General features: G+C 44.5%; 1 protein-coding gene across 1 annotated transcript; it reads left to right on the forward strand.

Annotated features, from left to right (window-relative positions):
• The first annotated feature begins 1856 nt into the window (after positions 1 to 1856).
• On the forward strand, positions 1857 to 49494 carry COL9A2 (collagen type IX alpha 2 chain). Its single transcript, XM_033157664.1, has 32 exons — positions 1857 to 2075; positions 5518 to 5592; positions 8161 to 8196; positions 8791 to 8853; positions 11993 to 12046; positions 12723 to 12758; positions 14488 to 14511; positions 16095 to 16148; positions 19004 to 19057; positions 19392 to 19439; positions 20607 to 20663; positions 22577 to 22630; positions 23651 to 23704; positions 25273 to 25326; positions 25479 to 25532; positions 27553 to 27606; positions 29507 to 29560; positions 29736 to 29789; positions 31806 to 31859; positions 32851 to 32895; positions 33112 to 33165; positions 34485 to 34538; positions 34981 to 35034; positions 36170 to 36241; positions 37335 to 37370; positions 38693 to 38737; positions 40707 to 40739; positions 41833 to 41979; positions 43640 to 43694; positions 45522 to 45710; positions 46479 to 46556; positions 47921 to 49494. The coding sequence occupies exons 1-32, from the start codon at positions 2004 to 2006 to the stop codon at positions 48124 to 48126; spliced, it is 2073 nt and encodes a 690-aa protein (XP_033013555.1). The 5' UTR covers positions 1857 to 2003; the 3' UTR covers positions 48127 to 49494.
• The last annotated feature ends 22595 nt before the right edge of the window (positions 49495 to 72089 follow it).

The raw sequence follows: 72089 nt of genomic DNA on the forward strand, positions 1-72089 counted from the left end.
GCGGATACAAATGATTTAAAGCAGTGTTTTTCAACCACTGTTCCGCGGCACACTAGTGTGCCGCGAGATGTCACCTGGTGTGCCGTGGGAAAAATTGTGTTTATTTGATTCCTATTCAAGAGAATTACTTTATATATAGTCAATATAGGCACAGAGTTAAATTTTTTAACATTTTCTAATGGTGGTGTGCCTCGTGATTTTTTTCATAAAACAAGTGTGCCCTTGCCCAAAAAAGGTTGAAAAACACTGATTTAAAGAATTTGATAAGTAACTTTATTTGATCCGGTAAAGGCTTTGGTGTACGGATGGATAAGTTGTGTATTTCTATATGGAACTTGTTAATTTACCCTTTTTAATTGTATTTGTTGCTATATTGTTGTTATATTGTGTCTCGGAATAACGAAATAAAAAAATCACATTTAAAAAAAGAAAGAAAGAAGCGGCTTAGTCATGCTGGCCACATGACCTGGAAGCTGTCTGTGGACAAACACCAGCTCCCTCGGCCTATAGAGCGAGATGAGCGCCGCAACCCCAGAGTCGTCCGCAACTGGACCTTACGGTCAGGGTTACTTTTACCTTTAAATTTAATCCTGGTCTCCCAGGTCATAGTCTAGTTCCTATAATATCCCCTTCACTAGGGAAAAAAAAAAGATATAGGAGTGAATAAGCTGGGGAAGGGGAGTTTTTTCCCCTAGGAGGCTCACCCACACTTCTGCTTGTTCCATGTTTTCTAGGCATGGATTAGAGAGCTTTCATTTGCCCTACCACTTTCCCCAGGAAAATCCTGTTGATTGCTGAATCAGAACAACCTTCAGTCTACAGAAAACCCAATGACATTTGTTAGGATTGAGCAGTAAACAGAGGGTTTTCCTGGGGAAAGCAGCAGGGCAAATGAAAAACCTCGAATGCATGGGACAAGCAGAAGTGGGGATGAGACCTAAGGAAGGAAGCACCTGAACAGTAGCAAATAATTTCTGCAATGTCTCACAAGGGAGTGATATAGGCTGTTCAATGTCTGCATGTCTTCGCCAGCAGCTGCCCACATCTTCTGGCATGGTGCAAAACCTTCTGGAAGCAATTGCAGCTCCCTCACCACGTTCAGTGCAAACGGAAAAAATTGTGTCCCTGCATAACCTTGTAGCAGGCAACCTGGGAAGAGGTAAGACAACACAAGCAGTTAATGAATAGCTAAACATAGCTCTGAATGGGATTGGAACAGTCTAGTCCACTGTACTTTACTTTCTTTCAACCAGAGGCGGGAGATGACGAAGGCCTGTCCCATAGGTTTATGTTCAGCGGGATTTTGTAATAAAATAAAATAAAATATTTTGGAGTTATGGAGTTTTAAATGCTCAGTTTATTTAAATCACAGTAATTTACAATTTAAATTTAATTAAAATGAATGCCTTGTGGTACTTGTTTATTTAAATAAAGATTTAAATAATCTTTAAAATAAAGATTAAAAATACCCCTTTGCATGGTTTTAAAGTGCCATTTTGAGTTCACCCCCCTCCGCACCAGTGAAAATTCATTTTTATAATAATAATTTTAATAATAATAATAATAATAATAATAATAATAATAATAAATTTCTACCCCACCCATCTGGCTGGGTTTCCCCAGCCACTCTTGGCGGCTTCCAACAAAAGATTAAAAATACATTAAAACACCAGTCATTAAAAACTCCCTAAACAGGGCAGAATAATGAATGTTTTATACTTTCCCACAGTCCAAGAGGAGACAAAAGGGCAGTAATTTCCCTTCACCTGGCCCATGAATTCCATCTTGGAGCCCAGCTTCTCTCGTCTCATATGTCAGTGGGCTGGAAGGGGAGTTCCCAGTCAGGTTACTTACTCCCCTTTCACCAAAATACTACATATTAATGACCCACCATCTCCTCCCCTCTGCCTTTCTCTCTGCTCCTGTTGGATCTAAAGATTTAGTCATTCAGGGGCTAGCGGGCCCCCACTTTTCATCCTCCTAGCTAGCCTGAAGACCTCGATATGGCTAGTTTTTGGGGTAGCCTCAAATTCTGCCTTCTCCTCCAAACCATCTCTTTCTCCGTGGCACAATTGGTAAGTTTCCTTTTTACCTATGATTCTACTGCAAAGATGTCTAGGTATGGAGGGTGATCCAGATGGGGTGGGGTGGGGGGCCTTGAAAACAACTTGTTCGCAGTTGGGGATCCAGTGCTGGAGGACAATGTCTGAATAATTAGTTTTAATACGCTATCTTTTCTTGCAAGCTTTAAATAACGAGGGGAACTGGCACAGCTTGATTGTTTGGGTTATAAACCATACTATTTTTTTCTTCTTCTTTGGCTGGGTCAGGGGAGGAGAGAAGAGCTTTGCTTTTATTCCTGGCGAAACTGTTTTTTGTTGTTTTCAGGGTCTCCCTGTGCTTCTGCACTGAGACTCCTGGGGAATTCTACTCCCTGGAAGTGAACGGGGAAGAGATTTGTGGAAGCAATGTTGTAAGAAGCAAAACAGAAGTGATTTCAGATGTCTAAAAGGGATCTCGCATTATACCAGTGATATTGAGTAGGGTGGTAGTAAATATTATGGCAGGAAATGTTGCCTTTTGTAGGGCCCTGGGCAGCTGCGGGAAAAACATCTTCCCTTTGGGAACCAGATTAAAAAAGTACTTCTGTGGATCTGTCTTTTGGGGCGAAAGATGTGTAGTTATTATCCTGATAGCGATGAACAGGGTATGTCCAGCGACTGGTACTCTCTGCAGACTGCAAACAAAAGGAGCTGAAGATATTTGGCTGGTCATCTGATGATGGCAATGGGATGTTTTAAAATAAAAATCCAAGACCCTGGTTAATTCTGAAAAGAAAGAAAAAAACAGTTTCTGAAGCTGTGAGCGACAGAAGACAATGCTTTGAGTCATTTGGTGGTGGTTGGAAAGCCGTTGATTTGCTGAATGTTGGGTGTCACTTTAGGGACAGTGACATGCAGTCGGAGATACATGCAGTCCTTTCTACAACTTCTTTTCGGTTTGGAAAAGAACGCAGGACCTTAACACAGAGAAACTTTTGCCACCTTTTTTGAGGGACAAAGGGGGCTATTCATTCAGCGAATGCCTTCAGGAAGCTTCCATCCCCGGTGACTGCAAAGCTGGTATTTTATAAGTTCAATGCCTTATTTATGAATATGTACTGTACATATATTATTTGCATCAGTCCAGACCCTAAAATGTCACATTTTAAAGTAAAGAGAAGTGGGGGAAATAAAGCCAGAGGCCTCAAGATTGCTTTAGGATGTAACTGGACTGCTTTGTTTTATGTAGTTCCAAGGTTCACAGGAGCCTGGACTCAATTTGCTGTATTCAGTGCTTTTTTCCTGGGGGGGACGCATACTCCTAAACATTTTGTGAAACTTTGTACTTTTTTTTCCATTTACTGTATTTATTTTTCACGACCTGAACTATAAAATGGTGATTTTCTCGAGTCAAAATGAGAGTACCCCCTAAACATTTTTAAAGAAAAAAAGCACTGGCTGTATTCATACATGGAGATGTTTAAGATGATCCTTACAAACCAAACCACATAGTAAAACTTTAGGCAGGGATTCTTTGTTTTATTTCAAACAATGTCAGTCTTATCATCTACCATCCCCAAACCCTTAAATAAGAATACTGGTTGATCTAGCAAAATGTAAGCACTTGGAAATCTCATTGATTTCAATGGAATGTATTTACTGTGCATACGCTTAACCCCACTGAAATCAATGGAACTGCAAAGTGCTTACATTTATCATTCCCTTAGCATTTATTGTTGAAAGCACTTCACATACTGAAACTCAATCAGCCTTACTTACTTACTTACTTATTATTACTTGCTATTATTTATAGCATGCCATCATTGGAGGAAAACACAGGCCAACCCCTGACAGCTATAAATATATACCAAAGGACCTGTGCTTTCATAGTAGCTCCTTGTTTTACACACAGTAGTAATCTCGGGCTGACTTATTACTGTCTGTATTCAGGTATGCAGCCATCTATTCAGAGAAATTATGTATTGAACACATTAGAATGTGGTTCATTCATATGCTGGCAAATTCAGGTTGTGCATTTAAAGGCGATTTGGTGCTCTTGTGCAACAAACCTGCTTCGCCCCAAAATTGGGTGTTTTCTGCGATAAAAGAACGTGATGGGGAAATGGACTAGAAAATGTGGGATAACACTTGGTGCAGTGTCATCCAACCTCCCCACGAACAGATCAGGATGAATGCTCTGGAAGCACCCTAAATGGTTTTTAGAATTTCAAAGGAATTTGAGGTACCGAATCCAACCAGAGTTCTGCGCAACTTCTGCATGTTTGTTCAAGCTAGGTTTAAAATCGCACAGAGCCTGTAATTTAAAGCACACCAAAGTTGCCTTTGGGTATGTGGAGAGCGGATAATGGAGAAAAACGAAAGCAGCAGAACACACCACGAAAGCAAAATTTTGCAATTTGGTGGTGGGGGAGAGGATTTGACACACAAGAAATGCAATGCCACCAATGTTCTGGGTCTTCCCTACCCTTAGAAACATGTGATTTGTGAGTTATTTTATCTGCAGTAACCAGGGTTCACGTATCCTTTTACCACAATGAGAGGCTTAAGTCCTGTAGTGTCTTCCGTTTTTGGGCCAAAGATGTTCTCGCTGCAGCTAGCATCCTCCTAAGAAGTTCCTTTGATTGGAGAGATGCTGTCTGATCTTCCCACAAATTCAAAAGGCCAAGTTGCAGAGAAACTCGAACGGAGCATTTAAAATTTGTTGATATTACTTTAAAAAATGTCAGTCCAAAATTTGAATGCCTATGAAGCTGTATGTGTTGGACAAGTAGGCAGCTCAGGCCAGTGATTCATATTGGGGCCAAATTCCATGCTGTCTTAAGATCCTGGGTCCAATTCTAGGACACCCTGAGATTTGAGAGGAAAAGGAGGAGGAAGCAAGATCTCTTTGCCTTTACCTGGTTGATCAAAGGGGCTTCAAAGCTGCAACCAAATCTTTTTCTTTTTCCAAACAAAATTCTGTCTGTCGTTGTCCTTTTGCATGGGCTAGTAGATTATCCCATTTTACCATTACAACAACCCTGCAAAGTAGTTCAGACCAATAGATGGTGCTTAGTCTAAGGTTGCTCAGTGATTTGCCTGCCTGCTTAAGGATTTTAACCTCAAATCTACTGGATCTATCATGATCTGTACCATATCCCTTGTTGTTACCCTGCTTCTCAATGGTTGGCTTCACTTATTTTCAAGTGAGGTCCCCCCCCCCCATATGATCAGGCCGGTGTGTGTGTGTGGAATCTGTCTGCTCTTCTCAAGGCTTCAGGCACACTCTTATCCACACCTCTGTTTTGCAACCCAGCTCTCCAGGGAAGAGGCTGAGGCTTTCAGTCTTTGGCTTCTCCGGGGTTGTGATGTGATTGTGAGACAAGCTCGTCCAGCTTAGTTGGTTCTTGCTTTTCGGTGACCTTTTTTTTCTCCACCAAACTAACTTTGCTTCTTGTTTGATTTCTCTCCTTAGCAAGGTCCTCCAGGAGAACCTGGGCCACGAGGGCCCCCGGGTCCGCCAGGAGTGCCAGGCGCTGACGGCATTGATGTAAGCACACCGCACAGGAACCTGAGCAGCAGAAGGGATGGTGTGTTGGGGGGAGAGAGATGGTTTGGGTACAAAAGAAGGCATTGTATACAGAATCCCAGGTGCAGTACCCATCCAAAAAGGCTAGAGGGAGCCAGTGGCCTTTGCTTTCTCAAATCTGATTTACTGCACAGTACAGACCAGAATCTGATTCATCTCCAAGTGGTATTCTCTTCCCCCATTACCATACGTGGACTTATCTTTAAAAAACATTCCCTGGAATGCTGGGGAGGGTTATGGCTAGAGTGGGGGTGTTCATTCATTGGTTTTATGTATCAGCATTGCCTTTTCCTAGGGAGGGGGGTGTTGGGCTCCTGTTATTGTTTAAAAGCTGCCTAAAGGAGTTGGCCGAGGGGAGATGAATGTGGTGGGATGGAAGGGATGGAAAAGTGTAAACTGGGGTAGATGATGATGTTCTATGACACCATGATCCTATGGGGTGGGGCCTAATCCAAGTCTCTTCCACCCCATTGCTTGTAACCCTTAGCACGCCTATGTGATTCTGGGATTGCAGTGCAAACTCAGAACAGGATATCTGAATTGCCTGTTGGTAATACAGGCACCTTTGATTTCCAAGTGCAAGTTTCTAGTCCATATGGCTGCAGGCAAAAAGCTTGGAGGGGGTGAAATTGCAGGTGCCAGGGGCTTGAGAGGGCTACCAGTACGCAGTTCTGGAGTCTTAGTGCCTTGGATGCAATTTCTGACCCCCTACCACGATGACTGTTTGTGGTGTTTCCCTTCCCATGGACCCATCTCTAATTTCCATCTCTTAATTTTAGAGTCTGTACAGGTGACCATAACTCAACCATTCTGACTTCTGAGATGCACCAGGCCCCGCAGCCCACAGCAAGCAGTGTGGCATGTTTTCCCTGCAATCATATGGACTAGACGCTTTATTTTAAAAGAAAACAAAACTTAGCACTTTTGCATTGGCCTCTACATACTCTCAGTTTGTGTGCCAATTTTTTTTCTAATAACGCAATACCCCACACCTTTGTATACCAATAGTCTATACAGTATCTACTTCCCTCCATGTCTCTCCAGTTTTGAGTTTATTTTCACTCGGTATGATTTTGTGCCTTGTTGTTAATATCCAGGAGCAGGGCTGGCCCCCACCAACAGCATTACAAATAATTGCTGTTTTTAAACTTTTCCTCCTGTTGATGTGTCTTCTTTATAATGGACCCCTGCCACTCTGTAATGGGTGAGACATATTATATTTTGTATTACTAAGAAAAAGAAAGAAAGAGAGAAAGTAAGAAGGAAAGAAAGAAAGAAAAGAAAACCTGAAAACTTTTGTTTTATTTATGAGATTTATCCCCCACTTCTCTTCAAAAGCAAATCTCAGATCAGTATATAAATATAATATAAAAGGCATTTTAAAAAAAGTTGTTTAAAATACAATTGTAGATTTAAAATGCAATTAAGGCATACCAGCACATCCATCTGCATTATACGACATGTTCAAAAGGCCTCTTCAGAGTAAGGTTGCCAGGTCAGGACTATCCCAGGCCCTGAGATTTCAGGCTCCAAACCTGAGACCTGGGGTCGTCCCCAGTGATGTCATGGGACGGTGATGCCACAGGGGGCAGGCTCCAGTGATGCCATTGAGCATGACATATTAAGCCATAACCACAGTCGCTGAGAGCATGCCATTAAATTAAAAACTCAAAAGTCTAACAAATGAGCAAATATGGATCTGGTGACTTCTGAGGATCTGGTGACTTCTGTTTCAGTGTATCTGAAGAAGTGTGCATGCACACGAAAGCTCATACCAGGAACAAACTCAGTTGGTCTCTAAGGTGCTACTAGAAAGAATTTTCGATTTTGTTTTGACTATGGCAGACCAACACGGCTACCCACCTGTAAATGAGCAAATATATCACTGCTTAGAAATTAAGATAGAAACCTCAGACACCCTCCCTCTGAGAGTCTATGTAGTAATTTGCAGCTGGCTCTTGCCGGGCTGACGCTTGCAAACTGCATGCACATTGTCTTCTTTATAAAAATGGTTCTTTAAAACTGCTCTCACCCACCTGGGGTGTCAAGCCTTCCACCTTCTACCTGGGTGTGCCAGTCAAAACAACCGTATTTCAAAGGCCTGCAGAAAGAGGACCGTCTTCGGCTGATGCCAGCCAAATTGATGGAAGGAGGATGTGCTTCAGCTGGGGGTGCCATTGTTGAGAAGGCTCCGTGGGGCCGTCACTGATCGGTTGATGTTGGCATTGCTGACTGAGAGTGCCATCCCTGCTGAATCTCAGCCCAGACAGGACAATATGAGGAGAGATGTTCTTTCAAGTAACCGGGTCCTAAGGCTGTCTTGGTCTTTACACATCAAAACTAACACCTTGAATTGGTTCCAAGGAGGCAGCCTGTGTGCATATCTTTCAGGACCAGGGGGCAGATATGCTCATTATATGCCCAGAACTGTGTATTGGTGACTTTGCATTTCCAGTTGCTTTGACAGCGATCATTTTGAGAAGTCAAGAGGAACATGCTATTAACCATTCCCCCCTTTTTTTCCTCTAGGGTGATAAAGGCCCACCAGGAGCAGCAGGGAGCCCTGTGAGTATCTAAGCAAGCGATGTCAGCAGGGGTTACTTGGGCCTATAATTTGTTTATAGTGTGAATATTAGTATTAATAAAAATCTGCAGTCACTTTCAGGTTACATACAGTACCTATCACCCAGCTTTGAGTTGTATTGAACTGTCAGAATTAGGTCTAGAATGCAGAGCCTAAAATACGATGCTTATGAGAAGCTGCTGTTGTGGAAGGCTTAAGACCTGTTTTGTAACTGTTGGAAAGCAAGGACGGCCTTCATTATAATATGCATTGTTTCTAAGTAGTATCAGACCTTATCACTGTAAAGCTGTGGTTGCGATTGTGTGGGAAATCAGGCAAATTACTTTGAACTAAAAAACAACAACCCACCAGTCTGCTCCAGGGGGTTGGGGGACCCTCCAGAGCACATCTGGGGGGCACGTGGAGAGGGAAGAGGAAGTTTCATTGCACAAGTGGAACTGAACTTGCAGTGTTGGACAGAGCCTTTGGGCTGGCCCTGTGAACATCCCCCAGAGTGGCAGTGTGCAACTGTGATGCTTTCACTTTATTTTCTTCCTAAGAACACTTTTAATTCCTCAAATGTTTCTGTGTAACAGGGGACCAAGGGAGAACCCGGCCTTCCTGGTCCAGATGGCCCTCCGGGGAAACCTGGGATTGATGTGAGTACAAATGGTTGTCCTCCTCTGCTCACTCCCAATCCGATGCAATTTGCATGCTTTGCTAGTGCAGTCAAACCTCGGTTGTCGAACGCAATCTGTTGGCTTCCGAAATGTTCCACAACCAAGATGTGGCTTCCTGCAACCAAGCGGAAGCCACGTTGGACATTCAGCTTCCGAAAAATGTTTAAAAAACGGAACATTTACTTCCAGGTTTTTGTCATTTGGGAGCCGAAATGTTCCAAAACGGAGGCGTTTGGGACCCGAGGTTTGACTATCCATTTTCAGCCTGCCCATGGTAGGGTTGCCATATTAAAAAATGTGAAAATCCAGACACAAACGTTGTTGAGCTTTTTTGGGGCAAAGTTGTTGAGCTGCAGAAACTGGTTGTTTTGCACCAGACTCAGGATACTTTAGCAGCTCATGCTTTATATTTGCTTATTTGTCACGCCTGCTTCCATTAGACATATTAAAACAGGGGAAATCTTCTGTATTTGTAAGACTCCTGGGCCCACTGCCTGAGCCCCCATCCTGCCTGCACGAGGCTGAGCATTGCTGATGCCTTTTCTTTGCCTGCTCTATTTGTTTACGTTGAAATTGCCTGCCCTGTGCTGATTTTAAAAGCAAAGAGGGCGTGTTGTTTTGGTTAAAGATATACTAGAACAGTGGTGGCGAACCTTTTAGAGACCGAGTGCCCAAACTGTAAATCAAAACCCACTTATTTATCACAAAGTGCCCAACTACTGACGCGCGCGGGGAGCAGCGTGGGGAGCAGGCGCCAGGCGCCCCAGGCCAGGACATAGGTGGGCGCGGTGCCCATCATCAGGGCGGCGGGCAGCACATAGCGCATGGAGTAGGTGTGCAGCACCAGCGACAGCAGCATCTCTCCGGCCAGAGTTGGGCTGACTTTAAAGGGCGGGGGGGGGGGAGAGAGAGAGAAAGAAATAAGAAGAAATGAAGATCCGGCTGCTGGGCTTTGCGACTCCGCTACCACATGAGGGAGGAGGAGGCGCCTCTTCTCACGCCTCGCAGCCTGCAGGCGCCGCCGCCGCCGAAGAGGAAGAGGAGGGCTCCGCAGCTCGGCCGCATGGCCCGCGGGTGGCCCTGGCAGGAAGCAGCGTGGAAGGGCGCCACGGAGAAGCAAGGAGCAGCCAGCAGCGGGAGCCGGCCACCGGTAGCTCCTCCTGCAGCTCGGGAAGCGCACGCGACGCCCTCACCTGCCGGTCACCCCCGCGCCTCTTGGGCGCTAACCGAGGAGGAGGAGAAGGGCGCCGGCGACGAGGCAGCTCTGCCTCCGCTTCGCCAGAGACTTCCGGGGGTTGGCCAAGGCTTGTTCCGCCCGCCTCTCCCCGCCTCGATTTGGTTCTTGCCTCTCGTGCCCGGGAGGGAAAAGGCGCGCGTAAAGGCGCCCTTAGGGCTTAGCTCAGATGGTGCGCGTGCCAGCAGTGAGGGCTCTGCGTGCCAGATCTGGCACGCGTGCCATAGGTTCGCCACCACTGTACTAGAAAAACACTGTTGTCCTCAGTTCCATCTTGAGCTGTTGATAACATGTCAGTGGCTGCAGCAGCAGGTGAAATAGCAAACTGTGTGCTCTGCTTGGTGCCGTCGTGTTCCTGCATGTGCTGTTGGAGGCAGATGCACTGTCAAGGAGATGCAACCACCTCCTGCTCAGAGATTGAACTGCTAGCTAGAGATGTGGGGGCTGAAGCCAGAAGAACTGAAACTTGTGCTATCTTTTTTTTTGTTTTGGTAAAAACAGCACCCCCACATCACATAATCATTCCTAAAGCTAAACCTTTTTATTAATTGACAGCATTTTTTTTTAAGAAATAAGCTTTATTTTCCAAAACTATAAACTATCAATACAGGTACAAAAGAAATAGATAGATAGATAGATAGATAGATAGATAGATAGATAGATGAAATAAAGGGGGAGAAAGTACAAGAAATGGAGAGATAACAAATATAAATAGAAGCAAAGGTACAGGTACCCCTGATCGTTAGGTCCAGTCGCGGACGACTCTGGGGTTGCGGCGCTCATCTCGCTCTATAGGCTGAGGGAGCCGGCGTTTGTCCGCACACAGCTTCCGGGTCATGTGGCCAGCATGACTAAGCCGCTTCTGGCGAACCAGAGCAGCACATAGAAACGTCGTTTACCTTCCCGCCGGAGCGGTACCTATATATCTACTTGCACTTGATGTGCTTTCAAACTGCTAGGTGGGCAGGAGCTGGGTGGGCAGGAGCTCACCCCGTTGCGAGGATTTGAATAAATAAATAAATAAATAAATAAATAAATAAATAACTAGAAGTACATAACATTCTTACAGTATTCCCAGAATCTGAATCTGTGGTTTAGCATTTTCCTGTATTTTGTAACACCAATACATAATAGAGGGATTTCATATTCTACTACTCTGGAGTAGGAAGTGCTGGGTAGGGGGAATGGGTGCTTATGTGTAGCCCTCCTTTTAAAAGTTCAAAACTAGTGTGTTGGCTTCTCAGGCTAGGAACTCAAGAGACCAGGGTTCAAATTCCTACTGGGCCGTGAAGCTAACTGGGTGGTTTTGGGCCAGTAACCAACTTTTAGCTAAACCTACCTCACAGGGATGTTGTGAGGACAATATAGAGAAGGGGGAAACCACGTACAGCACCTGGAAATTTGTGGAAGGAAGCTTACATAAGAAATGTAATAATAAAAGGAAACGCATAAATAAATTAACCCTTGGTCACCTCATATATTTAAGTTAAGACTGGAAAGGACAGAGTGGATGGGGGAGGCATCTAGTTCCCCCCCCCCAAAAAAAACCTGGCTGTGCCTGTGATCACTGGGATTAGTACCAGAAAGTAGGTAATTTAGGAATCTTGGTAAGGGAATGCACATTTGAGGTCTTTTTGTGATTACTAGCTTATTCCTTGATTTAGCAGTGAAAGTTATACGCACATGCCGGCATTTCCACAAAAACTTTATTTTACACCTGCAGTTTCTATTTCTGGATGCTCTGCAGCTGTGGCAAAGATTTTTGGTTTGAATTTGCCGCTTCACCCATTTCTTTTCCAGCCCTTGTGTTTTTACCTATTTTATTGCAGATGTCAGTTGATGTCCCGCAAGTTGATCCTCTAATTCCCTTTCCATTTTTTACAGGGCCTAACGGGAGCAAAAGGGGAACCAGGACCTTTTGGGCGACCCGGCCCCAAAGTGAGTGACTGTTTTCTGTGTGACTCGAGGAGATGGAGTGGTTCTTCTAAGACTGGCTTAGAGAGAGCCAGCTTGGTGTAGTGGTTAAGAGCGGTGGACTCATAATCTGGTGAACCGGGTTCGCTTCCCCGCTCCTCCACATGCAGCTGCTGGGTGACCTTGGGCTTCTTTGAAGTCTCTCAGCCTCACACACCTCACAGAGTGTTTGTTGTGGGGGAGGAAGGGAAAGGAGATTGTTAGCCGCTTTGAGACTCCTTCGGGTAGTGATAAAGCAGGATATCAAGTCCAAACTGGCTTGTGATTGTGACAGCTGGGCATTGCAGATGCTGTAGTGGGGGGCTGAGGTCCTCCAAATGAGGACCAATTGGGGGACAAAATGATTCAAAGTGGCTTTGGATGCATGCATGCACTGTATACATCCCCCAGCAACTACAGCACTGGGAAACGGGGGATGTAATTGGCCTGTGCAAGGTAACAGAGGCCTAAGGTGAATTCAGACAACAATATTGTCCAGACTGCACCTGCATACACAAGAGGTTCAATCTTATTTGGTAGGGCTGGGTCCTTGGAGCTCATATCTGGATCTGCCCCATGAAGTAGATCTGCAGCTTAAGGCATATCCCACTTGTGTGGATCCTACTACACCGAGTATCTCTTCCTTCTTGCATTCACTCAGGGCCAGACTGGACTTCCAGGACCTCCAGGGCTTCCGGTAAGTGTTTATTCTTTATTGGATGTATTTGTCAAGAAAGTATACCGCTATATGAACGCATCCAGTGCACACAATCACGGCAACGTGTTGGATTATAGTTGAGTGTGATGAGAGTGGGCTAGCACACACTCCCCTCTTCTCCTCTAAAGCAGCAGTAAGGAGGAGTTATACAGCGTTCTCTTTTAAACTAACCACAGTTGCTTGTTTTTTTTTTGGACTTGGGGAAACTGTGGTTTGTTCAAACAAGCCAAAATCAAGCTGTCCTTTATGGTGCAGGCTTGTTAACAATCCGTTGTTTAAACTAGCCAGAGACCCCCAGGTTCAGACACAGAGGGGAGCTCTCATTAGTTTAAAAGTGGAGACTTCCGGTTTTGCCGCTGACCGGGAAGGAGCGCAGGATCGTTCTCTCTGAGGAGATTCTGAGCTCTGAGAGGCAAAAATAGAGGTTGGTGAAGGCGCCGCGAACCTCAAACCCAGGGAGGAGAATCTCTGGGACTAGAAATTCCCGTTGGCGTTCAAAGCGACTCTCCTAGCGAAACACCGGACCGTTTTCTTTCGAGGGTCCGGGAGGCGCAGGATAGAGACGCGAACGCGGGGAGCATTCTTGCCTTCAGAGTGAAGCCTCGAGCTCCTCAGGATAAGCGGCTCCTCAGGATAAGCGGAATATTTAAGAAATAAGGAAAGACATTAAAGATGAATACGAGAATGTGAGAATAAAAAGAAATCCGACAAGGGAAAACTTTATCAGAGGTAAAAGGAATTGATGTGCAAAACATAGAAATATGATTTAGAGAAGACATAAGAAGGAAGAAGGGAAGGGATGAAAATTGTAAGTGTAAAAGATAAGAGCGATATATATTCTTTGCAATATAAGCTTTTTATATTATTTGTATTTACAAGTTCTATGTTGTATTTTCTTCTTCTTTTTCTGTTAAAATTAAAGGAAAAATCAATAAAAATTATTTACAAAAAAATAAAAATAAAAAATAAAAGTGGAAGCAAGTGCTTCTGATCTCTTCTTTGCAGCCATGCCAGAGGGTAGGAGGGGGCATATCAGCCTGGGGCTCATCAAGGCTCGTTCCTATAGCTCTGAGTTTAGGGCAGGTGCAGCCAACATGGGCTACTTTGGGCCAATTACCATCTCTTAGCTTAACCTAACTTGCAGGGTTGTCATGAGGATAAAATGGGGAGTGGGGGGAGCTATGTATGAAACCTTAAGCCCTGTAGAGTAGAGACGGAAGGCAAACATACTAATAACTAAGTCATTTATTTATTAATGTCCCATTGATTTAAGTAGAGCTACTCTAAGCATGGATAACAGTTCAATCCTAATCACCCATCTCTACTCATAAGTTGAGTGGACAGAAGGTGGTGGACTCTCTTTCACTGGATGTTGTGTTTTGCCCTGTAAGTTGTTTTAAGCCTATGCATTGTGGTTTTGATGGGTCTGAGTGTTGCACACTCAGTTGCCATATTAGATCTGTTTGTTTGTTTTTGTTTATGTTTATAACTGTTTTTATTTGCCTAAACTGCCTGTCACCCAAAGAAAACCCTGGTGATGGGGCAGGTGACTCAGAAATGCAACAGTTAATTAATATGACGCAACCAGACTGGGAAAACGAGACAGCTGCTCTGCCTCTGGGAGATGCCTCAGCTGCAGCCTTCACGTTTTTCAGCTGGTTTCTTCAACGCAGCATGATGGTTTACTGTGGCTGTCTTCTCATTTCAGGGGCCTGGGCTGAAAGGATCTCCTGTAAGTGTTGTTCATGTGAGCTTGGGTTTGGCTGAAGGGAGGCAGTGTGCTGGATTTGTGAGGGTTGCTTACATGAGTGTGTGCTCATAGCTTGGCTTGGAGGAAGGGGCAGTGACCCAACACAAAGGGTCTTGCACTGTCACAGTGTTGTGAGCAGTGATGTGCCACTGGTCTGGCAATTTTTTATTTTTTTTAAAAAAAAATCACTTTATTCAGTCATTTGCAAGAGGGATCTTGCGCCAAGATGTACTGCCGGGGGAGGGGGGAGTTTTTCCAGCCAGTGGGCCAAATCCTGGGTTCCCTCGCTCCTGTGAGCTATTTTGGTGGGTAGGTAGGGATGCCCACATGCCAACCACTTGGTGCCATCATGGCATCATGAAACAAAGATCCCTGCTGATCTGAGAAGGGCTTGAATTCAGCACCTCACCAGGGTACAACTCCACTTGGGAGCACCAATTGTCAAGGAGCAACCAGGAGCACATTTCAAGGCTCCCAGTTGTTCCTTTGCAGCCACATCCTTTAAAAAACAACAAAAAACTATTTATTGGGCCATATAAACAAAGATAGGAATAACAAACGAAACAAATAGACCAAGTCTTCTAACGTCATTTGTATATCACAAAAATAGAATAATAAATTTGCAGGAATATCTGTGGTTCATTATTTGTGGTCAATGCCACATCTGCACCTGCCCCATTACTGACATATATGATGACAGATGTGGAACAAGGGGCTGTGGCTTGAGGGAAATAGCCCCATGAGACCCCTGCAGGCCTAATTTGGACCATGAGGCAGAGGTTGCCCACTGCTTCTCTGCATGCACCAGACGCTGACTGACAGCAAGGGGCGGGTGAGTGGGAATTTTGCTTAGTGGTAGAGCACCTGCTTTGTATGCAGAATGTCTGAAGTTCAGTTTCCGGCATTTTCAGTTACAAGAATCCTCTAGCACAGCCTTTCTCAACCTTGGATCCCCAGATGTTTTTGGCCTACAACTCCCATCACCCCTGACCACTGGTCCTGCTACCAAGGGATCATGGGAGTTGTAGGCCAAAAACACCTGTGGACCCAAGGTTGAGAAAGGCTGCCCTGGCAGGTGATGGGGAAATGACCCCTTCCTACCTGACCTGCTGCCAGAGTATTGGGCTAGAATCTAGATCGATCTGACTCATCGTCAAGTAAACCAGCCGTATCTGTTGATAACTATCCAGACTTTTGCTGGATTAAACAGATTTTTTTCCTTGCTTGGTCAGTGGCCAGAATTAGAAAATGCAAACCCAGAACCGCCTCCAGATGAGCTCTCTCTCCTGTTAAATGTGCACAAACTTGTGCTGCCATACGGCACGTATGTTCACTAACGTGTAACTTAAGCGGGAGACTGAGGCGCTGCGTTTTTAGCAGACATAGATGGAATTGTTTGCTGTTAGCCGGAGAGTGCCTGCTCATCTCTCCTTCTTGCTTGTTAGCCTAGCAAACCCTTTGCCACCGCAGACGTCCGACAGAGCCTGAACAGATGAACAAAGGGTTGTTCCCATCATATGATTAAAAGAGAGCATTTTCTCCCCTCTCTGTTTCTTTTTCTTAAGGGCTCTCCAGGCCAGGTTGGACTCCCTGGAGAAATTGGAGCTCTGGGACCCAAGGTAAGGGATCCGGCTGAGATGGGTGAATACTACTTGGGGTTTGTTGGCTTTCCTAGGCCTGCTCTGCAATAAGAGCCTGGCTATATGCTGCTACAGTTGTCAGAAGTAGATAGGCTTTACCTGTTGAAAACTAAGATGTGCAGAGAAAACTGAAGGGGATTACAGGCAAGCACAGGGAAAGCTAAAGGCGGAGGGCCATATCTTAATGGTACAGCATATTATTATTATTATTATTATTATTATTATTATTACTACTACTACTACTACTACAACCATTACTACTACTAATTAAGTTAAACAGTCATTTTCAAAACAAAAGTAACTCAAAGGGACTTACAACAATAAACAAACTCACACTAGCATAAAATAAAACAATGACAAATCTAAAAGAGAGTCCTCTTTTTTTTAAAAAAGGCAGGATTAAAACATCCCATCCAGCCATGGAGGTTACAGTTAATTAAGAGCCAAAGGCTTGGAGAAAAATGAATGTTTTTGCCTGTCGCCCTAAGATATGTAAGGATGGCATCAGGGGAGGTTCCCTAGGGAGAGCATTTCACAAGTGGGGAGACACTGCTGAAAAGGCCTGTTCTCGTGTTGCCTCCCTCCATATACCTGTTATTTACCTCAGCTGCCTCACTTGTCCTCATCGCTCTCTCTCCTCCCCCCCCCCCCCCGCGGGGGGCGGGGAGAAGGTGACCCAGAGATAATGGCTGGAGAAAGGCATCTAGGGGCACTGTGATCATCTCCAGCTTTCTCTGCTTTTCTCCCAAGGAATTTTTAGAATTCTGAATAGTCAGAGCTTAGAAATTTTTCATGTATTGACTGTAGCACTTAGCCAGGCCTTAGATCAGGCTTCCTCAAACTCGACCCTCCAGGTGTTTTGAGACTACAATTCCCATCATCCCTGACCACTGGTCCTGCTAGCTAGGGATCATGGGAGTTGTAAGCCAAAAACATCTGAAGGGCCGAGTTTGAGGAAGCCCGCCTTAGACCCAATGTTCACTGGCATCCAGAGCTTCTGTGATTTATACTTGCATATTCAAATTGATAGACTGTGCTGCACAAACAACTCAGGTGGGGGTGGGAAACCACAAGGCTGCGACAATATGCAAATCTAAACATAAACAGATGGGTGGGTCCCCCTGTAGGTGGGTGGGTCCCCCTGTTTGGGGAAGTTTTTAATATTTAATTCTGTATTGTTTTTAACACTCAATTGGAAGCCGCCCAGAGTAGCTGGGGAAACTCAACCAGATGGGCGGGGTATAAATAATAAATTATTATTATTATTATTTATGTAGCCGAAGGGCTCATGTGCTAAGACAAGGAGAGGGGAGAGGACAAAAGATCCAGAAATAGAAAGAAATATGTCGGCATAAAATGAAAACAGCTACATCTCTTCCCAATTTCTTCCATTCTCTCACCCTCTTCCCTGTCACTAGGACTGTGTATGCTAAAATAATTGAACTTCTCTACCAAATTCTGTATCAATATGCGCTGTAAGCCACAACTTGCATAAATTATGCAAAATTATATTTGCATAAACTATGTGGCACATTCATTCTGCATGTTGTTTTGTGGTATTCTGCAAAATGTATGTGCTTTTTATGTTGGACATGAAGGCAGTAAGGGTGAGAAAAATGTGCCCTTCCACCTAATTCAGAAAACCCTTTTTTCCAGACACACTCTAAATGGGTTTGCCATGCATGCTTTCCAATATGCCTTTGTAAACATAAGAAACATACACACCCCAATATATAAGATGCCCCCTCTTTTTGGGGACTCCAAATTGGGAAAATGGGGGGTGATTGCCCAGAGTTGTTGAGCTTTTTTGAGGGGGGGGGTTGCCAAAAAAATGCTCAACCGCAGGACTGCCACAGCCAATCGCACACACATCCATGAACCCACCCATTATCTGCATGGTCGCTGAAAGCAAGTGCCAATCACCCGCCCAATTGCCACAGCAGCCAATAGCCAGTGGACCTGGCCACACCCACCAATCACCCGCAAAAATGCAGCTGACAATCTCCTGCTCATGGCAGCCAACAATCGCCTGTCCCACCTCTCCACTATCTGTGTATAAGATGACCCCAAATTTTAAGCAAAATTTTTAAATAAAATAACCTTGTCTTATACACAGAAAAATATGGTACTTTTTAGAATGAAACTTGAATACATGATGTTTTGCTCTTCCTCTGTGCCACTCTGCAGAACTGCGGCGTAAACACAACCCAGCCTAAGGCCTTTCCTCCCTGTCCTTATCACTGTATGTGCATTCTCAATTTCCCCCTTTTTTCTAAGTGGCCAAGCAGTCTTTCCAAGGGCTGCAGATCAGTGGGAGAGCAACTGCTTGGCACTTATGAGGTCCCTGATTCAATCTCTAGTGGCATCTCCAACTAGAGATGGGAAAGGGCTGAGACTGTGGAGTGCTGCTTACTAGTCACCGTTGACAATAGTAAGCTAGATGGACCAATGTCTGGCTTACTATGAATGAGGCAGCTTCCTGTGTTCAAGCCAGTCGTGTGTTCCCATCATCTGCTAAGCCATTATTCACCAAAGACAGCCTCTATTCTTTTCCTTCCTCAGTTTACTCATCCTCTCAGCAACTCCTGCCACAGTCATTATCAATGCCACCTTACAGGCAGTCGTTGTACTCTTGCCTGCTCATCAACACCTTTGGGTATTTTGACCTTCATGTCTTCTACTGGTGGCTGTCAGTGACTCATGTTAAAAAAAACAACATTTAGTAACTTCCCTACGTAGGGACTGTGACAGTATTAATGGGAAACCAATGCATTCTGGATTGTTTTTTCACATGTTAGGCTGCTAGCCTCCTGACTTTCATGTCTCTTTTTCAGGGGGTACGTGGACCAGAAGGGCCACAAGGGCCTCCAGGGCCTCCTGGGAAACCTGTAAGTTTTATTCCTACTACTTGGTGTAATTTACATAGAATTGGAGGGGGAAACACTCCAATTGGAAGCAGCCCTGGCTGACAGCTAGAGAATACAATGCCCATGGTGCCATGCAAGTGTGATCCTTTATTTTAAAAAATGAGTAACTACTGTGGGAAGCACCTTTCCCTGTGCAAGCTGACCATGCACATTTATTTTCTGATCTGTTCCAGGCTGTGACCTCTATTGGTTGAATCTTTAAATCTTTTCTTCCTGTTAAAAATGAGAGGGGACAGTCCTCCTCTCGCTTTCTCGGCCTTTTTGGATACTTGATTGTTTTTATTTTCTTCTGCAGGGCCCTGTTGGGCGCATCCAAGGAGTTGAAGGCAGTGCAGATTTCTTGGTAAGGAGGGTTGCATTTGCATGCCGTGTTCCATTAAAAAAAAAGGAAAGCCACCCATCTTGTACACGGTGCTTGAAAACTAGAAGGCAAAAGATAGGAAGTGCATTTGGGATTTTGGCTTGGGTTCTTTTGTTGGCACAGATTCATTGGATGTTTGCAGAGCTTGCAGGTTCCTGTTTTGCCATTCCTTTAAGGGTGGCAGTGTGCGCAGCCATAACTAGTCCCAATCCATGATGTTCGGTATGCATGGTACATGGCACACTGAATGCAGATGCATGTTAAAGACATGAGGGCCCTGCTGAATCGCTCTAAAGGATCTAGCGCCTGCACCTTGTTTCCAGCAGTGGCTGCCAGACACATGCTTCAGGAAAGCTTATAAGCAGGGTATGGTACTCATAGCATACAGAAACTTCATGTAGCTGTCATGTCTGCTGATAGGCCTATCCACCATGAATTCGTGCTTTCTGCTTCTTCAGCCCAGTGGCCATCACCATAAAGCAAGCGTGGCTAACCTGTGGCTCTCCAGCTGTTCTTGTTGGACTCCAGTTTCTGTCCTCTCCAGCCAGTATGGCCAGTGGGCACAGATGCCGGGAGTTATAGTCCATCAACATCTGGAGAACCACAGCTTCTCCATCCTTGCTATGGGAACTTCTTTCTCACCCTCATTGCCTCTCTGCGAAAGTAAATATTCACACAGTGCATAGTTAAACCAAGAGGGTTGCCTCCACAAGTTGTATATTGATGGCCACCAACTTTAGAAGAAGACTAGACAAATGCAGGAGGATAGTGTACTAACTATGATGGCTATGTTTTATGTCACCGTCGGAGGCAGTAATACCTCTGAATACCAGTTACTGGGAATTGCAAGTGGGCAGAGTGATGCTGTGCTCAGATCCTGCATCTGGTTCATCACTGTGAAAACAGGAGACCCTCTTGGTTTGTCCTGATGTTCTCCTCTTTGCCCCTCACAAAAAACAAGGCCATGTATAAACCTATTAGTTTATCACTGTAAGGTTCCTGGAGGAGGATACTACCTGAAGATCTTGTGAAAGACCAGGTAATTTGGGCTTTAGGAGGACTAGCTTGTGTTTATCCCTAGCTGCCGAATTCCTTCTCAGTTGAGACAGACCTCTAATCTCCTCGTCCTTCCCTTTTCTCCCCACACAGTGTCCAACCAACTGCCCAGCTGGACCCAAAGGCCCTCAGGGATTACAGGGCTTGAAGGTAAAGCATTGCATGTTGTTTTGGGGTTGATAGTGGTTATGGTAACCTCAAGGAGCTGGGGAAACTTGGACAGGTGCTCTTAGATAGCTAATCAATCCACATACCCTTGAATGCTGAGGTGAATGAACCTGAATTAGCTATCAGCTTCTACTCTCACTGTCACTAACAGAAATACCAATATCCTGGCAATATGTTTGGCAGCAGGAGTTGCCAGAAGGAGGCATACAAGATGCCATCCAGATATCTTAGGGACTCCACTCTGGATTTGTGTAGGAGGTTTGGGACCAGAGTTTTCCTTTCCAGGTAGACAAGCCCCATCTGCCCCTCACTTCCCTCTACAGCATGTGCAGAAACTGCCTTGTTGACCGTTGAACCCACTATTGGTCTCGAAGCCATTTCCCAGGGTATGGCCACTGTCACATGCTAATAGCTTCTATGAGCCACAAATGAGAGCTGAGTGCAGAGTGGAGACCAAAAGGGGACAAGCTACCCCAGAAGGAGCACAAGATGTCCCCCCAAGGTACTACCCCTCCCTTAACACTTCACACACCCCAAGGCCTGAAGTAAGGAAGAGAAAACCTCTCTGTTTCTTCTCAAATTATACTGTTCTTGTTCCATTTCCTCTGTAAAGTGTTAGTGGGATTTCCCCCCCCCTCTTTGGACTCCATCTGTGTTATTTAAGTTACTTTGCTTTGCAGAGGGTTGGGTTGGGATGTGGGATACACCAGTTCAAATCCCTGCTAGAGCAGATTTATGGTGGCATAAGCTTTTGTGGAACTAGAGTATGATCATCAAATGTTTCTGTTGGAGTAGTTTCTGGGCCATGAAAGCATTTTGCCATAACAAATTTGTCAGATTTTAAGGTACTAGAAAACAGTTGCTTTTGCTTCAAGAGACTAATATACAGTAGCTACCTCCCTGCTCAAACCTTATTAAATAATACAGCCTTCACCAAACTGTCGCCCTTCAGATGTTGTTGGACTACAACTCCCATCAGTCTCAGCCAGCATGCCCAGTCATCAGACTGGATGGCACCAGGTTGGCAAAGGCTGAAATAATAGGCAAATGAGCACTGTTTGCCCATTCTGTCTCTCAAATGGTGAGCTAGGCCCACACAGAAATGGCAGTACTCCATCCTTTTTCTGTGGTGGTTACTAGGCCACAAAAGCATGGTGGCTCTCTCTGTCTCTCTCTGCTTATAATGATGGTTGCTAAGGGAACACAGTCTATGGAACACCTGTCCATTGTGGTTGCTAAGCAACATGATGGATATGGTCCTCTAGAGGCAGCTGCTAGGCACTGCTGTAGCTGTGATGCTGTGTTTTTTCTTCTCATGCAAGGATAGGGAACCTGTTGCCCTCCAGATGCTGTTGGGCTACAATTCCCCTCGGCCCAAGCCAGCATGGCTAGTGGTAAAGGATGATGGGAACTGTAGTCCAACACTAAATAGAGTGCCAAGATTCCCCTATAGTGGCATCTGATAATACCTTTTCCTGCTCTGTGAGCCTGTTGCTTCTTTAAATAAAACAATCCTGGAATGTCATTGTCTTTATTTGAGACCCATTTTTTTGAAATTTCAAAACAATTTTTCTAGCCCTTGTGTGTGGTCTTTCTTTCTTTCTTTCTTTCTTTCTTTCTTTCTTTCTTTCTTATGTCCCAAGAAACCTTGTGTTTGGAGTTGTGAAGATGTGTTTGGGATATGCTTGGACTTCTTTTTGGTATGCCTGAGAACTCTCTCTCTCTCTCTGCGCGCGCGCGTGCATTTGTGTCGTCAAATCCCATGCAACAACCACTAGCAAATCGCATCGTAATTGGTTGGAGAGGTGGCATGCTGTTTGATTACAGAGTAGGAAACTATTCATTCTATGTGAGACTCAGGCAGCCTTTAAAATGTTGGCTCTCTTTCTCTATAGGGACACAAAGGCCGTCCTGGAGCTCTGGGAGAGCCTGGCAGACAGGGCAGGCCAGTGAGTACACACTTGGTCTATCTCTTCAAAGTACCTGTATTTGATTTTAAGGAGAAGGGTGCAGCCTGTGCTTTTCACACATTAAACAACAGCAAACCCAGCCTGGCAACTAGAATTACATTCAGCTGGAACCTCTATCTAATCTGGCCCCCCCCCGTGAGGTTTATGTGTTTGTTACACACATTTGCAAAATTAAGGCTGTTCCCATCTACTCCATTTTTTTTCATGTGTAGATCCTTTAAATAAAAAACACCACATCATGTGTGAAGCAGCCCCGGGTTCTGAGATCTTCATATCTTTGTTGGCATGGTCTTGGGGATCTTCCAGGCGACCTTTTTATTGATCATTCACCCTGATTTGTTTTCACAAAGTTTGTGTAGAAATTATACTACATTGTGTCAAGTGATGGAAGCACATGAACACCAAATCTGCTTTCTTTATGATTTTAAAATTTTATAAGATTGAATCCCACCTGCAAAATAGCAACAGGGTTGCCATATTTTGAACAGCAAAAAAGAAGACACATTTGCCGACTTCTACTTTTACCTTTGAATCGCTATGACGACTCTACCCGTGAAAAAGAGGATGTGTCCTGGAAAAAGAGGACATATGGCAACCCAATGGAAACAGTTTCAGTGTTGGAAAAGAGAGAAGCAGATGAAAAGAAGATGCGGGATGAAGATTTTTTTTTTTTTAAGGCAGAAAGAAGCAAGAGAAGACATGAAAATAGCATGGCAATACCAAGGGCAAGGAGAAAGACAGACTTGTGTAGGATGATGAGGGAAGACCTAATACACCTTCTAAGCATAGAATTGAATGTAGATTTCCTAAATTCCTTTCCATTCTATCACAGAATCAAACTTACAGCTTAAAGTCCGCATTTCAAAGCTGTTTTTTTTTTGCATTTTTGTTTCACTTCTAGCTCTGACATCTTCCTGTTGTTGTTGCTATTATTATTATTATTATTATTATTATTATTATTATTATTTTATTTCATTTCATTTCATTTCATTTCTTCAGGGTCCGAAGGGTGATGTGGGCTTCTCTGGAGAACAAGGCATTCCTGGCCCTCCCGTAACGTATTTATTTATTTCTGTTTCTTAATGTTCTTGTTTTCATCTTAGATCTGTAGGGACATAACTTAAATGTTGTATTTTGTCTTTCCACAAGGTCAGTGTAATTATATTAACTATATTAATATGGACACTTTTTTTCTAGAAACAGGGATTTCTTCTTTCCCCACTGCATGTTCAGTTGTGCAAATAAGTCCATGAAAGGGTTTACTAGTGTTCACATACAACCTCACCTGGTCACCTAGAGATGTTCGTTCCTTACCACAGGAGACCAGATATGCTATTTTTTACACCGCTGTATCAGATAATATTGAGGCTTCCATACAGTTTATGAGGTTAATTAATATAACCTTCACTTTTGCTTGGTATTAGGTTAATGGTTTCTATTTTTAGTTCCTCTAATTGCTAATTGTCAAAGGGGAAAAAACGGCTGGAGAAAAATATGCTTATGATGTAGCCGTTTCAGGCTAGGCATATTGGGGGGCCGGTGAGGTGAGTGAGTGAGGAACTAAATAAGGCTTTCTTTGTTTGTTTTTAAACTTCATATTATACACATAGCACTGCTTTATTTGTTACTCACCTGTGGTGCAAGTCCATTGGACTCAATAAAATGTACTTCTGAGTAGATATGTACAGGATTGAACTGTAAATTGTATATAATGCTTTTCATGTTTGGAATGCAGTCTGCCATCCCTTGCTGCTTTCATTGCTTGCTTCTGGAAGAGCCTTTGCAGGGCACTTACAGATGAACTGTTTATTGAGCATTCATCCTGATTTGTTTGTAGCGAGGTTAGAGTACCTGCATCAACGCAGGTGCTTTCTCACATCCCTATCACTTTTCTAATCTCAGAAAGTCCGATATTTTGGGGAAACGCCTTTGTTGCGCAAGGTCTCTCGAAATCACCTACAAATGACAACCTGTAACAGATTTAATTCCACCTCAAAATAGTGACAGTTTGGGAAGGACCATAATTCTTAACAGTCAGAGCCTGATTACTCACCAGTGACCACTTTTTGACATGTGGGGTATATCATATAGGCAGACTCTAGAGTTCAAAGGCAAAGTTGGAGGTGGGTCAATTTGGGACTGTATTCTTGGCCAATCCATCTTAGTTTATCACATTACCATTGAAGCATTCTGCTCTCAGGGTCTACAAAGAGCGCACTTTTCCACCGAACTCATTAGTTGAAAGCTCTTCTGCTTTGATGATAAGAAGGAATTAACAGGACGAAATTCTTTGTTGAAGTCGGGTGGAAACTTTGTCTTTGCTTGAGTAAATGTTATGGCCCTTTCACTTAATATAATCATTAAACTAATGTCTTGACTCCTGTATGGGGTTGTGGGCAGGAAATATCAGCATTAGGTGATAATCAGTGAATCAGACAGAAAAGGTGGCGAGGAAACTGGTGATTAATCTTTACGGATAATGACTTCCCACGCTTCATCCATGGATGGATATTTTTCAAGATGACAGATGGGGTGGGGGGTTGGAACAGCTTTAGCTGTGAGATGTGACCTCACCCAGAAGTAAGGTAATTAATCCAGGCTTGGTTTCCTTTTCTTTCCAGGGTCCTCAAGGTATCAGAGGATATCCTGGAATGGCAGGCCCCAAAGGAGAGATTGTAGGTACACTAGGCAGAAGGGAAATGGTGAATGCGCTGATGACGTCACAACTCAGCCGGACACCATTTGGGGGGTTTGCTTTTGTCATTGGAGCACAAAGAGTTTGCTATGACTCTTAATGTCTGCTTTTTTCCACTCTGTGTTTGCGTAGGGCCCTCAAGGGTATAAAGGCATGATTGGAACCATTGGAGCTGCAGGGCCACCGGTAACTCATTTATTCTTCGTTTTTTTGTTTGTTTTTCTGGTTAACCCTACAGATTCACTATGGTCCCATGTTTGAGCCCTTTGACCAGTGGCGTGCAGTGAAATTTTTCGTAGGGGAACAGTTAGAGCCAGAGGCGCCAGCTTGCAAAGGATGTCCTGACGTCGCACGTGTTAGCATTGTGCCTCCCTCTTCAAGCCGGACAGAAGCATCCCAGGCTTTGGGAAGGAAGCAGCAGGCCTCTGACAGGATGTTGGAGCCTTGCTGCCTTCTTCCCAAAGCCAGATGGGCTTTGGGAAGGTGGAGGAAGGGCTCTTGGATCCTGTCGGAGCATCAAGCCTCCCTCCTTAAGCTGGGCCCAAGCTTCCCAGACTTTGGGAAGGAGGTGCCAAGCTTTGATACTTCAATACTCTAATTTAGGGGACTAGCCTAGTTCTCCATGTCCACTGACTGCACGCTGTACTGCCTTTGACAGCATGGATGGAAACTGGATTGTGGGTGGGGAAGTCTCTTCCTTGGTTTTTGCTAGAGGGGTTTTCTTAGAGTATAATCTGAGTAGATGTCCTAGGAGCTGGACATCAAAGGATATCAGTTCCCTGACACCACACAGCTTCTCCTGGGCCACAGGGCTTGGCTGTTTACCCATGTTCCACTGTGCGCCACATGCTAAAAGGAACTCGTAGGAGTTACCGGCCCTGAAAGAAGCATTCATAAAAGATGCTAAAAACAACATTTTGCCCTGCTCTCTTTTGAACTAGCGAACATGGTTAATACAGCATGTAATGCAGCCGTTTCTTAAACTGAAATAGCGGCTCCCTCAAGGGTTTCAATAAATCATTGCATTTATGGTGTACATTTCAAATTTTCAAAGTGTGTGCTGTACATGAGTTCAGCTAACCTTCTGCTTCACATTCAGAGGCGGAGCTAGCTGCTCTGGCACCTGGAGCAGTGCGCATGCTGTGCACCTGGAGGCAGAGCTAGTGCCCCAGGGGGCGCCACCCCTGGCAAGCATCACGGCAAAGTCACCCCTCCTCGGGGATGACACCCGGGACGGGCTGCACCCACCACACCCCCTTCCTGCACCAGTGTTCACATTTTGTGTTTGGTCTATTGTTAACAAATTAATTTCTTTTCTAGGGGGGTATCCATGTTAAGTCTTTTTCAGAATCTTGTAACATCACAAAGATGGTCAAATGGGGCTAATTGCAGCATTTCCTGTTGCTGTCTTTTGGGTGCTTTAACAGTTGCTGGGAGTTCTTTTTGTGTGTGTTCTTTTATTGGATATATATTTAATTGCTTTGTGTTACACACACATAGATATATGCCTCTTGGATTGCTTTGACAGAAAAATGAGGAAGAAATAATGAACTGTACGGCCTGATGCTGGTTATTTTGTATTATTTGTATTTGCATATCTTAGATGTTGGGAAAGAAGTATTGGGCCTTAAAATAACAGTGGCGTGCCTAAGAAGGTTTGTGATTGAGGGTTTTTTGTTTATTTCTTTTAAACCAGGAACTCCTTGGTTTGGAGCTGTCACACTTACTGCTCAATCAGACTCATTACCAGTGGGGCTTACTCTCAATTTAGCTAGCAAAGGGATTACAGGATTAGCCACTCCTCCCCCACTCTCAAAAGATGCAAGTTGTCTATCAATCAGAAGCTCTTCCCAGCTATCTGGCTCTCCATAAACAATTTGAATCAGGCTTCAGGGACTTTAGAAGGATCCATGTTGGTGTCCATGTTCTCTGAAAAGGATTATTAGAGTGCTTCCAGGTAGTTGGGCATGTTGTGGGATCAGTGCAGTGTCACCCAAGTTCATTGGCATTAAAAAGGCCAGCCCATATCCCTGCTCCTCTTTAATTTGGTTTTTTTTAAAAAATAAAAAACAACAACCTCTGTTGCCTCTGACCTGTTTGTGATATCTCAGTAAACTGCCAGCAATATTAATGTCGTGTTAATTTTAAGAAGGCTTGAAAATGTTCATTTTCATTTTCTATTTTAACCATAAAATATTTCTTGTAGGGTGAAGAAGGACCCAGGGGGCCACCAGGACAGGCTGGCGAGAAGGGAGACCTTGTGAGTAAAACATTTCACTGCAGCATTAAGCTGAATCACCAGGAGATAAGCAGTTTCATGATAAGGGTGTTCCTTTGACCTTTTTTTTGATTTCTTGATAAATCCACCCCACCCCACCCTATCCCAGGGGCTCAAGGGCATGTGACAACTTCCACCTCAATTTCATTAATTTATTTCATTGATTTTAGATAGTTCAATTATATATCTCATCCTTCTTTTAAGGCACTCAGGGCAGCAGAGCATATATTTTCCCCCCTACCCCCTTTATCCTCTCAAGAACCCTGCGAGGTAGGCTAGGCTGGTGGATCCATGCCAGTTTTATGGCTGAAAGGGAATTTGAATTTGGCTCTTCTAGATGTGAAAACCAGGGCAAGGGCTGTCACTCAGTGGCAGAACATCTCTTTGCATACAGAAGGTCCCAGGCTCTATGCCCAATGGCATCTCTAGGTAGGACTGCTGCCAGTCATGGGAGACAGTGCTGAGCTGGATGGACCAAGGGTCTGACTTCCCATGTTCCCAATAGCACTGGAAATTCACTCGGAACTGGGCCTCTTAGAGACGGCAGGGCATGTCCAATTAGAATTAGTTCTGTAATCTGCTCCCCATCTACATCTGAAATTGCTTTTTGAAACTCTCCCAAGAACCTGAAGGGAAGAGCTTTCTGACCTATGCTTCCCTCCCCCCAACTGCGTTGTTTGAACAATACCGCTCCTTCCCTCTTTATTTCACCGGGCCAGCAAAAACCTCAGCTCCCTCCAGGTTCCACTGGCTCATTAACCCAGCCATCATCAAGACGAAGATGCATGTCGACTTGCCTTCAGTACAAACGGGATTAGTGGGATTCCAGCCTCCCTGCTGTAGCTGAAGAGGGGGAAGTTGGAGTCGAAACGTGTATCATGAACCTTGCTTTTGAAATTTATCCAACTACTCTCCTCCTCTCTCTCTCTCTCTCTCACGCACACACACACACTCCCTGGGGCCAGGCTAAGACATTTTGCTGCCTGAGGTGAAAAACAAAATGGCACCCTCCTCCCGGTCCAGATTCTAAAGCTGATGGGACTGTCAGTTTGGGGCTGGCCCATCCATGAGGCAAGGTGAAGCAACTGCCTCAGACAGCAGGAGCAGCAGATCTGGCCTCCCAGGAATGCACTGTCCGCTGCCGCTGCCATGGTGGTGATGAAAGCTGCGGCACGCTCTTTGAAGGCTGGATTTGCCTTCTCCACAGCAGTCCCCCCGCCACCTCTGCAACAGCTCCTCGGTGAATAAGAGGCACTGCTGGTCTCTTTCCACCCCTAGTGTAATGGCGGGAGCAGCCCTCCGCAGACACATGGGCTCTGCACCCACCCAGTGGAATTCAGATTTGTGTGCCCCCCCCATGGCCTTTGATTCCCATTTCAATCGTTGGGTAAGGGTGATTTGATTCCTCCCGTTCTTCCTTCTTCCCAGGTAGTGGGAGGGGCACCATTTTGTGGTTTGCTTCAGGTGCCAAAACATCATGGGCTGGCTATGGCCAGTTGAACCTTAGGCCACACCAGCACCATGCATTTAAGGCACTATTACGATAGGTTCTTTAAAAAAAAATAATTGGTTGGCTTTTAGTTCCACTTAGCTAATTGGTAGCATCGGTTCACAGCTATGCTTTCGATTTCCGGTACAATGTGCAGTTACTTGACAATCGAAACCCCAGCGGAATTTAATGCCACAGGAACTCCCTTCTTGCAGTCAAAAGCCATCTATTGATTTTCTACACATTAAATGTCTTGTTAAAGTTTGGCGGGTCAGTTGGTGGAATCTATAAGCAGTGCAGAAACCACAGCCCAGAAGCTCATTCAGATTTTTGTGGTTGTCATTTCCTTGGTATATTAACAATGGGTCTTTCTGGGGGGGTTTACTTTTTTAGGGTGCTCGTGGTTTCAGGGGCCCTCAAGGAGGAATGGGGCCGAAAGGGGGACAGGTAAGCATCTCCTTTTTTCTGACCTCCATCTTGGAGTCCAATGGTATTTGGGAGAGAAAGATGAAAGTAAGATTCCTTGATTTCCTGCTTGGGGTAAATCAGCTTCCAAACTGACTGAAAACATGTAAACATCCAGAAACACTATTACATTTTTCTTCTTTCCCCTTTGCTGTAGGGTCTTCCTGGGATCGATGGCAAAGATGGCACTCCAGGTATTCCTGGGGTGAAGGTAAGAAGATGCCCTCAAATGATGTAATTGACTCTTCGTTCTGTATGCATTTTCTTTCGTTTCTTTTTATTGTTCTGTCACAATTGTAACTTGTTTGTCTTGATGAGCTGTACACAATCTTTAATAATAAAAAATATTATTAAAAAGAAAAGTGTAAAGCAGACTCAGTTGAGCATGGAGCACTTGCTCCTCTGTTCTCTAGAGCATGGGGCCAACTCCAAACCCACATTTTGAAAAACTCAGCTATCTACCCTCCATCCGTAGCCTCCCCTGTAGTGAAAAAGTAATGATTAATTAAAGGAACAGATACATTTTACCGCCTTTTAATGGCACCTGGGGCCATAGATAGCACCAAAGAATGGGTGAGGGCAGTGCCAGATTTACGTATAAGCTAAACAAGCTATAGCTCAGGGCCCCACTCTCTTACCCCGCCAAAAAAAATTTAAAGGAATAAAACCCTGGATGTACATTTCTAAAATATAGGATAAAAAACAAATAAAATAAAACATACATACATACAGCAACAGTGTTTTGTTTTGTTTTGTTTTGTTTTGGCTCTTATGATGTAAGTAATGGGCCCTGCCTGCTAGCCTGCTCCCTAAAATATCACATATTTTGTTATGTGCAAATGGTTTTAGATACCTATTAGGTCCATAAACAGCTATATCTATCAAGTCTGTCTGTCTGTCTGTCTCTGTCTCTGTCTGTCTGTCTGTCTGTCTCTCTCTCTCTCTCTCTCCTTTCAGAAAGCTAATGTATGGACCAAAGTCCTCCCTTCGCAAACAACCAAGCACATGTGAAACCTCCCCTGCATATTTTTTCAGGTGCCACCACTACACAAGGCCTGCTCCCAGTCTCACTCCTGTTTGGCGACCATGTCATGTCTGAAAGGGCCTGTGCTACTTCTTCCCTTTCCCATTTGTAGCAGTTGCTAAGCAATATAGAGCCCATGTTGTCCTTTTAGTTGTTAGGCCTCACAGGTGCCCAGACATCACTTGTGTTTGCTCAGCAATTCCCAAAATTACAACCCCTGCAGGTATTTTTTGTATACTAGGCCACAGAGGGGCTGGGGATGCTGTAACAGTATTACTATATTATCCCCCCCTCCCGTAATTGTGCCCTAAGTGGTTCATACACCAGAACAACAACAACAACAACAACAACAACAACAACAACAACACATATTAGTACAACCAAGAGTCTAATACCAATTTGGTTCATATGTCATGGGTTGTATCCAAATAAGTTCTACTCAAGAGTAGGCCCATTGAACTTAATGGGCCTAAGTTACTTGCATCCATTAATTTCAATAGGTCGTTTCTGGGTAGGACTAACATTGGAAGCACCCTGCTTAATAATCTAAATGAACTGTTCATTTTGCTAACACTAACCTTATAACATTTTAAAATATCATAAATTATTGGCATTACCCATAATTAAAACACAATATTATGTATGAATTATATAATGATAAATGATAAACATTTGTGTAGTGCTTTCAAATGTTCAAAGTACTTTACATGTATTATCTAGCTGTAGCCCTTATAACAACCCTGCAAGTTTATTCAGTATTACTGTTAAACTATTATTATTACTATCAGTACTATTACTATTACTATTATATTCTAGTTATAGAATATATCACCATATTCTAGACTGGAGGGACTGAGGCTGAGAATTGCTGGGCTGAGGCCACTTAGCAAGTTCAGGCAGGAGGAAAATTCAAACTGGGAGCCTCTTAATATTTGGCTCAGTCTTCAGATTGCAAAGAGATCTTGGTGTGACCTTTGCTTGATGTTAGGTCCCTGTGAGATCCCATGAGTCTCCTTTTTGTACAAGCAATAAGATGGTGTTTCCTTCTGTGAGCCTGGAGCTGTGTTCCTACAGCTATTGAAGTTTTATTTATTTTTTAAAGACAAAATTTTAAGCGCTGCAACTGTGCCCCATCTTGCTGTTTCTCAATATTTGCTTCGTTCTTTCCCGCCTTCCATTAATGGCTATTCTTCTGTCTTGTAGGGAAGTGCAGGGCAACCAGGTCTTCCGGGGCCTCCAGGCCACCGAGGCTTAGCTGTAAGTATTATTTCAGATCATTTTATCATATCACCTGAAGGTAGTTTGGCAAGCTTCCTAGTTTAGAATCAGCCCAGTCAATTTATCCATTGGTGAAAAACTGCCACCCCTGTATTTCATTTAAAACAAACAAACAAAATCTTCTCGCCTGTGTAATCGTAAAGCTCTTATTGAATATGTGTTGGTAACAGTGAAGATTGTGATTCGAACTAGAAAATTGGATATTACTGAGTGGTTTGGGAAATCTTTAGCTGAAATGGACAGGTTAACTGGATAATGTGGCTGCAAATGGGAGTTGGGAATTCTCAGGAACTGCTGCCAGGAGTGGGGAACCCTTGACTCACCAGATGTTGCTGAACTAACTACAACTCCCATCAGCCTCAACAAGCATGGCCAATGGCCAGGGATGATGGAAGTTGTAGTTCAGCAACAAATGGGTTACTAAAGGTTCCCCACACCTATGCTAGATATTTGAGCAATAGCTGTAAAGGTCCTCAATTAGGGGAACATATATTTTATGTCCAATAACATATGATTTTAATTTTAAAAAAAATAAAAATAAAACATAAACAAAAACCATAAGCGTACCATAGATTCATAGAACTGTAGAGTTGGAAGGGACCTTGAAGATCAACTAGTCCAAACCCCTGCAATGCAGGATTATGCCACAGTCCCAAACGAGGATCAAACTTGCAACCTTGGCATTATCAGCACCACACTTTAACCACTCTGTCCAGGCTACCACATGCTGGCAGAACTCTGCTTATAAAAATGATCCACGTGGCTTATCTAGCTGAGTGACCACATCCACCAACAATCTGTGGTAATGCATTATCTAGTTTCTCTCAGAAGGAATTTCTCTCTAGATCTGGACCGAGAAACCACCCCTCCCCAAGCCTAACAAGACAATCAATTCTGGTATAATAAATATGAAATTATAATACAATAATTAATTTGGGGTTGCTGGGTTGTTGTTTTTTGTTCATTGCAGGGCTTGCCAGGAACACCTGGAACCAAAGGTGGCCCAGGGCAGAAGGTGAGTGCCTTGACTTAATAATATCATCTGCTCCTCTTTCCTTTTAAACCAGCCTTCCCCTGGCTGGGGCTGATGGGAGATGTAGTCCAGAACCTCTGGAGGGCGACAGTTTCAGGAAGGCTGTTATAAACCATATACAGATGGCCATCATAGGCACTTTGATGGATCAAGGAACCACCAAATGCTTGGAATTATGTCTTTTGGTGTTTTAAACAGGGTGAACCAGGGGGTCGTGGCCTGGCAGGCTCATCGGGGGCACCTGGGAAAATGGTAAGTAAAAAGGGATCTCTGTCCCCCATTATATTTTGTCCCTTAACTTTAAAACATAGACACTCAGAGCTCTGCAATACGTCCCAGTCTCTGAGGTTTCCTTGCTTATCCAGTAGGCCTTTGCTTCCTGCCCCTTTTCTCATAATTTCTTGTTAATTCATTTTATGTATTCTCTCTCTCTCTCCCCCCCCCCTCACGCACACACCATAGCTGTCAACCTTTCCCTTTTTTGTGGGAAATTCCCTTATTATAGCATTGGGAAACAGCAGGGAGGGTTGACAGCTCTCTCTCTCTCTCTCTCTCTCTCTCTCTCTCTCTCTCTCTCACACACACACACACACACACACACAGACTCTTACTTCACTTCTGCTGTTTGTAGAACCTCATTTTCTCTTCTGCGGGCTGTTTTTTTTGGGGCAGTGAGAGAAATTGCAGTCTACTTGGACTCACAAGCACTTTCTATTACATTAATGCTGCTTCTGCTATAAATAATGTATATGTAAATGACAGCTCTATGTTGGTTGGTTTCTGTTAACTGCCTTGGTTATATCCCATGGAAATATTCAGCATTTATAAATGAAGTTGGGCTCCTGTTACTCCCCACTGCAGGGGGAGAAGGTCCAATATGGCTTCACCTGCAGACAACAGATTCTTGCATTTGAATGGCAAAAAGGTGACAGGGCAAAGCAGGTGTTGCTTTTGGTGCTTGCACTTTCCTGCTTTGGACAGCAGGGGGCAGTACTAGCCTATCAAATTCTTAAAAGCAAGTGAAGGCTGCGCTGCTTTTAAAGAAGTGCAAATATTAAATTAATTCTGTGCAGTAAAATTGTTTAGCTTCCTTCGATGGCCGAGGAATATTTCTCCCCACCCTGCAACATAGCAGACTTCAGGCCTCACCAAACTTGTGTCTGGTGCTGGTGTTTTTTGCAGATATATTCTGCAACCTGTCATTGGCACAATAATAGTGAACTAGTGGTGGATTTATACCGGACCCTCCTCACGTTATTCCACTTTGTGAGTTGTTCTGCAATACTTCTATGCTGTTACCACATTCATGCTGCCTGGAAGGGAAACTTTTGTGCTACAGCACAATAAAAGTGGAACAGAAAAATTAACTGGAGCATTAGCGGTATAAAAAGTTGCAGGGCATGCACTGAATGGAAATGAAGCTTTGCAGGCGCAAACATTGTTGAAAGTGGGATTGCGTAATCGCTGCCCTGATACCATCATGAGCACAAATCGTCATCAGTGCACAAAAAGGGGCTGTTCGTTCCTTAAAACCAGACCTTCAGTTGGTGTGTTTTGCCATTCCCATTCAGGGTGAGCCAGGACCTCAAGGAGAAGCAGGGCCGCAAGGGATCGCTGGTGTGAAAGTAAGTCTTTTAAAATTAATTCTTCTAAGGTACGGATAATGTGGAGGCATTATGGGAGTGGGGACAGCAGACTTAGTTTGTACACCAAATTGCTCAAATAATATCAGTGCATCCCTAGGGCCTTTTGCAGATGAGGCAGGTGATTCCTTGAAGTAGAGTATTTGCTTCAGAGGGTGTGATTTTTCCATTCAGAGTCTGAGGTTTATGCAGACTGGCCTTCCTCAACCTGCATGATGTTGCTCAACTGCAACTCCCATCATTCCTGACTGTTGGCCATGCTGGCTGGGGCTGGTGGGAGTTAGAGTCCAATAACCTCTAGATTGGGGGAGGGTGGTGTAGGCCTTGTCGGTCAAGGCGAAGGATGTCTTGCTCCCTGTGGACACATTTAGCTCACAGTTATGGAAGAATTGAACATCTTGACCCCTCCCCTTCTATTTCACAGGGAGATCGGGGTGAGAGGGGCCCAGTGGGTCCTCCAGGAGTGCAGGGGAAAGTGGTGAGTATGAATAAATTCAGTCATTGAATTCAAATGCATTCCTTTTTCCTTTCTTCTGAAAAAAGAACCAGAGTTCTTTTCCAAGAGCTCCTTTGGATGGTGGTCTCCCCTCCGGGCACTTCTCTCTCTCTGTTTCACCTCAGAAGAGACCATAAAAATCAAATGGTCATCCTACTGTTTTCTCCAAGGAGCTCAAGGGGACGTACATGGTTCTCCCTCTCCTCATCTAATCCTCACAACAACCCTGTCAGGTACTGTAGGCTGTGATTGGCCCAACGTCAACCAGGGAGCAGCATACCTGAGTGAGGATCTGAACTCAAGTCTCCCAGGTCCTAGGCCAACTTGTATATACAGTTGTCCCTTGGTTTTTGAATGTCTCCGTTGATTAACGTTGCAGTTTACGGATGCCGTAAACCCAGAAGTAAATGCTTCGGTTTTCGAACACGCCTCAGATGTCAGACATGCCACGCGGCTTCTGCTGAGGGCAAAATCCGAAGGCCTAGCTGTCGGCTGTTGAGTCCTAAGCACCCTCACGACACAGAGGTGATATTTGGGCTTATTTCATGACTGTGTGCAATATATCTGTGCTCGTCTCATCTCAGGAGCACTCTTGCAACCAATTTGTTTTTGTGACTGTGTGGCTCTATGGTATCATTAGATGGTAAAATTAATGTCAAATTGCTGTTTTAGGGGTTGATTTTAAAAGTCTGGAACGGAGTAATCCATTTTGCATTACTTTCCATGGGAAACTGCGCCTTGGTTTTCCAATGTTTCATAACTCGAACGGTCTTCCAGAACGGATTGTGTTCGAAAACCGAAATACCACTGTACTTTGACCCTGCTGTAGCGTCTGTTGTATCCTTGACTATTTTATTGTTGTTTTTTTTAAAAAAAAATTGTAAGCTGCCTCAAGAACTTTGGTTAGTAGGCAGGGTGTAAATAACTCCTAAATAAATAAATGCTTGGACAATCTGTTTGTGGCAGGCGGCCCATGGTCCATGATTGTGGAAGGACTGGAACACTTGCTTTGCATTCAGAATGTCCACTTTCTGTCCCCAAGTAGGGCTGGGAAATACCCCTCCCAGCCTCTTCACTGTGACTTACTTTCCTCCTAATGTGTTTTCTTTATTTCCAGGGCCCCAAAGGAGAGCAGGGCCCCCCAGGAATTCCAGGCCCACAAGGTCTCCCAGGAGTTAAAGGTGACAAGGTACCATCGTCTTGAACTCTCTGACCAGAGTGGTGTTGAGGATGGAGTCACACTTGGGCTTTCTGCAACTCTGGAAATGTGACAGCAGGTTTTGAAACTTCCAAAGCTGCTTTTAGAGCAGGTCCCGCAAACGGAGCTGATTTGCATAAACACACATACTTTGCATAGGTGTGGACATGAGGATGGGTGGGAGGAAGAAGAGTTTGGATTTGATATCCCGCTTTTCACTACCCGAAGGAGTCTCAAAGCGGCTAACATTCTCCTTTCCCTTCCTCCCCCACAACAAACACTCTGTGGGGTGAGTGGGGCTGAGAGACTTCAAAGAAGTGTGACTAGCCCAAGGTCACCCAGCAGCTGCATGTGGAGGAGCGGAGACGCGAACCCGGTTCCCCAGATTACGAGTCTACCACTCTTAACCACTACACCACACTGGCACTACACCACACTGGAGGCAAAGAGGAATATCTCCCAGAATGCTCCAGCCTTCTTATGCCAAGCTTGGGTTCCACTGAGATGAAGCAAAGCTCTAGTTCCCGCATGGTGATCCATACAGTGTGATGGCTTGTGTACATAAATACAGATCTACACCAGGGATTCTAACTCCACTTCATTTCCAGGTCCAACTTAGTGTTTAAAATCCTAAACAACTTAGGCCCCAAATATCTAATAGATCCCCTCCTTCTCTATAGATCCCTCCAAATGTACAGATCAGCAGGGAGAAGGGACCTCTTGGTAGTTCCACCTCCCTCAGAGGTTGATGGTGTGTGTGACCTGGGAAAGGGGATTCTCTGTGACAGCCCCTAAGTTGTAAAATGCCCTCTTCATGGAGGTGTGTCTGCTGTCTTTACCATCGTCAGCATATCTTTCAGGCATATCTTGCTTGATTCACTGGTGTTTACTCTGTAAGCCCCTTTTCCATTGAAACTGGGCCTGCACACACCGTGGTCTGGTTTGTGGAAGGTTTTTGAGAGGCTGGTGAGTCATCTGTCTTTTCTATCTCCAGTGACAAGCTGGAGTGGGTGGTCTATTACTGGAAATTTATATAGAATTCAGCATATCTTGGATCTCAGCATTTCCCTCTTGTCTGCTCTAGGGCTTCCCAGGAAAAATTGGGCCCAAAGGTGACATTGTAAGTCTTTATGATTGATTTTTGTCTGTTTGTTTTACTGATCTGTTTATAGGGTTACATTGGTGTGAGCAGCTGGAAATTTACTGCCTTCTACTTTTGCCATATTTTATTAATTATATTTTTCATCTTGCACCTTGAGTATAAAATGCTCCCAGAGGGCAGCTAACAAACTATATTAAAAAAGCCTTATGCAATTAATCCATAAAAATCAATAACATGACAAACAGTAGGAGATAAAACCTAGTCAGTCAGTAAGTAAATAAGGCGGGTAAAAAAAAACCCACCAGCTTAGGTTGTCTGGAAGATCCCAACAAATCTAGAAAACCTAAAATATCTAGAAGGCCTGGAGGATAAAAGGGGGGGGGACATATCCCCAGGGCCTAAAAGGAAGCAGTGTAAGTGCCAAGTGAGTCTCCCTGAGGAGGGTCTTCAAAAGGCAAGACATACAGTTGAAAAGACCCTCTCTCTGGTCAGAGGAATCTAGAGAAGAGCCTCAGATGATGACCTCAGTAGCTAAGGGCATTGGTGTAGGGAAGGCAGCCCAACAGGTACCTCGCTTTTCAACTAGGGAGGGGTTTAAAGATAACAGACACCACTTTGAACTAAGCTTGGAAATAGACCAAGGCATGAACCTGCCACCTGGCCCTGTGTGAACAGTGCTGGTCTGAGATGCTTTGCCACTGTAGGCAAAATGCCCTGCCGCTACAGCTCCGGGCCCCTGCACCTCCCCCTCCCTGCCTCCACCATCATGACTGTGATGCCACTGACCCCGCCACCACAACTGTACCCTCGTCTGTGGCTGCGCCCACGCTGCTGCCACAATACAGCAGCAAGAGCGCAGTGGTGAGGGCACAGTGGCAGCAGGGAGGGCAACATTACTGTGGCAGCTGCATGGGCAAAGCCCTGGCAAGGCTGGTAGCAGCACAATGGCAGGTCGGGGGTGGGGAGGAGGTTGAATCTGCCGCCTGAGGCAGATGGCTTCACCTCACCTCACTGACATGCCACCTCTGCAGGACATTCTGAACTGCAGTTTCTGGATTGTCTTCAAAGGGTGCCCCATATACAATGCATTGCATTTCTCCAAATGCAATGCATTGTATATAGATTATCAGAGCATAGATTACCATGGCCAAGCTATCTCTTGTGCACTAGTGGCTTCAGTTGGTGCTCAGCCTAAGCTGGTAAAAGACTGGACTTTGTAGCAATTCAGAGACAAAGGTGCATGCAAGACACAAGGGAGTGGAGCACTGAGAGGGAACAGGAAGTGCTAATCTGGGGGTGATCATTTGCTGTTCAATAAAGCTATTGTTCCTTCCTTATAGGGAGATCCTGGTGTTGAAGGCCTTCCGGGGGAGAAGGGAGAGAAGGTAAGATAGTTGCCAAAACTGTGCTTCTTGACTTGCAAAAGCCAACATTGTCTGGTGGGTAGAATGTTGTAGAGCAACTTTTGGAGCTGGCTCAGTTATGGCCTTATGGCAGGGATGAGGAACCTGTGGTACTCCCAGATGTTGTTGGGTTCCAGCTCCAATCAGTCCCAGCCAGCATGACCAATGGTTAGGGGTGATGGGAGCTGGGAGCTGGGAGCTGGAAACATCTGGAGGGCCACCAGTTAGACACCCCTCCCTTATAGCATCCTTGCGTCCTTTCTGAAAAATGTTCCCTTCTGACTCCCTTTTTGTCCCTGAAAGTGCTATTTACTGCAAACGGCATCTTCAGCAGCAAACAGTAGCCAGCTAGGGAGTGCTTCTGGCAGAAAACAGGCTTGATGCCCAAAGCTATTGCCCTACTCTAAAAAAAAGCAGCCCAACTAAGCACACCTGTTGAAGCACATGACCAAGGTCTTGCCCCGTTGAGCAGCCTGGCTGCTGAATTAGGCACCAGCTGGCATTCTGTACTCTCTTCAAAAGCAGCCCCATGTATAATACACTGCAGTAATCTAACCTAGAGGTTACCAGAGCATAGACAACAGAAGTTAGGTTATCCCACTCCAGATAGGGGAGCAGCTGAGCTGGGCCACCAGCTGAAGCTGATGGAAGGTACTCAGTGCCACTGAGACCACCTGAGAAGTACCCTCAAGCTGCACACCTACTCCTTCAGAGAGAGTGTAACCCTCTCAAGAGCAGGCAAACTCCCATCCATCAGGTTTAGGGAACCGCTCCCTAGCAGTGTCTCAGTCTTATCTGGATTGAACTTCAGCTTGTTGGCTCTCATTCAGTCCATTACCGAGGCAAGACCATCTGTCCAGCGCATCCACTGCCACACCTGCAGATGTAAAGGAATAGAGCTGTGTGTCATCAGCATATTGCTGACAATGTATTTCAAAACTCTGGATGACCCCCTCAGCGGTTTCATGTAGATAAACATGGGGGATAAAAGCAAGTGCTGCAAAACTCCCCATTGAAAGCTCCATGGGACTGAACAACACTCCCCAAACACCACCCTCTGACAGTGACCGTCCAAGTAGGATTCTTTTTTAACAAATAAATAAATGCTTTGTTGGTTGAAAATTGCATAACATAACAAAAATGATCGGTTGATGTTGAAAACAAAATAAAAATAAGAGCATACAATCTTTCATTCCTTAATTGACACTTGCTTTGTACATCGTTTTGTAATTCAATTTAACTTGACCTCCTATCCTCCCATGGTGTTCCCTGATTAAGTTCTTTAAATAGGCACATGGATCCACATGTGGCGGAACTGTAAAATGATTAGATAGTTTTGGGAAATGAATTACAATGAGCTTAAGAAAATGTTCAAATGCTCTTTCCTTAAAAAACTTGAAGCCTTCCTGCTAGGAATCATGGGTCACGAAATTCCAAAAAAAGTTCAGGAGAATCTTTATGTATGCCACTGCAGCAGCCAGAATCTTAATTGCAAAAGATTGGAAAGGAGAGGCTATACCATCTAAATCAGATTGGCAAAACAAATTAAGGGAATACGCTGAACTGGTGAGATTATCAGCAAGGTTAAGAGACGTTGCAGATAAAAAAATTATCAGAGAATGGGACATATACAGTTTTTATGTAAAAGAACACAGTCAAATTAGCAATCCATTGGCAGGTTTTAACTGAACCTGTGTGTGTAAAATAGGAAAACTTGATAAAACTCAAAGTAAGTCAGACAACATGGAGAAATCTTAGGCAAGTCCGTCCAAGTAGAATTCAACCACTGCAGAGCAGTGCTGCCCACTTCCAATTTAGGCAGACTGTTGATTATGGTGTGAATGAAATATACATAGGGAGTTTTTCCTCAACTGATGTTTAGAGATTGCCCAAGCAAGCTGTTAAGAAAAAACAGTGGATGATCTTTATTTTTGGTCTCTGCTTTCCGTAGGGTGAATCGGGTGAGCCAGGACCAAAGGGACAGGTGATTATTTGCAAACAAATATGTATTTCCTTTAACATTGTGAATTAGGTTGGTTTACACCTTTAAATACAAAAAAGGAAGAATGTTTTATTCTTCTGATGATCGGGGAGGGTGGATTGCCTTACTTATGGGGCAAAGTGTGTGACTAACTGAAGTTTTTTTAGGTGAGAAAAAACAACGGAGGGGAAACGTGCTAGTGATTTAAAATGTTATGTGGATAGAATTTGGTATGAAGAGAATGCAACGAATAGAACCAACAAATTTCTCATGCTTAGAAAGCAAGCACTCTAGAAACTGATGGCCAGCAAGTTTAAGGCAATCATAAGGAATTCCTCTTTCATGCAGTGCATAATTAACCCTGGAATTTACTGCCAGAGAATGCCCTAATGGCCATTTTCACAACTGTTTTTCTTTTGAAGAAATGGTTTAGATGAGTTCATGGAAGCTATTGAGCAATTAGACATTTTAATCAAAAGTGAAACCCTATATGGCTACTTGGGGATTCACAATTGGTGTGTGTGTGTGTGTGTGTGGATATTACCCTCATGCCCAGCTTGTTAACTCTAAGAGGCATCTGGTAGGTCACTTTAACATGGAACGGTAAGCTGGTCTTACCCACCAGAGAATAGGGATTCCAGAGAATACTGTACAAAACAGATACTGGGGTGCAATTTGTTGCAATGCTTATGTTTCTCCAAGGATAGAACAGAAACCATGCAAGGAAATACAAGCAGTGTTCACTATTATTTGCATGCTAAATAATAATAATGTTACGTAAATAATTATTTTGCTTTCCACATGTTTTTAAGGTTTTCCTTCCACTGAAATTCATTGGAATTGATTGCATAATTACAGGATGTTAGTTTCCGCCATTGTTAATAGTGAGATGAATAACCTAGGTTTTAGCAGAAGCCAAACTGTAGCAGAACAGAAACAGTGCTGACTGCAATGAACACAGGACGGGATAGAAATTTCTGCCTCCTTATGCCCCTGTCCACCAGGCATTCTTATCACTGTGCATTAGCTCTCCAGTCTTAAAAGGGGCTTTTTTGAGTCTTGGGCCTCTTCTTAACTAGCATCTGATCTTTCACAGCAAGGTGTCCGTGGGGAGCCTGGTTTTCCTGGACCTACTGGGGATGCAGGCGCACCAGGGATCAGAGGCTTCCTAGGACCTCCGGGCCCCCGAGGGCTAGCTGGGGAGCGCGGTGTACCTGGAATGCCTGGGACTCAAGGTGCTCCGGTGAGTTAAACCTGATTGTGCTCCATGCTATGACAGAAAACAGCCACACAGCACAGCACATGCCTGAGGTAGATGGACCAATGGTTCTCCTGGATGCAAAGCAAAGGGGCAACTCACAGAGGAAGCAGTTCACTGTGTGTCTTCATGCCCCTCTGTGCTGGTCTTGCCTTCTTCCAGTTACCCTCCTCTAGAGGTGAATAATTCTGGTCTGTGTCTGCCTGCATCTGGTGCAATTGGATCACCGAGGAGACTGGCCTATTGCATCTCTGCATGAATAATTATTCCTCCTTCATGGCAGGATGCATGCCCTGCTGTTGATACTTTGGACGCTCTGAATTAGGGCACAGCACCCTCTCATGGCCCTCACTAAGTAGTGCAAAAATAATCTTTACGAAATCAGAAATTTAATCATTTGCACGTGAAGTAGAAACCCTGGTTGGCTGTTGCTGTTCTGCAAGCGTGCAGATCCATTTGTCAGCCCAGCAGAGCTGAACTGCAGGTTCTGTGGACATCACCTCTCCAAGGAGATGCTATCAGACACACTGATATTTGCCCATTGAGATTCTGCACACAGAATCTCAGCAGTACCACAAGCAGAGAGTAGAACTGGAAAAGGCACCCTGGAACTGGGCATTGCTTGATAAAACAAAGAGGGGCGAGTAGACCTTCAAGGTTTAGTGGTTGGGGTGTCAGCATTCTGCATGGCTTTTTGTCCCCCACTCCCAATCCTTCATTGCAAGTAGATTTAGGTAGCAGGTCTGACAGCACACGAGTCAGATATTTTCCTCCATGTAGAGTCCTGGTTGTCATAACCAACAAATCACCTTGCAGGCCTGTAAGGTTTCTGGAGTCCAGCACTAACTATGATGGTAAGAAATTGGTGCAGGCTTCTACTGGGGTGGGTAGGTGGGTGGGATTGTTAGGCTATGGAATTCACAACCACAAGAGGAATGATGGCCACCAGCTTTAAAAGCGAATAGAACAAATGCATGAAGGACTAGGAGCCTTGTAGTTGGTGTTGCTCAGGAATTCTACAAAAAAAAACCAAATTGGTGCAGTTTCTACAAGTTCAGTCTACCATCTTGATTCATAATGGTGTCCAAATTTATGCAAACACAGACGAAAGCCTGCTCCTTGATCTTGGGAATCATCGTGCAAAATTTAGTTATGATATTTTAAGAGGTGTCAAATGCATAGCAAAGAGACAAACAACTTATCAAAATATATGGTAGACTAGAGGGTTCCACTCTGCTTGCTCTACTTTCCAACCATGTTAGTGCCTCCCATCCTTCTCTTCTTGGGATGACCCATTCTGAGGTGGATTCCTGGTAGGGCTTTTTCCAAGTCTTGGCTCAGTCTGTGTGCCTCTTGTACCCCCTAGTGACTCAGAGTGTTGTCATTGGTCATGATAGCTATGTATAATCTCTGGTATCAGAGCCTATGCCTTTGAATACTTGTTGCTGGGAAACAACAGCAGGAGAGGATTACTGTGCTCGTGTCCTGTTTATGGGTGCCTCATAGCTATCTGGTTAGCTGGTATGAGAACAGGATGCTGGCTTAGGTGGGCCTTTGATCTGATCCACCAGGGCTTTTCTTAGGTCTACTGTGATTGTAATTGCAGTGCATGACAAGATCCATCACCTCTCTTTCCACTTTCCAGGGCAGGGACGCAGGAGATCAGCACATTGTTGATGTGGTCTTAAAAATGTTACAAGGTGAGTACATAAAGAGCCTGCTGGATCTGAACAAGTTGGGTCTGCCTTGGCCAATGTCTAAATTACAACAATGTCCAGCCAGATGCGTCCTATGAACCCACAAATAGAGCATGAAAGAAACAGCCTCACCCTTCCATTGTTTGTCCCCAAGTAACTGGCATTCAGGGACGCAGGTGGCGCTGTGGGTTAAAACCACAGAGCCTAGGGCTTGCCGACCAGAAGGCCGGCGGTTCGAATCCCCGCGACAGGGTGAGCTTCTGTTGCTCAGTCCCTGCTCCTGCCAACCTAGCAGTTCGAAAGCACAAAGTGCAAGTAGATAAATAGGTACCGCTCCGGTGGGAAGGTAAACTGTGTTTCCGTGTGCTGCTCTGGTTCGCCAGAAGCGGCTTAGTCATGCTGACCACATGACTCGGAAGCTGTACGTGGTCTTTGGAAAACTCAGCTGTATAATGGAAAAAAATTCCTTAGGCTTTAAAGCTAAAGTGCTCAATATGTGCATTTTACCTGTGATGTGTTATGTTGTCGAGAAATGGACCATGACACACAGAAGCACAAACAATTTAAGAATAAAACTATATGGCATGGAATGCCCAATGTTAAGAATATTATTAACATATAGAAAAACTAATAATTGTATATGACAAAGATTGAAAGTTATGGATGGTAGTGGAAAAGGCCACAAAATTAAAATGGACATATACAGGACATGTGGTAAGAGGCTGTTCAGGCTGATGAAATTAGCAATGTTAGTATGCACTACAATTTCAAATGACCAAGGAAATGACCACCTATGTGATGGGTTGATGATCTAAAACTCACTGCATGGCTTATGTGGTTGCAAGAAACAAACAACAGAAGATACTGGTGAGAACTTGAAGAGGTGTATGTCCAAAAAAGGAAGGGAGCGAGGGATGGAGGAAAGATATACAGTGTAGTCCTTCTAGAATTTCAACAGCTGCACATTAGTAAACAATGTCCTCAAAATTCAGCCACTTTTGCAGTTTTATTGTGCAATAAAATCTACAGTATTGTTTTTTGCTGCTGGGGTGTTTTTTTTCTTTTTTGTCCCAAATAATGCTAATGTGAAAAGTGTCCCATTCATTTTTTTTCAAGGAAAAAACAACTCGGAGAAAGCAGGTAAATGTCTTTCTCCTGACACATTTAGCTTTGTTTTGGCACATATTATCACTCCAAGGCACACTGGAATTTGGCTTGGGTTAACAAAATGTCCATTTCTTAGTAGTGGAGGGGCAGGAATTTGGCCCAGCATTTAAATGCGAAGCTACCCAATTTGCACTTTCCAAACCAAAACATGAACTCGGCAATCCTTCGAAATGCCCACTTCTCTGTGCAATGCATTTACCTAGCCAAGGGATGTGTGTAAATATGCATATATTTGTGAAAATAATATACAAAATACATTCTATTAGGGGGAAATTGCATAAATTGTGTATATTAGGAGAGATTCACTTGAAAATGCTGATGAATTTTCATGAGGACTGATACGGAAAAGTGGAGAACTGAAATCATGATTGGAAAAATGAGAAACTGCGAGAAACTAAAATTGACCGATTGGCCCACCCCTATTTCTTAGTTTCTGTCTGTGGAGGTTAATAGCGATTCATATATCCATCCTCCTTGAATTGGTTTAATTTTGTTTAAAGCCATAGTGAATTCCACGTGTTAATTATGTATTGTATGAATACATACGAAAAGCACATTCTTTTTGTCTGCCCTGAATCTGCCGAATCCAATAAGGATGGAGGAGCCCCAGGTACATGCAATGGCTCTCACTGCCTCTTCTCTCTCACTCACTCTGCATTACAGAACAACTGGCTGAGTTAGCTGTGAGTGCTAAAAGAGATGCCATAGGCGGGGCAGGTGTGATGGGACCACCTGGACCCCCAGGACCACCTGGGTCACCTGGTCAGCAAGGGCCACATGGACACCCTGGCCCTCGAGGCATCCCAGGAATCCTAGGAGCTGTAGGACAAATTGGCAACACTGGACCTAAAGGTAAGAGCCCATCTTTGCATGAAAAGCCTCTTTGAGCTTGGTGGCTCAATTCAAGTGACATGTGGCATGTTTCCTCCTCCCTGTGCTGCCTCCTCTTCAGTGCTTAGCAGTGGTTCATTCTGACATCCAAACCAGCAAAATATGGTTAGTGTTTGCCCTCCAAACCAGTATCAGAACCCCCTTAGTAAACTTCGCAAATATGACCATTTTCTCTGATTTGTGTTCTGCAATGTTCACTGTCTTGCATAGTTCCAAGTTTTGCTAGTCACGGGGAGGGGTGGCCAGGAGCTATGTGTGGGCACTGAAGCCCCATCAGATTCCAACCACCTGCTGATTTCAGCCATGAGAGCTAGAAACTTGCTCAAATTTTAAAGCTGAGATTTCTGAAGAAACTGACTTCTGCACAGGTTTGCACATTCTATGGGTTTTCTCTGTGGAATCGCAGCATAACTAAGCATAACTGGCGATGGGGGTGGGGAAGCTGAATCATGTCAGCTTCCTTTGTGATAGCTCATTGCTGATTTTAATTACCGTTGCGTGTCTTCAAAACACTTGTTTTGAACTGCCTTTTACTGGTAAGTTCAGTGTTTTAATTTTTGTAAACCACATTGAGGCTTCAACTGCAACCGGGTGGTATATAAATTTTGTCAAATAAGATTCAGCAAGAGCAATGCAGAATCAGCTGCTCTGCTGTCGGTCCTGGAGGGATGTGTGCATGAAGTGTTAACAGTCAAACTCTCTCGCTGTTTCACCCTTCCAATTCTACAGGAAAGAGGGGCGAGAAAGGGGAGCAGGGAGAGCCTGGCCGCGGACATCAAGGGATGCCAGGGCCACCAGGAATACCAGGTAAGGTGACTGCAGAGGCACCAAGGGCAAATCACAAACAGAAGGCTTCTCAGGGACTTCCCACATGACATCGATACAAGTTGCCTGGGGCAGCAGTGGTACATGTGGTGTGGCAGAGGTGCCTTTTGGTGCCCACTTTGCCCCTGGATAGGAATGAAGCAGTAGTGAGGTTGGGGCCAGGAAACCGGTACAACCACACTGCCTTGCCCCAGCTCCATTTAGGCTCCACAGATCTACCCCACCACATGCGCCATGGCCATGGGTCTTCTACTCAGCATGATCCCAGATCACTTATCACACCTACCTTTCAGTCCACTGTCTCTTTGAGTAGCATTGTCAAGGGTCTTGCCAACAGGCTGGCGTCCCACAACCCAGCCCCCTCCCCAAAATGCCCACCCAGAGAGCGTGAGAATAAAGAGGTAAAAGCAAACAGCCCAGCATCAGAATCTAGGCTGGCGTGGGTATGCCAGGGCTGACCCAGGTTGCTGTGACATCTTTTCGTTCTTATTTCTTTTCGAAACCTTTTATAGCCAGGGGGCAGCCAACTGGGCATGTCCATGGCTACAGATGATCTTTTCATTATTTTTATTTTGAAGTACATTGTCCATTTCCATGGTGCTTACAGTAAAGGTGTTTAGCACCAGACTAGCAAAAGCAAATACCATTTTATTCTTACAGTCATGATGGAACTATTTCGCCTCCTTTTTCTTTTACGATTGTGTTTTATCTGGTTTGGGTTTTTCCTGTTTGCTTTAACATACCAAGAATGTAGAATCAGCTGTGAAGCATGGAATGGCAGCAGAGGGGAGAGAAGAAATGTTAATTGTGTGCTTCACACCTGAAACAATGCACTTGGCTGCCTGAAGGGTTTGTGTGTGTGTAAGACTGTTACAGGTGTGGGAAAACTGTGTCCCATCAGACGTTGGACTTGAGCTCCCATCAGCCCCAGCCGGCATGGCCACATGGGAATCTCCTTTGCTTTTCTCCCAGAACCTTGAGGTCCACCAACTGGAGCCAAATGCAAAATAGTGTTGTAGAAAGGGGCAGTGGCAGTGGGTGAGGGTGAGGGCACTCCAGAAAATTGTTCTCAGTAGTAGAATTGAGATCACGGTTCTATCACACAAAAGTCTGTCTTTGTTTCAGAAAAAAAAGTTGTTGTGATCAATAAATGGTTGGGTGCCAGAAATGCTTGGTGCATAGCTGTCAAGTTCTCCCTTATTTTAAGGGAAATTCCATTATGCCTCAGCTATGGCTTGGTGATCTATTGCAAATCAGCCAGAGACCTACCAGTAGGTCCTGACCTACTTTTTGCCCACAAAAGATGCACACGCATGAACTACCCATGCCTCTTTTCATTCTTCTAGGTCTTCCAGGACACCCTGGCCAAGCCACGAATGGCAAAGAGGGAGAGCGAGGCACCCCAGGTGTTCCAGGAGAAGCCGGGCGGCCTGGTTTACCTGGCCCTCCTGGTTCTCCTGGGCTCTGTGAGGCAGCTGCCTGCCTAGGAGCCTCTGCCTATGCTTCAGCCCGCCTAACTGAACCAGGTGCTGTCAAAGGACCTTCGTACTAAATGTGGTCGGGGAAAAGTTCTGTTGCATCGAGCTGGCAAAAGCTCCACCACTGGCATTGAGGGACCAAACACACCAGGACTTTGAGAGCAAAGAGACGGGGGAACAGCCAATCAAAAGCTCTTACGGAGTGAGGAGGCTCTGTCTATTGCTTGGGCAACAGTCCATTGCTGTTGAGAAGACAAAACTTGGCCACTGTGAGTAGCCTGAACCGAGCTGAATTAAAAGGCGCCCATGGAGACTCGCAGAGAAGCAAAACTTGTCTTAATAGCTTGGATCGAAATTGCACATGAAACCTCACTAAATGACTGTTCCTCTTTTAAATACATAGAGGTAATTGCTGACCCCATCTCACTGCCATGCAAAATAAGTGTGTGTTTTGTCTAGATAGATGTTGTCAATGGTTCCAAAAGCAAGGGGGAGGGGATTTTATCCTTTATCTTGACCCCAAATCATATTATAATTTGTTGACTCTGTAGAGCAGTCTTCCCCAATCCGGTTTCCTCAGATGTTTTGGACAATTCCCATCAACCCTAGACATCATGGCTGTCCTGGCTGGGGTTGATGGGAGATGTAGTCCAAAAATTGAAGGCATCATTTTGGGAGAAAGCTTGTGTAGAGTACACACAGTGACTTCTCTCTGTTGGTGTTTGTGTGGAATAGCTCCACATGGGAAAATTTTTGGAATTACCGCATGAATGAAATTTCTTGAAAAGTAGCATTTGATTTTTCAAAATGTAGTCTTTGATCATTCCCTACCCACCTGAGTTTTTCTTCACCTCACTATGTGTAAATAGCACAGCAAAGCTTGCTGTCAGAAGAATTTACTTTAAGAACAAGCTTATCAATTGATCCCTTGATAATTCTTTAATTATTTCATTGATTCACTGGGCCCCCTTTACTCTTTCAGCCCCTTTCCTTCTAAATCTCTCACTTGTTAACTTTTTGTCTCATTATATTGCATTTGCATGGAAGGATTGATCTCTCCAAATTTGTCCTAATTTCTACTTGCATTATTATTGTACTTTTTATGAGATACAATTTTTGGTTGATTATTTATCGGAGTCATCCCAAATCATCTCCCCAAAGCTGTAAATCTTTGTAAAATAATGTTATTTTATAAGTACTAATTAAAAATCATTATTTTTTCCCCCTCCACAAAAAATAGATAGTCAAACAAGACAATAAAATGAAGAATGAATGCCAATTAACTTAATTGCTTCTCTGGGTTTAATAGACTTATAAAAATTTGCTTTTCATTAGTGTGTGTTTCAATAATTATCTTTTGTGGCTAATTAATCATCCTCGTGATTTATTTACTGGATCTTGCTCCTGTTCAGGGGATAAAATGGATTACTTTGGAGGACCAACCTGGCTCTGTGATCCTTTAGATACCGTATTGTCCACATTTTGTGGAAGGGCTTGAAATGTAGCTAGCTTTCCAAATTTGATTCAAATTCTAGTTCTGAAATGTGTTTGGTGTGTATGTGCAGGGTTGAATCTCAGGTTTTAATGCTAGGACTTTAGCTACATCATTTATTCTAGAGCAGGGACGTCCAACTCCCAAGAGACTGTGATCTACTTCCAGAAAAAAATATCTCACAATGATCTACCCATTTTTTTGGGAGGGGGGCAGAGCAGGTCAAAGTTGTTGAGCTTTTCTTAGGGTGGGAAATCAAAGTTGTTGAGGTTTTTTGAGGGGGGAATTCAAAAAGCTGATGAACTTTTTTTAACAATTGCAATAAATTGCTCACCAACAACACAGCCACTAACAGGTGAATGCAGCGCTGCAGCAGGCAACAAAGGAACGCCCATTAAACATGACGTGGGGAAGGACTTGGGGGGAGGGGGCGGAGACATGATTATAAACAATGTGAGCAATGAGGAGACTGCGATCAACCACGGTCATCCAGGGATCAACCTGTCAATCGCGGTCGACCAGTTGGACACCCCTGTTCTATGGGATAGCCATACTTGACAATGGAGAGTCATGTAATGCTTTGAAGACCAACCATTTTTTGGTGGCATAAGCCATGGGTTCCAATTCTAAATTTGATTCCTGCATCTTTTACTGTAATCTATCTATTGTATAATCATAGTGTCCTAAATTCATGTTACTTTACAAGTGTCGTTGTATTCCTGCCAGTGATTTCAACTGTTTACAGTGGTCTCTCAAATGTGTTAGAAAGTTATTCCAGTCTTTTAAGAATACTTGGCCAAGGGTAGTGTTCCATGCATCTGATGAAAGCTGGTTCACAAGAGCTTATGTCACAATAAATCTGTTACTTGGTAAGGTGACACAAGGCTGTTTTCTCCCTAGTTTGTCACTGAATTTTTAACCAAAACATGAAATTCCCCTACCCAAACTCTGAAGCCCTGTGTCATTCTCATTTGACAATTTATGAACTTTTAAAAAAACAATTAATTGAGGCTAACACTTCATATATCTGATAACTAATTTAGCTGTAAGATCTACGAATTTGAAATCTTACAATTCAACTTTCAAAGCAGGAGGATGTGGTTGTAGGGAACGGCAGTGTTCTTGAACTCTCCAAGGTCCTGAGCAGTACAACTGTCCAGGTTATTTAAAATAGGAATTCTAAGCACTTCTTGAACTTGAGGCTTTGTGTATAAGACCACCATAAATGTTCACAGCTGTCCTCTACAGGAGCATTTGTAGTGACATCACTTTTATTTGCGGGGAAGAAATTTATTCTTCCATTTCTTTGTTTATTTTAGAACAAAAACCAGAATAAGAAATTGTGCTGTGGCAACCATTTCCAGTTATGCCACACCCTGTGGTAGCCATTTTGTGGCTGGTGCCAATAGAACTTCATCAAAATTCCAAGTGTGCTCATTGGCTTCAAAGTTTTTGCTACTCCTGATGTACAGTTTTGAAGGACAGACTACAATAGGCAGTGCCCTTCTTTCAATAGGGAAGCAATATGCCAGCTTGCATGTCTCACCAATTCGTAGCAGAGTCTGAATGCATAATAAAACCATCATAGATTTCTCATAGCTATTGCATTGTGCCCTTTTACAGAATACAAGTCCAGGTATCATTAGCTCCTGTGGGGATTGGAGAGGGACTAATAAGGAAGAAGTTGTTGTGAGACCAGCCAGTATAGCGACATGGGCGTGTACCATCACTGAAGAGTCCTGTCATGTGACGCCCAAGGGACCGCTTCCTTGATTCTCTGCCACCCACCTCAAGTTGGGCAAAATAGGTGGAAGTTAATTTCCAATATTATATTTGTAAGATGAAATTTAATCAAGAAATTAAGCCTCTTGCATACTAACAAGGCTCCACGATGCATCTGACAAATGGAAAAAAATGAACAAGAACCCTCTTCCCCCTCCCTCCTCTCCCCCCTCGCTTGCTCCATCTTTTTCATTAAGGGCCTTCATAAATATTCATTGTATAAATAGAAGATTGGATGCCGTGAAAGCAGTGGGGGCTGGGGGGAGAGAGAGAGAGATTGAAATCAGAGTGTTTCTGCAGGAATAAAAGGCCAGGCGACTGGCCAAACTTCAGCCCAAATAACAATAAATCATTGGCACAAGGAGGATAAGAAACAGTCCTGTCATCTTTGTCATCTCAGTCTTCAGGGTAAATCAAAAGAGAGTTAGCCAATTTTTTTATTGAAAAAAAAATTAAACAAAGACCTGCTGGTGCTTTAATTGTATTGGACACTTAGAATGAAGTGCTATGAATATTAATTAATGTGGCCAGAGGCAGCTAAACAGAAGACGTGGGAATATCACCCAAGTCAGCCCCAACCACCTGCTTAACAAGTCTACTGATTCGGAAATAAAAACGAGTTCCCTAGTTAGCTTAATAAATTGCACATTATAATTTATATAGCAGCTCTGTGTAAGATAATGGTGTGCTGAAAGTTCTGAATTGATTTCTTTTCTTTTGGGCACATTCCCTGGGGTGAGGAACAATAAAAAAAAATTGTGGGGAGAGAAACCCACAATCTTTGGTGGGCTGGCCTTTTCAGAGGCGGGAGACTGAATTTTTTAATAGACATGCTCTCCACCCCCAATTTTGTTTGCTGCCAAGGGTTCCACTGAGGGAAGCCTGGGTCTGCCCTTACCCCTCCCCCCAGCTACAAAACCCCCCAAAATGTACCTGACTGGATGCTGCATTGTCACTGCTTTTCTGCAGAGACATTTTGGGGTGAAATAGCCCCAGGCAATGCTTGGAGCACCACTTTTTGTTTCCCACTGTGGCATAAACATTCATAGGATGCCTGCAGACTGTCAGTGTTTTGTGGGAGGGACTCGGCACAGACCATCAATTTAAGTTCATGCAATTCACTTTTTTTAAAAAGTGGGACTTTTTGGAGTTAGGGAAATGACAGGAAAATGCATGGATAAGTCTGGGGTAAATGGATGATTCACAAGAAGACCATTAACACCCCAGAGGCAAATCAGGATGAATGCTCATTGTCATATAACGGCCCAGCAATGAATAAGAAAGAATATTCAATAAATACCAGGCAGCATCTAACCTTAGAATGAACACTCACTATACAGGTCATCTGACAGAGCCCATAGAGAAGAAGGGGCAAAGGAGAGGCCTGTGCTGCTACATCTTGCCAACCTTTCCTCAGAAAGTGCCTCCCCACTTTTGCTGCTATAGAATGGTGATTTTAAATTGGCACTTTCAGCCTGTTGGGGCAATCAGTTCACATGTGCAGTCATCATCATTTGTTTGTTTCAAATATTAACCTACCACTTATTGTTCAGGACTTCTAAGTGGTGCAGGAGGCTCTCTGCTTCATGCTTGCCCTCGTTTGTGGAGGCTGGGGATGAAAAGCAGGAAGGGTACATGCCAGAGGGGCACTGTTCCTTCCTTCCCTCTCTTGCTTGCATGATGATTGCACTTACAACCTGAGTGTACGAATAAGTCTTTGGTGCGTGTGCACTTGGCAGAGTAACTGTAGGAGCATGAGATGAGCCTGGCTGTTGCATCAGGACAGAGACCCATCTAGCCCAATATTCTCTTCTCACAGTGGCTAATTTTGTGCCTATGAGAAACCCAAAAGCAAGACCTGAGCACAGCAGCAGGTATTCAAACTTAGGGACTCTGGCAGCCAGAGCTTTGTGCCTCAGCCTCTATGCTGCTGTGGAAGCTTGTTAGAAGAGAAAGTTGCTGATCTGCTCCTAGCCAGAACACATAAACCTGTCTTATACCAAATCAAATCATTTGCCCATCTAGCTCAATATTGTCTACACTGACAGGCAGCAATTTGCAGAGTTTCCAGCAAGATTCTTTCCCATATCTTCCTGAACAGAGGGGCAGGGTTTGAATATCAGACATATGCATGCAATGCATAGGTTCTGCTCCTGCACTACAGCCCAGCACGCAAAATACAAGTTTTATGTCTGCAGTCAGTTATTTCTTTCTTTCTTTCTTTCACCAGGGGGCACTGTTTGCTTTCCAAAGATGCACTGCAAAGAGTAAGAGTTTGTGTGGCATGAAGAATAAAAAGACCAAGACCAGAGTGGTTGAGTGAACAGAGCACTACTAAAATGGGGGAAGGGAGCAAGGTGTATGAGTGCCCCTGAAATTCTCCCCCTTTCATATTATATTGCTGCTCAAAGATTCTCAAATGTCGACACTGTGTGGGTTATGGACAGGTCTTTAAATCGGAGACCTGCTTTCAGTAGCACAGTACATCAAAATGGGAAAGACATACACAAACAGTCCGACCGATGAACATAAGAATGCCTTTGCTGTTTCAGGCTACAGATCCGTCTAGCCCAGCTTTCTGCCTCTAACAGTGGACAGCTATATGCTGTTGGGAGTTCATAAGCAGGGCCTAAGGAGGGTGGTGGCCACCCCCTAGGTGTTATGACAACCCCAAACATTTTTATGGATCTGAAGCTACTTAGCTTACTGAGATGTAACCCACAGGTATAACATGTTCTTTCAGTATAGAATGTCCTGGTTCAGTATTTATAATAATAATAATAATAATTTATTATTTGTACCCCGCCCATCTGGCTGGGTCTCCCCAGTCACTCTGGGCGGCTTCCACCAAACATTAAAATACATTTAAAATATCACAGTTTAAAAACTTCCCTAAACAGGGCTGCCTTCAGGAATTTTCTGAATGTCAGGTAGTTGTTTATTCCCTTGACTTCTGATGGGAGGGCGTTCCACAGGGCGGGCGCCACTACCGAGAAGGCCCTCTGCCTGGTTCCCTGTAGTTTTGCTTCTCGCAGTGAGGGAACCGACAGAAGGCCCTCGGCGCTGGATCTCAGTGTCCGGGCTGAATGATGGGGCTGGAGACGCTCCTTCAGGTATACAGGACCGAGGCCGTTTAGGGCTTTAAAGGTCAGCACCAACACTTTGAATTGTGCTCGGAAACGTACTGGGAGCCAATGTAGATCTCTCAGGACCGGTGTTATGTGGTCCCGGCGGCCCCTCCCAGTCACCAGTCTAGCTGCCGCATTCTGGATTAATTGCAGTTTCCGGGTCACCTTCAAAGGTAGCCCCACATAGAGCGCATTGCAGTAGTCCAAGCGGGAGATAACTAGAGCATGTACCACTCTGGCGAGACAGTCTGCGGGCAGGTAGGGTCTCAGCCTGCGTACCAGATGGAGCTGGTAGACAGCTGCCCTGGACACAGAATGAACCTGTGCCTCCATGGACAGCTGTGAGTCCAAAATGACTCCCAGGCTGCGCACCTGGTCCTTCAGGGGCACAGTTACCCCATTCAGGACCAGGGAGTCCCCCACACCCACCCGCCCCCTATCCCCCAAAAACAGTACTTCTGTCTTGTCAGGATTCAACCTCAATCTGTTAGCCGCCATCCATCCTCCAACCGCCTCCAGGCACTCACACAGGACCTTCACCGCCTTCACTGGTTCTGATTTGAAAGAGAGGTAGAGCTGGGTATCATCCGCATACTGATGAACACCCAGCCCAAACCCCCTGATGATCTCTCCCAGCGGCTTCATATAGATATTAAAAAGCATGGGGGAGAGGACGGAACCCTGAGGCACCCCACAAGTGAGAGCCCAGGGGTCTGAACACTCATCCCCCATCACCACTTTCTGAATACGGCCCAGGAGGAAGGAGCGGAACCACTGTATAACAGTGCCCCCAGCTCCCAACCCCTCTAGCCGGTCCAGAAGGATGTTATGGTCGATGGTGTCAAAGGCCGCTGAGAGATCCAGCAGAACTAGGAAACAGCTCTCACCTTTGTCCCTAGCCCGCCGGAGATCATCAACCAGCGCGACCAAGGCAGTTTCAGTCCCATGATGAGGCCTGAATCCTGATTGGAAGGGATCCAAATGGTCCGCTTCTTCCAGGCGTGCCTGGAGTTGTTCCGCAACCACCCGCTCAATCACCTTGCCCAAGAATGGTAAATTTGAGACTGGGCGATAGTTGGCTATATTGGCCGGGTCTAAAGATGTTTTTTTAAGAAGCGGTTTAATGACCGCCTCCTTCAGCGGGTATGGGAAGACTCCCTCACAGAGGGAAGCGTTCACCACCCCGCGGAGCCCATCACCCAGTCCTTCCCGGCTTGCTTTTATAAGCCAGGATGGGCAAGGATCAAGGACACAGGTGGTTGGTTTCACTCGTCCAAGCAGCCTGTCCACATCCTCGGAGGTAACAGATTGAAATTGATCCCATGAAACGTGACTAGACAGAGCTCTAGCACTCTCCCACCCCAGCCCTGCTCCCACGGTGGAATCTACCTCCTTCCGAATCTGAGCGACTTTATCTGCAAAAAACTTTGCAAAAGCATTGCAGGAGATCTTGGGGTCCCTACCAGGCCCCGATGACGACGGTGGTTCTGCTAAACTGCGAACCACCTGGAAGAGTCTCCTGCTGCTGTTTTCTGCAGATGCAATAGAAACGGTGAAGAAGGCCCTCTTCGCCGTTGCCATTGCCACTTGGTAGGCTCGAAGTTGAGCTCTAGCCAGTGTCCGGTCAGATTCAGAATGAGTTTTCCGCCACCGGCGCTCTAGCCGTCTCAGCGACTGTTTCATCACCCTCAGCTCCGGGGAAAACCACGGGGCTGTCCGGGCTCCATGCAATCGGAGAGGGCGCTTCGGAGCCAGACAGTCAATAGCCCTGGTTAACTCCACGTTCCAGCGGGTCACCAGGGAATCAACTGAAAGGCCATCAACATGGGATAAAACATATTTGGCATTGCAAGCAAAATAAAGGATCAGGGGGCAGATGATGAGGCCTCGCAGAGACAGAGTAGGCAGTGAAGGCTATGTGCTTTGTAGGCAGATGATATCACCATCTTATTGAGGCTGAGCAGGTCTGGGTCTGGTTAGTGCTTGGATGAGAGGCTGTATGGGAGCCACATTTACACTGCCTTGGGTATTGGGGTGGAAGAAAGGTGGGATATACATATGCAACGGGATAAACAGATAAATAAACGACAAAAGGTGAAACTAAATAGTGTGTAGAATGAGATGGGGAAGTGAATTAGGCAGGGATCCAACAGAGCAATTTTGGAGGTAAGTGTGGAACCAGTTTGACAAGCTGTCGAATAGTGTAGCCATAAAAGAGGAACAATATAAATTGCTCTTCAGATGGTACCTAACACATAGCACCAGAAAGATTAAATAGACTCTACAGGGCTAATTATTTTAAACGCTGGAAGTGCCAAGCTGATTGTGCTCACTTTCGTCATATGTGGTGGGGCTGTCGGACAGCTACACGCTACTGGAGAACAATTTTTCGATGTATGCCAGACGTTGTGGACATTATAATAGGAGCTACTTTTTTCCTCTTTTTTTGCTGGTCCTGTTCAATGTCATTGGAAATGAGGTGGAGAAGACTGTAAGATTCTTAGTTTTATCTTATTAATGGCTGCAAAAATCATGCAGGCAAGGAAATGGAAGGACCGGAATTTACCACCCATTTGGGAATGGCTAATGAAACGTGTTGAACTGGCAATGATGGATAAACTAACAGATGCAATTCAGGAAAGAGAAGGCACGAAATGGATTTCAATAGCTGCAGCGAGATGGAACTGTTTGGTGGATTATTGGAATGAGCTATACAGAAACGAGTTAAGAAATATTTTTTGATTATTTAGCTTATGTATTTGACTGTTCCACCTTCTGTTCATCAGCGTATCATAAGCTACCATTTCTAAATGAATAAATCGTCCAATAGGTGGCTAACCTATAGCTCTTCAGGTGTTGTTGGACTCCAACTCCCATCAGCCACCATGGCAATGGTAAGGGATGATGTGAATTGCAGTCCAGCAGCATCAGGTCTCTTGGCAACCTCTGCTACAAGACATGACTCTTTCTCTCAAGTGTCCCCAGTAAAGCTGAAATAAAACAGATCAAAGCACTGGATCCTTATGAGGAAAGGCAAAATGCTTTGGAGCATTTTGCTTAAGAAGGCGGCAGGAAAAGGATTAAGGGGGAACCTGATTGAAATTGATAAAATTGCACATGGGGCAGAGGAATTGGAGAGATTTCTTGTCTCTCTCTCTCCCCCCCCCAACACACTTCATGTAAGAACATCTAGTCCAGCATCCTGTTCTACAGTGGCCAACCAGATGCCTGCAGAAAATTCGCGAGCACGAGAGCCCTCTCCCCTCTCGTGGCTTCCAGCAACTGGTATTCCTAAGCACAGCCATCGTGCCAAGCAGCTATTGATATTTTTATCCTCCATGAATTCATCCAGTTCTCTTTTAAGGCCATTCAAGTTGGTGGCCATCACTACATCCTGTGGCAGAGTATTCCATAGTTTAACCAAGGTGTTGCATGAAGAAGACCTTTTTTTATCTGTCATTGGATGTCCATGAGTTCTAGTGTTATATTGGGGGGGGGGAGCTTTAGCCTATATACTTCCTCCATGCCATTCATAATTCTATAAACTTACATTGTGTCACCTCTTACTTGCCTTTTCTCCGAAGTAAAAAGTGCCACATGCTGCAACCTTTCTTTGTGGGGGAGTCACCCCAGCCTGGTGATGATTTTGGTTTTCCTTTTTCTGGTATGGAGGATGGGGGAGATCACTTGATGAAACTGACTGCCTGTAGCTTCAAGAGAGACCAAAGCATGTCCTCCTTCATGCAATGCAGAATTAACTTAAGGAATCCACTTCAGATGCCTGGGATAATATTTGTGTTCAGAGACCCTCCCAGGCTTAAGAAAATGCATGGCAGAGGAAGAAGAAGGAGTAGGAGAAATCCCTTCCACAAGCTTATCAATTGTATGATTAATGAAAATGCAAAGCTTACCCTTTGGAGGCCTGGCCCATTCTTCAGAGGCCCCAGCTCATGGAAGGCTACCGAGCTGATATAATGAAAAAGCTTTCCCCAGAACTTTTACAAGGCAGTGATTTGGAAGGACAGTGCCTGAGCAGATTAAGAAAGATTATGTTTTAATTAAAGTAGCTGCCCAGGTCTCAATGTCTTTCTTCCTTTCCCTTTGCCAGTGCATGCCTTAGCTTGGCTTGAGTCACTTCACTGGTGCAGACCAAATGGGACTTGCCAAACCTTGATATTGCAGCGATATCCTAGGATGCAAAAGGACCCAGCTGATATCTGCAACTGCCCTCGTCTGTGAGGTTTCCCTTTTCATTCTTGGATTTGCAGCTGCTGACTGAACTCAGGCATCAGACTCATTCAGCACAGATCTGAAATGGGCCATGAGAAAGCCATGTTGTGGAGTGTTGAGAGCTTTCAAGCTCTGGAATGACATAGACCCTCTCACCCAGGCTCACGTTAGGAGGAACATTAACTACCTGAAGGTTGTACATGGTGTGTGGGACTTTCCTCTGAATAAACTTGCATATAAAAGCACTGGGAGTCTCTCATCTTCCAGAGTTCCACAATCTGTCTGGAAAAGATTCAGGTAGGTAGCCATGTTGCTCTGAAGCAGTCGAAATAAATAAAAAAATTGTCCAGTAGCACCTTAGAGACCAACTAAGTTTGTTCTGGGCTACTGGACAATTTTTTTATTTATTTTGTCTGGAAAAGATGGAGGAACATTTAACCAAAGAAAGGAGACAGGACCAGCCCACACATTAGCCATGGTGAGGCAGTTGCCTCAGGCAGCAGACTGGTGACAGCTGGAAGGCCTAGCAGATCTGGGCCCCCAAGGAACATGTGGCTCCATCACCTCCAGTACAGAACCCAATGGATTAACAGTCTGACTCTGTTGGGAGTGATCTTCCTGCACCGTATTACCGTTTTCTTCCAATTCCTTTCCCCCTTCTTTTTGTGTATGTGTGTGCTCATGATTATTAATTATTTCTGTACTCTCTCTTGAAAGCCATAGGCACTGGGGATGCTGAAGTGTTCTGTAATTAAAGGAACCCAGTTGTGAGCATTTACCAGCAGGGGGGTGTTCCAGGGCGGGTGGCAGGCTGCAGTTTGCATTGGCAGAAGCGCCACACTCCATCCACTTTCATGTTCAGACATGTTTTGACTGAAAGGGCTGTGGATGCAATGGTCTTCCTTCTGGGGCACCAGGCAAAATAATTGCTTCCTGCTTCCTACATATAAATACAAAAAGATCCCTGCTTCTTTTCTTGGAACAACCAGAAGGAAAAGAAGGGGAGGGGGGATGCCATTTTAATGCATACCAATGCTCAAAGACTTATCGGGACATCATTGTATCCATGTCTCAGGGCCTGAACTAGACTACTTTGTTGTTTGTTTTTGTTGTTTGTTGTTGTTGTTGTTGTTAATTTTTTTTGAAAATGTACAAAATTCTGCAAAACACAGTGTTATCAAACAGGATCTGATGACAGCATACACAGTCCATATACAATGATAAATCACTGTCGAACAAATACAGTGGTACTTCAGATTACAGGCGCTTCAGGTTAAGGCTCCGCTAACCCAGAAATAGTATCTCGGGTTAAGAACTTTGCTTCAGGATGAGAACAGAAATTGCATGGTGTTGGCGCGGCGGCGGCAGCGGGAGGCCTCATTAGCTAAAGTGGTACCTCAGGTTAAGAACAGTTTCGGGTTAAGAACAGACTCCGGAACGAATTAAGTTCTTAACCCGAGGTACCACTGTACAGGTATGAAAGTAAATAAGCTACAACTAAAACTGTATATACCACAGACATAATGGTTAGACAAAACAACGGCCCTATTACACCGAGGGAAAGTAATTGGAATATTCAAATGCCCAAAGTCACTCTATATCAACCATTTTCATCCGTAGACCGTAGGTGGGGGAGGGATGTGTGTCTATTTCTGGAATCTTATCTCACTGAAAAATTCCCTGCAGGATGAAAATCATCAATTGCGGGAGATAGGACCAGCCCACCTTTCCTCCTGACGTGCTAGTCCTTTAATTTAATTGTGGAGTTTTCAAATATGCACCCCATCTGCAGCCTGAAATATTATATCCCAAACCTGTGTATATCGGGGGGGGGGGAGTGGGGGTCGGGCTGTGCTCCCACCCTATACACATTCATTAGAAAATCTGAACACATTCCAATCAACACGCATGTAGTCGGGAGGAGAAACCTGTTGCTGGAAGGCTGCTGTTGTTTTCCACACTCTGGGGGATTGCAGGGAGCTTGGGAAAAGCTTTAGCATTTTCTTTCTGCTGTGAAGGGGTCCTGGGGGAGAGAAATGAAAGCAAACTGCAAAGAGGCCCACAAATAGCAATTGAATCCACTGACAGTTGTGCTGCTCTAACTGCTAGACAAGCCTACCCCAACCAGATTTTGGGAGCTACAATTCCCGGCTGGCCACCCATACTGACGGGCTGATGGGAACTGCTAGATGGCACCAGGTTAAGGAAGGCTGCACTTGCCAGGGCATCCAACAAAGGCTTTGTGTGGCCCATTAAGGGCTTGTGTAGAGCCATACAAAGTTGTTGCATTCAGTTATATAAAGATGGGGTGTTCAGCTCAACTTTTAAACACAGGGAAAGCTGCATCCACCTGCCTCAAACACAAAACAAAATAAAAACAATATTCCAGTCAATTCTCTCCATAACAGTATTTTACTGAGCTCGAACACACACACACACACACAATTTAAAATTTAAATGACTGTTAGCTGAATTTGTTGCTGACCGTGTGGACTGCCTTCACATATTCATATTGCCTGTTACATTCAATTTAGGAGTGGCTTGTCTTTTCTTCTTCTTCTTCTTCTTCTTCTTCTTCTTCTTCTTCTTCTTCTTCTTCTTCTTCTTCTTCTTCTTCTTCTCCATTTCTGTAATGAGAAGCTGGGAGAGAAATGAGACCGTCACGCCTCAGCTTCTTAAATTGGAAATGCATTTTTAAATGTTTTGCCTTCCTGGCTGGGCTGCATTTATTCTCATCAAATGCGCAGCAGAGCTACCTTTCAACCCAGGGTTTCCTAGAGTTCAGGAGTGGAATCTGGGACACTGCTAAACAGTGAGACTTTTGTGTTGGGACCCAGATCTGCCCCCCCCCTTTAACAAAAAGCAATTTAAAAAAAAAAATGTACATACTTGTTCGATTGACAACACTTATATACTGCTTCGTGTATGAAATTTTGCAAGCAGTGTGCAGAGATAATAAAGTTGTACAAAAAAAGACATTGGGGGGCCCATGTCTATATTTTATTTCTGTTATATTTGGTTCTTATTTGAGCCTCCACCAGAAGCCCAACTTGAATGACGAGGTAGCTGTCTCTCCCCGCACCCGCCATACACATCTGAGTGATGGTTAAACTACTGTATTTATTCAAATTGACAATACCAGCAGCAGCAGCAAAAAAAGAAAAAAAGTAGCATAGACAAGGATATCCCAAAGTTCTTTCCACCCAAGGTCTAGATGTGCCAACAAAAGTCTACATCCTGTCGCCTTACTCATTGTTAATGAAGGAGGTGTTTGGTGAGTTGGTGTCCCTCACTCGCTTTTCCACGATGAAAAAGAAGAAGAAGGGTTACGAATATAGTGGCCCAGATTGTGGCAGAAGTAGGCTCCAGCAATTCTTCTGCTCCAACTGAATAATAATAATAATAATAATAATAATAATAATAATAATAATAATAATTTTTTTTATTTATACCCTGCCCTTCCCAGTTCAGAAACCTGGGCTCAGGGCAGCTAACAACAAATTTAAAACACTTAATTGTAATACAATGTAAAAGCAGCATAAAATACAGTATAAAGGCATTAATAACAATAAAATTCAAAGTTCAAAAATCAATTTGGGGGAAATCCACCCAATAAACATTATATAGTCACCAGGACTAGCTGGCTAAATTAGTCCTGCTTGGGCCAGTGAGGAAGCCAGGGGAGAATTACTGGTAGATGTGGGGTCCCAGAGCAGGTAATCTTCATAAAAAGGGGAGAGTTGCAATAGCTGATCCAGCCAACAGGATTTGAAAAAAAAACATAATCCCAGCTAGCTGGAAGTATCCCTCCCTGATTGAAAAATTGTCTCAGAACATGTGGTTCCCCATAGAGGACCAAGCACACATTTATGGGAATTTGAAGCCAATGAAAGTTGGTCTCCCACCTCAGATGGAAAGGGGCTGGACCAATGCCAAACCAAGTTCCATGTAAGTGGAATCACTTACAGTAACCAATCAGACATTTACTTAGAGGACCGTTCCACCTTCTTAATAGTTTTGAACTTCCTTTACAAAAAAGATAGCTGGGCTACTGCAAAGTGGAGAGAAAAAGAGGGACTAAACTGGGAAAGTGGATTGGAGATAAAACCAAGGATATTTGTTCCCAGCAGAGGTCCAGAGTCCCAAACACTCTAGATGGTGCTAGTGGTCTATATCAATATAGAGGACTTGTTTAAAGTTCTACCTTTTAATCCCTTTGTGGATCAGAAGAATATAGAATTTTCCATAAAGGATTCTGGGAATAGGGTCAGTTTTCCAGAACAGAGTGGCAAACCTACTTCAGATACATTGATTACTAAGAAGTTGTAGTTTGAACTCATCTTAGAAAACAGTCAGGTACCTACACCCTTGAGCAAATTAATTGAAACAAAGCATGTTTTCTAGCTTACTCGTAATCCTGTACTCAAAGCAAACACAAAAAGTCAGTTTGATCATTTTTTATGTTTTAATGATGCAATCATTATGTCAGCAGCTACTGTATTGCATCAGATTGTAGAATCCTGTCCAACCGCCGTAGTGTATGATGCAATCATTACATCAGCAGCTACAGTATTTCATCAGCTTTTTATTCGACCGCTGTTCGAGATGGATGTGACACCTAGGAAATGTACGAAGATCGTAACTCTGCACAAACACACAGCTAAGACGTATCGAGAGATTGCTTCAGTGGTTGGTGTGAGTTTAGCAACTGTCTACCGTGTCATCAAGCTGAAGCAGGAAACCGGATCGGTTTCTCCTAAACGTAAAGGAAAGTGTGGTTGTCAGAAGAAAACAACTCCAAGAGATGATGCTTTCTTGCTTCAACAAAGCAAAAAGGATCTCCACAAGATGAGTGATGCACTGAATACGGATTTGAAGGAGAAAGGAATCCAAATCAGTTTGCAGGCGCCTTATTGCGGTCGGACGAAAAGCCAGATGACCTGTCAATAAACAGCTTTTAACCAAAAAATAATAATGAACGAAAAGTGGTATAAATGGGCAAACAACTACCAGTAGATGGAATGGACGAAAGACCAGTGGAGAAAAGAATTTGTGGGCTATATGCAAAAGTCGCCTCTGTGCTGTAGACTGTACAACTGTGGGGAAGCTCATTCAGGGGCTGATTCAAGTGTGGTACAGGGATCCGAAAATCAACAGTGAATGTCTGAAACTAGTAGACGCCATGCCAAACCGTGTTCAAATGCTGCTTAAAAATAGCGGTGGTCATATCCATTACTAATGTATGTATATGTGAGTTTTGTACATGTACATGTGAATTTTGTACAATACACTACTAAATTCATTGTTTGTTTCAATTAATTTGCACAAGGCTCTACATGGAAAAGAAACAAAAAACCTTCTAACAACTTAGTTTGATTTCCTTCCTTCCTTCCTTCCTTCCTTCCTTCCTTCCTTCCTTCCTTCCTTCCTTCCTTCTCTCCCAGGGAAGTTTAAATAAAATAAAACATCTGGAGAGCCACAGGTTCCACACTCCTGGTGTAGCAATTAGAGTCATTTTCTCAGTCAAACTAACCTCACAGGCTGTTGTGGGGATGAAATGGAATGACTCCCCATATATGCCAGCTTGCTCTCCTTGGATATCCTTGGAAGAGGATATAAATGGGAAGAGAGGAACTAAGTCGCCCGGTATCCTTGCGGCCATTCACTGTCTCCAGCTGTTTGCCCTTGTCCTCCGCCGACGTGACTTGGGTAGTGGCTGTTGATACTTGATATCACTGACTTGTATCTTTCTTGACTTTATAGGCTTAATGATGCAGGGCCCCATGTCTTTCTTAACTGGACCTTAACTGTTCACCTTTTTGCCCTTGAGTTTGTGATTGTTTGAATTAATTCATGTTCTCCAAGAGACAGATTGAATATCGGTTCATAGCCAAGGATGTAATCAGATTTGATCCATGCACCTGGAAAGTGATACGCTCAGCATCCCTGGAGGGCATTAGAACATCCTGATGTGAAGCAGCGATGGTCTGATTTGAGCCTCAGTCTATCAGCTGAACATTAGAGCAGTGTTTTTCAACCTTTTTTGGGCAAAGGCACACTTGTTTCATGAAAAAAATCACGAGGCACACCACCATTAGAAAATGTTAAAAAAATTAACTCTGTGCCTATATTGACTATATATAAAGTAATTCTCTTGAATAGGAATCAAATAAACACAAAGAAAGTATTTTATAATTACTCTATTATGAAATAGTAAGTAAACAGAAATTCTTCTCTCCGCTGCTGCGCACACTGTGCTTTGGCGGGAAGGAAGTCGGAAGATGATGTCAAAAAACCCACATACCCCCCATACCCAGGACACAGTCCGGTGCCCGCAAAAGAAAAAAGATTTTTTAATGGAAAATTCCAAGAAAATACACGTCCTTAATAGTCTTAAGCCAATTTCAGGCTATGTTCACTTCACTTGCCAAACTGCACTCCCACTGAACCGCAAAAGGAGGGCTGCAACCATCATAAACGCAAGTTTCCAGCATCCATGCTGGCAGCTTATGGAGGGGGCGGGGAAGGGCCCACGTCAAAGCGACGGCAAGGAGGAAAATAATACTATTATACCGACACCCTGTATCAACGCAAAAGATTTTGCCTAGTTTTTCTGTCAATCTAATTGGATGTTATAGCCGAGATACTCAAAGCAATTAATTAAAAAAAACCCGCATAGGAAGCGCACTTCACATACTTCGGGGCACAAAAGTTTAAGCAGGCGCGTGTAGAAGGAGAAAGGGGGAGGCCGCCGCTCCCTTTATTAGAGGCTCCTGGAAAGCGCGCCAACGAGCAGGCAGCCGGCAGAGGAAGAGCAAGCAGTGGTAACTGCCCTTCACGCCCTCCGGCGCCGCTTCTCCACCCTCGCACCGCCCTCCCTCCGCCGACGGCTCCGCCAAACGCACCACCGCGGTGCCGCCCTCGCGGCTTCTTCCCTCGACCAGCCCGCCCATCTCATCGCTGCCTCCATTTTGCCCGCGCAGCGTCAGTAGCGCCGAAGGGCGGGAAAACAAACCCCGCCAGGTCCGGCCACAAGCCCCGTCTGCCGTTACCCCGAGGGGAGTCCCCTCCTAGGCGCCGCGAATTTAGCTAAGCGGGGCCTCGAAAAGAGCCAAAGAGAGGCGTCGCTGCGGTCTCTTCTCCACCCGCGCCACTCACCTCCACCGTAATGGCCATACCGCGACATCTTCACCCGAGTAGGGGGGGAAATCCCAACCATCTCCACGGCACACTAGGCAACATCTCGCGGCACACTAGTGTGCCGCGGAACAGTGGTTGAAAAACACTGCATTAGAGGGTCTTGCTTTGTATGAAGCCTCCCTGCAGTTTAGCTTTAGCCACTCAGGGTTATCTATTCCATTTCACACAAGCCAAGAAAGGCATTGAAATGGTCTTGAACGTGTCCTTCCCCAGGTTTTTCCTTTTCATTTTTGGCAAAACCCCTTAGAAAGTTATTATGGTACCTCAAGTGCTCTGAGAGTGCCAGTTCCCACCCAGTCAGCATTTCACAGAAAACAATGGTGTCATCCAATGACTGGAGAGCTTCAGGCACACACCTGTGACCAAGAGAAGCACCACTGCCTGAATTTAGTATCCTCTGACCACTTGATCACAGAAAGGCAGGTCAAGGGGGCATCACTTGCCCTGTAGTAGCAGAGATTTCTGCAAAGTCCATGTCTCAGTAATCCCTTACCATACTCATCCTTTCACCATATGTCAAATTATTTTGTAAGTAACCTGCAGTTTTTGGACTTCCATGCCCCTTTTCTGGGACCTCTTCCCTCCAAGCTGAAGCCCCCACCCAGCCTCACCCTCCATCACTGGCCTTCCCACTTACCTGTCCTAGTGGTGGGTGCAGCAGGAGGCTGGGAGGTTTCATTCCCCTCCCTTGGTACCTGAAACATGTACCAGGGACCATGGCGGCGGTGGGAGGGGGAAAAAATCTGCCAGTTTTGGTTTCTCTCCATTTCTCATTTTTCCAATCATAAATTCAGTTCTCTACATTTCCACATCAGTTTGTCATTTTTATATTTATTTTTGAAGAGCGCTCATAAAAAAATTACTAGCATTTTACTATGAATCTCTCCTATTATTCAAATGTTTGTATGCAATTTCCCCTAATATAATGCATTTCTGCATGTTATTTTCACTAAAATATGCTTTTTCCTGCATATAATCTGGTTGGAGAACTGCACTGCAAAATTGTGAGAAGTGTGAATCTCAGCTGCATTTTGATTGTCATATTGTTTCTGGAAGCGAAAGTTCCAGATACAGTCTCATTAAAATATGACCTGATCCAATTTCTCTCCCCAGCTCTCCATCCCTACAGGGCAGGTGTAATTACAACCCCCAGTGCTGATGAACTTGTTAGGGGTCAGAAGACAGGGCAAGGCTGGGCAGGGTCAGTATTTGAGGGTTTACTGGGGACTTGAAACCCATTTTTAAAATTCAGTTTCAGAAAATAGAAATTGATTTTTAAAAGGGTTATAGAAAAGCAGCTATTTTTCTGAGCTTTCAATAAAACCGTTCAGTTAACGGAGCATATTCCAAGATCCAGCCCAGGGGAAAGATTTGTTCATCTCTACTTTATCCTCCCTGGAGTGTGTAGGTAATCCACACAAGGGTGGCATGTTCCGCTTTGCCAGTTGTGGTGAAATTGGAAGTGCTGCCTTTCCTTGCCCTGATGTTCCTAACACCGTACCTGTGGCTGCTGGCGCCATTTCTTCACCTGCCCTACCACCTCCACCACTGGCGAAGAAGTGGCAGTGCCTTGGCACAGATTTCAGGTGAGATCTTGCCCGTTTGCAAGATCTTGTGAGATTTTGGATGTGATTTCAGCTGATACCAGCGTCACTTCTGTGCCAGTTGTGGAAGGGAAGGTGGGGCACTTGCTCGGCTGCTGCCTTGGGGGTTATGCCACCTGAGGCAGCCACCTCAGCTTGCCTAAGGACAAAGCTGGCCCTGATTCCACACATAGGATCCTAAGAACACAGGAGACTGTCAGATGGTTAGGGAAATATTGGGATTCAATGGTCGATACCCTGTGGGTCCAGACTGGATGACCAATAAGACCCAGACTCCAACAGTCAGTCAAACAGCAAGGCCAGTGTGACACAACCTCAACCAACAAGTAGTTGAGGGTTGGCACCAGAATGTGTTTCCTCGCCTGCAGTTTTGTGGACCTGTCCAACCCCAATATTTCTCCAACAAGACCAATGGTCCATCTAGCTCTGTACTGCCTACACTGACTGGCCCAGTGGCTCTCCGGGTTTCAGGCAGGAGAGATCCTGAGCCCTACCTAGAGATGCCAGAGGTTAAAAATGGTACAAAGCAAATGCTCTGCCACTGAGCTATGGCCTTTCATCAACAGCCCCAGTCTTTGCAGGCAAAAGCTGAAATCCTTTTCACTCACGGGGCCCCCCAGCAACCTCCGGCACATCTTCCAAGTGTCACCTTCATCGTGCTTTAATTAGCCACGTCAACCACAGGGAAGTGACCCCCTGTCCTAGTGGAGGGAGCTTTTAAGAGCTTGCTTGTTCCCTCTTTGAAGAGGGCCCTCTGATGCTTGCTGCCATCAATGTGATAAAAGTGGGGCGGGGAGGGAGGGAGTCTGATACAGAATGCACTGCGAAAAGGCTGTCTTAATTATGGAAATCATTCTGATTACAGCCTGCAAACACTGTTATCTTGTAATTATTGCCAAGAAACCACCATTAGTACATGATTAAACACAATGACTTGTGGGCCGCCAGCTGATCGTCTGATGCCTTAGGAACTTAATTGGTTTGTGCAGATAGAGAGCGATTGGGGAGAGGGCAACTGGGGTTGTGGGGCTGGGGGGGGGGCTTTAGATTTAAGAGGGTGGTACTTGAAGGGGAAAACAGGCTGGCAACTCCTGATCATTTCCAACAGGGATGCCTTAGTGCTAATAAATCCAGACCTCCTTTTTATCTGAGGATTAAAGACTTCTTTTATATGCAAAGGTTATCTTCATTTATGCACATTCCCTGTGCTTGCTCTGTGAAATGCCGTTCAAACTAAGATGGTTCCTACTGGCACAGACCATCTAGTTTAGCATTCTCTTTCCAGCAAGTGGCCAACTAGAAACCCCGAGAGGCTAACAGTTTGGCTACGATGGTGATGCAATTCCCTGTTGTTTGCTCCCAACACCTGGTATTCAGTGGTACACTGCCTCTGGAAAGGGATGCTCCATTCACCTAATAAAGGTTGAACCCAGAATCTGCAATAAATTAAAGCAAATTAAAACACTTATCAAATAACATTCTCCATATCTAGGTAAACAAACAAACACACAAACAAACAAACAAATGGTAAAGTACCCCTGGAGGGTTAAGTCCAGTCAAAGGCGACTATGGGGTTGCGGCGCTCATCTCGCTTTCAGGCCAAGGGAGCTGGCGCTTGTCCACAGACAGCTTTCTGGGTCATATGGCCGGCATGACTAAACCTTCCCGCCACAGCGGTGCCTATTTATCTACTTGCAGTGGCGTGCTTTCAAACTGCTAGGCTAGCAGGAGCTGGGACAGAGCAATGGGAGCTCACTCCATTGTGGAGCTTTGAACCACCAACCTTTTGATTGGCAAGCCCAATGGGGCTCAGATGTTTAGACCACAGTGCTACCTGTGTCCCATTCACCTAATACCCATGGATCGGCCTGTCTTTTCCCCATGGATCTGTCTAATGCTCTTTTGAAGCCATCTAAGCTAGAGGCTCCCAGTACAACTTGTGACTCTTGCCATGTATTGTCTCCATAGGCCCTGTTAAGAACGTAATAGCCTTGTTGCTAGATCAGGCCAAACATGCAAAGATAGTCATGTGGGTCAGAAGCCTACCTGGAGATGCCGGGGATTGAACCTGGGGTCTTCTGCATACAAGCAGATTCTTTGCCACTGAGCTATGTTCCTTCCCCAATCCATGGATGTTAAAGTGGTAAAAAAAAGTGTTTTAAATGTATAGTGTGGCTGTGACCTGAGAGAAACTGAAATTGACAGATTCGTCCATCCCTAGATCTGAAAAGTCTGGGCACAAGAGGTTGCAAGGCAGGATATCCTATAAATCACCTCTCCTTTCCTCTTCCTCCTCCAGTTTTATAATTCAGCAAGATTCTGCATAGAGGGACTGATCAGCCTCTCTCAAGCACCGCCAACCCTGACCCCTTTGTGAAACAAGGGCTCACAAACTCATCCTGACATTTCATTAGCAGAGCTAATTTGCAGCCCGAGTCCCCAGCCCATTGCAAAAGCCACCCGCGTCTAAAGCTCCAGTGTAGCTCACAGCTGTCAGGCAAAATGTTGCAATGATGAAGACTGCCCAGGTCACCAAAATGTTACAGTTAGGTGGTGGAGATGCAAAAAAAGAAGAAGGAAGGAAGGAAGGAAGGAAGGAAGGAAGGAAGGAAGGAAGGAGAAGAAAACAGAGGAAACTATTCTAGTAAAGATTGCTTTGGTCTTCAGCTTAAACTCTGTGGTGCAGGAAAAAAGCAGCAGTTCTTTTCTTGGCCAGTTATTGTTCCTGCAGGGTGGCGTCAAGTTATGGAATTCACTGTCAGAAGATGGAGCCCTGGTCATGACCTTGGAGGGCTTGAAAGGCGAAAGCAAGCTGACCTGTGGCCATTGTGGGAAGCAGGAGGCTGACCTGGACAGACTCACCTTGATCGGATTTATTTATGACAGTCTTTCATCACCCTGAGCTTCAGTCAAAAAAGGCTCCTAACGAAGCTCACCATGGACAATAGCAAAACAGTCCCTGTCCTAAACGACCCAATTCAGAAGGAAAGAAGAACATAAAAGCAGAAGAAAGGCCTGCTGGATCAAGACATTTGCTCATCTAGTCCAGCATCTTGTTTCTCACATTGACCAATGAGATGCCCCAAGCACAAGAGCCCTCTCCCCTCCTGTGGTTTCCAGCAACTGGTATTCAGAAGCATTTCTGCCTCTGACTGTTGAGGCAGAGTATAGCCATTATGGCTAGTAGCCACTGATAGTCTTATCCCCCATGAATTTGTCAAATCATATTTTAAAGCCATCCCAGTTGGTGGCTCTGGCTACCTCCTGTGGGAGTGAGTTCCATAGACTAACTATCCACTGCGAAAACAAAATCGAAAATTCTTTCTAGTAGCACCTTAGAGACCAACTGAGTTTGTTCCTGGTATGAGCTTTCGTGTGCATGCACACTTCTTCAGATACCTCTAAGGTGCTACTAGAAAGAATTTTCGATTTTGTTTTGACTATGGCAGACCAACACGGCTACCCACATGTAACTATCCACTGCGAGAAGAAGTACTGTACTTGCTTTGCTCTGTCCTGACTCTTCCAACATCCAGCTTCCTTGGTTGTCCATGAGTTCCAGTGTTCTGAAAGAGGGAGAAAATCTTTCTCTATGCTATGCATAATTTTATACACATAAAACCATAGAATCACAGAGTCGGAAGGGACCCCCAAGGATAATCTAGATAGTTTTAATCTCAATTCCTTTCCTAACAATCTCTATCGTGGATTTTGCCTTTTTCACAGCTGTCCCAAGCTGGGGCAACATCTTCATTGAGCTACCCAGTAAAACTACAAGGTCTTGTTCTTGGTTAGTCACTACCAGTTCAAACCTCATGAGTGAAATTAATGATGTGAAATTAAGATATCTCCCCAACATTCATGACTCTACGCTTGTTTACGTTGAATTGCATTTGCCATGTCACTGCCCATTCACTCAGTTTGGAGAGGTCCTTTTGGAATTCTTCGCATTCTGTTTTTTGTTTTAATGACCCTGGATAATTTAGTTTCATCAGCAAAATTGGTCACTCCTAACTCTAGATCCCTTAAAGAATTAAAGAGCATGTTTCTTGGCGACTATGCATACTGACGAGAGAATGTGCATATTACACAGAGAATGTACAAAAATGGAGATGAGAGATGTGCACCACCCAAAGCCTGTTGGAGATTATACATAGAGGCCATAATGTACAAAATTAATGCAGTCACTTTATGCACATTCCCCAAGACCTGTTGGGGAGTATATTGACTAGGAAATGTTAACAGTTCCCACTTCATGTGTTCATTCTCCACAAGGCTTGGTGATTGTGCACAATAGCCAGTTATTACGCACATTAATCATTCAACTTGCATTTCCCTTAACATACCTGTATATATCCCACATTCCACCAATTTCTTCTACAAAAAGGATTGCCTCTCTGTCTTCAGAACTGGATTACCCCATGAGGCTAATTTAACATGAGCATATGTGTCTAGTTGTATCTGACATGTCAAGCTGCTCTGTCTCTCTCGTTGCTAAAATTGAAGGTAGTCTAGGTCCTTCTTTTTTTTATTATTGTTAGACCCCATCACTAGCCATCCAAAGAGAGGTGTTAAATAAACCACCTCTAAAATTAACCAAG

Source organism: Lacerta agilis, chromosome 8 (genome assembly GCF_009819535.1).
Source record: "Lacerta agilis isolate rLacAgi1 chromosome 8, rLacAgi1.pri, whole genome shotgun sequence".
Taxonomy (NCBI): domain Eukaryota; kingdom Metazoa; phylum Chordata; class Lepidosauria; order Squamata; family Lacertidae; genus Lacerta; species Lacerta agilis.

Coding starts and splice junctions, on each gene's coding strand:
- COL9A2 (XM_033157664.1), top strand. CDS start 2,004: ATGGCTAGTTTTTGGGGTAGCCTCAAATTCTGCCTTCTCCTCCAAACC. Junction 35,035..36,169: donor CAGGAGTGCAGGGGAAAGTG/GTGAGTATGAAT, acceptor CTTTATTTCCAG/GGCCCCAAAGGAGAGCAGGG. Junction 38,738..40,706: donor CGGGGGAGAAGGGAGAGAAG/GTAAGATAGTTG, acceptor TGCTTTCCGTAG/GGTGAATCGGGTGAGCCAGG.